Source organism: Varanus komodoensis, unplaced genomic scaffold (assembly GCF_004798865.1).
Source record: "Varanus komodoensis strain SLA01 unplaced genomic scaffold, ASM479886v1 scaffold62, whole genome shotgun sequence".
Taxonomy (NCBI): Eukaryota; Metazoa; Chordata; class Lepidosauria; order Squamata; family Varanidae; genus Varanus; species Varanus komodoensis.
Genome location: NW_025336248.1, coordinates 112,061 through 184,149, shown reverse-complemented (window position 1 = coordinate 184,149; position 72,089 = coordinate 112,061). Strand labels below are relative to the sequence as shown.

At 38.6% G+C, this 72,089-nt stretch overlaps 9 protein-coding genes across 9 annotated transcripts; 2 read left to right on the top strand and 7 right to left on the bottom strand.

Moving 5' to 3' along the window:
• Window positions 1-159: 159 nt before the first annotated feature.
• On the bottom strand, window positions 160-1,098 carry LOC123033378 (olfactory receptor 1052-like). The gene has a single exon (XM_044449982.1). It carries the CDS (start codon window positions 1,096-1,098, stop codon window positions 160-162), a length of 939 nt encoding a protein of 312 aa, XP_044305917.1.
• Window positions 1,099-18,886: 17,788 nt separating this feature from the next.
• On the bottom strand, window positions 18,887-19,837 carry LOC123033376 (olfactory receptor 14C36-like). Its single transcript, XM_044449981.1, has one exon. It carries the CDS (start codon window positions 19,835-19,837, stop codon window positions 18,887-18,889), a length of 951 nt encoding a protein of 316 aa, XP_044305916.1.
• Window positions 19,838-22,933: 3,096 nt separating this feature from the next.
• On the bottom strand, window positions 22,934-23,818 carry LOC123033375 (olfactory receptor 5-like). The gene has a single exon (XM_044449980.1). The coding sequence runs from the start codon at window positions 23,816-23,818 to the stop codon at window positions 22,934-22,936; it is 885 nt and encodes a 294-aa protein (XP_044305915.1).
• An 8,858-nt stretch (window positions 23,819-32,676) lies between these two features.
• LOC123033374 (olfactory receptor 2AP1-like) lies at window positions 32,677-33,636 on the bottom strand. The gene has a single exon (XM_044449979.1). It carries the CDS (start codon window positions 33,634-33,636, stop codon window positions 32,677-32,679), a length of 960 nt encoding a protein of 319 aa, XP_044305914.1.
• Window positions 33,637-38,459: 4,823 nt separating this feature from the next.
• LOC123033373 (olfactory receptor 6C3-like) lies at window positions 38,460-39,416 on the bottom strand. The gene has a single exon (XM_044449978.1). The coding sequence runs from the start codon at window positions 39,414-39,416 to the stop codon at window positions 38,460-38,462; it is 957 nt and encodes a 318-aa protein (XP_044305913.1).
• A 2,488-nt stretch (window positions 39,417-41,904) lies between these two features.
• Window positions 41,905-42,846, bottom strand: LOC123033372 (olfactory receptor 2AP1-like). The gene has a single exon (XM_044449977.1). The coding sequence runs from the start codon at window positions 42,844-42,846 to the stop codon at window positions 41,905-41,907; it is 942 nt and encodes a 313-aa protein (XP_044305912.1).
• An 8,254-nt stretch (window positions 42,847-51,100) lies between these two features.
• On the top strand, window positions 51,101-52,078 carry LOC123033371 (olfactory receptor 6C4-like). Its single transcript, XM_044449976.1, has one exon. It carries the CDS (start codon window positions 51,101-51,103, stop codon window positions 52,076-52,078), a length of 978 nt encoding a protein of 325 aa, XP_044305911.1.
• A 4,199-nt stretch (window positions 52,079-56,277) lies between these two features.
• On the top strand, window positions 56,278-57,207 carry LOC123033370 (olfactory receptor 5V1-like). Its single transcript, XM_044449975.1, has one exon. The coding sequence runs from the start codon at window positions 56,278-56,280 to the stop codon at window positions 57,205-57,207; it is 930 nt and encodes a 309-aa protein (XP_044305910.1).
• Window positions 57,208-70,767: 13,560 nt separating this feature from the next.
• On the bottom strand, window positions 70,768-71,706 carry LOC123033369 (olfactory receptor 10AG1-like). Its single transcript, XM_044449973.1, has one exon. It carries the CDS (start codon window positions 71,704-71,706, stop codon window positions 70,768-70,770), a length of 939 nt encoding a protein of 312 aa, XP_044305908.1.
• Window positions 71,707-72,089: the final 383 nt, after the last annotated feature.

Here is a 72,089-nt window from a genome sequence, read left to right as displayed (position 1 = left end):
CTGCAGGTGTGCAGTTTTACATGAGAACTCAATATCAGGAAATAGCAATTTTCTTCTGAGCATTACATTCCTGATTATGTCAACAAACAAGATTCTGAAAACTATATTTTCACAAGATTTTTCAACAGGAAGTAAAGTCTTACACACCTCTAAGCAAAGTCACACGTTATCATTCTTTAATTTTGTGTACATCATATTAAGAACTGCCCTCTTCACTTCTTGGTTACGGAGACTATAGATAATGGGGTTTAACATTGGTGTCACAATGAAATAAACAATAGACGGTGCCATTTCCTGATTAGGTGACTCCTTGGAAGAGGGCTTCAGGTACCTAAAGAAAATAGTTCCATAATACAGCACCACAATGGTCACATGTGATGTGCAAGTGGAGAAGGCTTTGTATTTCCCTTCCCTTAACTGGATCCTTAAGATAGCATGGATGATGTGAACATACGAAGCCAATGTAATCAGAAGAGCCCCCATCCCTAACAGTGAGCCAAGGGTGAAAATCACCATTTGGTTTCTCAGCGTGTTACTGCAGGATAGTTGAAACAGTTGAGGGGCCTCACAGCTGAAGTGATGGATCACATTGGGCCCACAGAAATGCAAAGCTGTCAGCAGAAGAGTATTGAGCAGTGCATAGAGAAAGCCAGTGAATAAGGCACTATACACCAGCAAAGCGCAAGCCTGTTTGCTCATGATCACCATGTAATGCAAGGGGTGGCAGATAGCTGTGTAGCGGTCATATGCCATCACAGAAAGGAGAAGACCCTCTCCCACGGAAAGGCACATGACAAAGAAGACCTGGGTAAAACAGCTCTGCACTGAAATCCCCTTTCTCTCCATCAGGAAGTTTTCTAGCATTTTAGGAAGAGTGACGGAGGAAAATGCTATATCTAGGAAAGCTAAATGAGAAAGGAAAACATACATGGGAATGTGAAGGTGAGGGTCAACTCTTATAGCCAAAATGAGAATCGTATTGCCAAACAGGGTTATTAGATAAATCAGCAGGAAGATTATAAAGAGCACAGGCTGGATCCAGGGGTCACTGGACAACCCTAAGAGGATGAACTGTGTCACTTCAGTTTCATTCTCCATTGCTGCACATCTGTCTCTCCCAAAGGAAACTGAAAGCTGAAACCAGAGGAAAGTGAAAGTTGTTTTCCATGCATGGGACTTTGATGCAATTTAGCCATGAAATTTGTATATACTGTATGTTGTATGAGAGGAAGCAAATTTTGTTCAGCACGAGCAAGCCCAGAACGATCCACATCAATCTATATTTATGGGTGGTTCCTAACCAGTAACAAGGTTGAAGATCTTGGTGAATGGCTTCATTTATTGTAAACCATCCTGAGGCATTTGTAGGGGACAGAATAGAAAAGCTTTTAGTACAATAAATAAAATAAAAAAATAAAGTGCTCCCCTACTCTAGTGTAAGGCAACTGAGAAAATGTTAAAATCCACACTTAAGATTAGCAGATCTTTGATTATTCTTGCAATCCTTTATGCAAATTGCAGAATACACTTGTATCTTTGATGCAATTGAGATCAAATTCCCTCCAGCTACTGAAGGTATCTAAACTGGCACAGACTTAGTGTTGGTTCATGGACTGCTTGAGATCCCGATGGGGCTATAGTGTGTTGTATAAGTGGAATCAGCCAGTGCTATAAGGAAATGGGTGCCTCCTAAGTGTGGCTCTTACTCCTCTATCAGGCACAAGGGGGATTTATAAAATGAAGGCTTTACAAAAGGAAGTTTGATAAAATAATACAATGGAACATATATTACATTAAGTAATACTGATAAAATAATGCAATATACAATGAGGAAAGTGAATACAATACATAGAAGGAGAAAGAAACACACACGTCACTCCTCCTGTCCCATTTTCATCCAGTAAAATTGATTGGCCGTAGATTCAGCCCAAGGAAGTGAATGTGTGTTTTGTCTTGTTTTAATTGCCATAAAACATAGTGATGGCCAAGACAAGACAAGTTTTAAATGGGAATTTCACAGAGTAAGTGAAGGAAAGGCTATTAGTCCTGATGGTTAAATGTCCAGAAGCAATTTGCCAACGAATTGCCTCTTGGTCTGGAGTAATGATGGGGGAGGAGCTGCTTCCTTCAAGCCCTTTGGTAAGGGTTGAATACATTCAGTTTAAGTCATTGCCTCTGAAATGCCACTCCATCCCACTGCCAAATGTTAGGACTCTCTAAGTTCTGGTGAATTCAAAATGACTAAATGTTTGGGCTGAAATTATCTAGCAATTCTGCCTGCTCAATTTATGGCAGTGAATCAGAGGCTTTTATCAGAGTGAGGCAGAATATCATGTGTGCCTGGGGAACTGCTGTTCTCATCGTGGCACCAATTCTTTTTCTCTCTATTTCTTTCCATTAATTCTGCTCTTTGTCTAGTAACTCTGATATCCTTTAGGTTTTTGTTTGATTGATTTTGCTTTTGTTTTACATACCTTGTCATTTCCAACTTACCAAACAACAACAATCACAACCACCCCCTTACTTTAGAGGATGCTTCAGAGATGGATGGTTGTTTCCATCAACTGGGTGACCGTTCAGTAAGATTGTGCCTTATTATTTCTTCCCATCCATTTTGTCTTCAGTATGATACGTGGTCATTCCTCTTGTTATTTCTTCCAAGAAATAGGCTGTTTCCTTCAGTGTTTAGTCACCTTAAATGTGGTAATCTAGGCCAATAAGCTGACCACCATTTACTTGAGCAATTAAACCCGTAGTGTTATGGTAGTAAATGCTGAACACATGAAGGAGAAAAGATCAGAGATGCAAGGTTTTCCCTCATCCCCTTAAAATGCATCGTTCAGAATATACTCAGTTTCTACTATATGCTATTACCATACAACAATTTTCTAAATCACTACACAAGAGGAAAACACTCAAAACAATTTTCTACATCCATCTCTTGGATGGTGTTTGTATATAATCAAACACCATAATGGGAATAATTTCATTTACTATTAAGCATAACCCAACAGATACAAGTGACTCAGGAATTGTTTCAATGGTTTAACATTTGACGTGCATCATTTGAAATGCTACTCTTTACTTTCTAAAAGTGCTGAGATCCCTTTGCCTTCCAGATTTATAACCCCACTGGCAGGTGCTGAAGTTGGGGAAACCTTTCTTTCTTTCTTTCTTTCTTTCTTTCTTTCTTTCTTTATTTATTTTATTTTATTTTATTTTATTTTATTTTATTTTATTTTATTTTATTTAGAAAATTTCTATGCCGCCCCATTCACCGAAGCCTCGGGGCGGCTCACAAATAAATCAATTAAAATACTATACATCAACAATATAAAACAAGTTAACAATATAAAATAAGTCACCCTGGCCAAAGAATAAAATAAATAAATACTATTAACATTGATATTTGTTTTAGTTATGTATGAAAGATTAAGGTAGGCTGCTTTGTGCAGCTGGGAAGTGGGAGAAACTTTTGCTCTTTTAAAATGTAGTAAAATCTATTTTAGTTTGACAGGGATTGTGACAGGGACACCAAAAGAATGTCTCATGACAGCCACAAGTTGACAGCAGACATTTCCACCACAAAGGGCCCTGAACTGATGGTGCATCATGATGTGCATCACGTTCATGATGGTGCATCACATTCTGAAAAATTGGTCCTAGCGCTTCTTGGAATGGGCTCTGGCATCTTCTGAGCTGAGCTGTATTAGCTGCCACCAGAAGCCTTGCTTAAATTTTCAATAAGAAAATAAAGGCAAACTAAAGTGAGTGAAACTGCCACTGCTTTTGTTTTGTACAAAGTGCCATCTCTAAATTAAAAAAAAAAAACAGAAGATACTTACGGTAGCAGATGTGCATGGGATGGATGGATGGATGGAAGTTTGCATCTACTGGAAGACCATCAAGTAGGACTGCATCCTTGTCTTCTTTTTCCCTGTGATTTCCTCTAAGCAATATGTTATTTTCTTCATATTTTGTCCAATTCAGATGTGGTGTTCTAGGTTAAATGTCTTCAAAGGCTAACCACAGGTTAATTGAGCAGTAAAACCCATAATGCTAGCATTAAGGTCATAAATTGTGAATATGTTCCAGAGCAGAGATCAGAGATGCAGATTTTTCTCTCCTGCAGTTAAGGACAGCATTCAGAACATGCTTAGTTTTTATTATATGTTATTGCCATACAGCGATTTCTAAGTTACCTGTTCAATGCACAAGAGGAAAACACCCAGCAGATTTGCTGGTATCCTTCCCTTGTGTATCACACAAAGAAACATCCCAAAAGGAAAACAATAGCTGCTAAACATACCTCCCAGAAATATGGCATCGTGAGTGTGGCCCTTCTTTTCCTGTCCTTAGGCTCCAAAACACAAAAAATCAATGCAAATTTTAATTGATGTTTTCCAGCTACAAGACAAAGTAACCCTATAAACCCTCTAGTGAGCCAAAAGCTAAACCTCTCCTTGTGTAAAAAGTGTTAAACCCAAACTGGGAACTTCACCCCAAAATTCTCCCCTTCAATAAGTCTATGGGTTCCACCCTCAGAACCTAGTGCCTCAAGGTGGCTTTCACTGGAGAAAGGACAGGCAGCAAGACCCATGTGAGCCATCTAACTGGGCAGCTTATCTCTCACAGCACCTTGTCATGGGATCAGGGACCAGGCAGGGCAATGGCTCTCCCACATCTCCTTCTTGTACCCTCCCATCTCTTCCAAAAATCTCTGGTCTCCTGGTTGGCCTGAGAACCCATGGTCAGAGACATTGAGGGAGCTTTAAATGCCTCTGCCTCTTCCTGAGTTTCCAAAGCTCCCATTGCCAAATCTTTAAGGCCTCCTTCTTCTTCACAATCTAGGTCATGATGACTCTGGGTTGCCCACAAAGAGTGGCAGTCAAGTTCACTTGCTATGTATACAAATGGGCCCACTGGGCTAGCCTTTGATGTATATTATTCAAACAATTCCCTTTGTTTCCTGAGTGTTGAAATAATCTCTCTCTATCCCAGATTTATAATCCCATTGACAGCTTTGCTTTTATTATTTGTTTTAGTTTTGAATGAGAATTAAGAGATGATTAGAGGGTGACCTACTGTTGGAAGCAAGAGGAAGCCTTTTTTAAAGATGTAACAAATTCTGTTTCCGCTGCCATCTTCAGCAAGGACACCAAAAGAGTGTTCCTTGTCAACTGCCAGTTTACAGCAGCCATTTTGCCCCCAGTGCCCCTGGAATGCTAGAACATCATGATGCAGCATCAAGCCATGAGCATTCTGGAGCTTGGGCTTCCTGAAATGGGCTTCAGTTTCTGAGGAGAGTTGAACTGCAGCTGGTAGCACAAGAACCAGAAAAGACAGACTGGCTTAAACTTTTCAATATGGGGAAAAAGAATTTACCATATTTTTTGCTCTATAAGATGCACTTTTCCCCCTCAAAAGTAAGGGGAAATGTCTGTGCATCTTATAGAGCGAATATGTGTGTGCAGTAAGTCTGTCAGATGTGCAGTCCATGGGGAAGTGATGGGGAATGTGCCTGTGATTATGTGCCCATTTGATTCAAAATATTTTTTTCCCCCTGTTTTCCTCCTCTAAAAACTAGGTGCGTCTTATGGTCAGGCGCATCTTATAGAATGAAAAATACGGTAAACTGCTCCTGCTGTCATAGGTATGGTTTGTTGCCATTGCATAGATTCTGTATAGTTTTTCACACAACCACCCTGAGATCCATGTTCAGACACCACAAAGTGCAATCTACATTGTCTGACAGAGCAGAAACCAAGTAGAACTGGTTGGGTACTTCCAGTCCCCATGTGGTAATGACTAACCACATTTTAACTTTCGTCTGGTATTAATTTGAAAGCTGTTCACACTGGGCTTCATTTTATGACCCCAGAATGCCTCAAGAAAGGTGCATGCTGTACTAGAAAGATCTTTGACTGAATATTTCACCAATGAGGCTTGAATCAGCAAAAATTATTAATTGCTTTTTCCTGAAGTGATGGATATGAGGAAAATCTACGCAACAGTGCTTGGTCTATTGACCTTCAATCGGCATGGTAATAGTCTGGACTACACATTTCACATCAGCTTTTTAAATTCTTTTTGCTGCAGGTTTCAGTTCCTTAAAGGACTATAAGGGCTAGATTGTTGGTCTAATTATATGTTAATTAAACAGCAATTTATATGTAAATTGCTCAAGTAAATGTGAGCCTGGGGTCATCCAGGCATTCTGTAATATAGCAAGAAGTGAAATAACCCATGCTAAGTCATTATATGCAAACTGCATCACAGAGTCCTAAAAACTTGTTGCGTTTGGTAATACTGAGTCTTTAGACACAGGAGTGGAACTGCAACAGTTAACAGTAGTGCTGAAGCAAGAAGTGCATGAACAAGCTGGTGTAGATGAAGAAAACTCTGAGGGAAGGGAAAATGAGAAAATTCCCTGAAATAGGGTGACAGGTAAATGCAGAAGACCCAGAAGACACTTTGCACCAGTAGAAGTCACAAACCACTTTAAAGTTCTTGAGGAAGAGATGTGTGAAAAACCTACTGTAAAGGAACTACACAATAGACCGAATAACTGAAAAAAAGACAGAAGGTCAGTAAAATAGGGAGGGGGGGAACCTTGCAACAACAAAAGGGGAAGTGTGACAGTTTGTGGGAGATTTCCTGTTGTGCAAGGTGGAAAAATGTATGTTGGGAAGACCCTTGGAATCATCAGGTGTGCTGTCTCCCTGGAACAAAGATCAATGATATAACTAATAGATCACCAAAGCCCATACAACCTACTGAAACAAACCACACTGACACATATTCCATCTTTCTCATACACGTGGAAAGTAATGACACTGCCAACACGGACGTTGAGAAATTATGTCAGGCTTTGAAACCTTCTTAGGGAAGAAAATTATGAACACTGGGGCCCAGATAGTTTTCTGCTCAATCACTCCAGTTGGTGGAAGAGGAAAAGACATGTGAATTCCTGTCTACAATGGTAGTGGTGCCATGAGAGATTTGGATTCCAGACTGGCTGGCTAAGTTTCCTGTAAGATGGACTGCTGACTAGTGATGGATTACACCTTAAAAAAAAAAGGAAAGGAGGTACTTGGCCACAGCATTAAGAAGTTTATCAGGAGGGCTTTAAACCCGGGAGGGGAATGTACATCTTGCTGCAACATCAACTGACAAAGGTTTATGTACTGCAACAGTGAATGAAACTCCAGCTGCATCTTACACTAGTCTCCCAAAAATGTAGGAAAGAAGCCAGGGAATAATTCATATGTCCTTAAATGTCTATGTATCAGTGCCCAAAGTATGGAGAACAAACAACATGGACTTGTACTCTTAGTATACAAGGGGCAAATGTGACCTGATAAGCATAACTGAACCTTGGTGGGATGACTCCCATAAATGGAATTCAAAAATCACAGAATATAACCTGCCCAAAAAGAATAGAAGTAACACAAAAGAAGGTAAAGATGCACATTATGTTAAAGATAGATCTATCTGCAAAGAAATACAGGAAGAAGAGATCAGTAATCTCATTGAGTGGATCTGGGAAATATAAATGGGAAAGGGAATAAAATAAGTAGTTGCAGTCTATTATCATCCACCAACTCAAGGAGAAGATAGGGTCCAGATCAAGCCATGGATTTCAATATGGCTTGCAAACCACCAACAGTCACTAGCTTTAGACATCACACAAAACCAAGCTCAAGGTAATTAAGGTAAGGGATTTGTAAGAGCATAAAGTCACACCAAACAAACCCCAAAACAAGTGTGTCAGGCACAGAGGGGTCAACTTGCATTTCTGGGATGATGAAATTGATCCCAGATGCTGATTTTTTGGAACAGAAGAAAGGGTATATTTAATACAAATGTATGAAAATAAATAATTATATTTTCTTGCAGCCTTAGTTTAGTTTTCATTTCTCTCTCAGTCAGTGTGTGTGCACGATTTTGTGAAAATTACCACTCCTCAAAGCAACTGCAGAAGTCCACCAATTTCTTTTATTTTTCTTTCTGTCCTTATCCCTGTTCTAATTTCAATGCTCATATATCCACTGAATATCATATTAAAAAAGAAAGAAAAAGTATTAGTAACTTCAATATCACCCTAAATTTCAAATTAAACCTTGACACTGGCATTTTTATAACCCCAGAAAGCTGAGGTTGCGTACAATGAATGTACAAAAACCCATGCAACATCAGTATGTCCAGTGAATATTTTCTGTGATAACATCCAACAAGCCTCATTATTTTTCTCCAAATATCCAATAGATGGCAGCAAAATATAAGCAATGAAGAGATGAGAATTATCCATATGTACAACACTGAGTAATAAGCACTCTTTCAGGCTCTTATGCAGGCTGCATATGCATTCAACATAAAGGTCTTAGAAGTTATTCCTACATATTGTATTTATATATGGCTTTCATTTTGTTTACATTCAGTTACATAGAATCATAGAATCTTACAGTTGGAAGGGGTCTAGAAGGCCATTGGATCCAGCCCCCTGCTCAATGCAGGACTCCCATTCAGAATCTAACCAGGCCTGACATTAGCTTCCAAAATTAAGCAGATTCAGGCACTTCAAGTTGTATGTTTAACCATTTAGAACAGAAATACACCTTCGAATCACAATGACATTCAGAAAAGAGAATTTTAAATCAATTACACAGGAAGCTGCTGCTGAATGATCTGGTTTGATCTCGACAGAATGATTGGTCTAAGAGTGGGTGAATGCAAATAACCATTTACCAAATAGTCGCTTAATACACTGTGCATATAATTGCTTGTGTCCCAGTTAACTTTGCTGTCTCTTAGATGGTGTGTAAAATGGTCCTCACTACTCAGCAGGGCAATGTAAAAATTGCCTTACCAAGGGATTTCATATGCACTTTCCTAACTAGCCTCTTGCTAAGTGGTTACTGTGTGGACTGCTGAGGAATCTGCTATTATCTAGACATGTATACAAACTTGTGTACTCCAGGGGACCATTGAAGATTGGTTCATAGAGAAACTATGAATAAGAATACCATCCTCACCTAAAAACATCCACATTCCGACAAGAATAAAGAGGATTATGCCAGTTGGCATGTGTAATAATGGTGACAATTGCAGCACCCCAAAACACACCAAGAGTAGTTGGCCAGAGGAAGGCCCCAAGAATAGTTGGCCAGAGGGAGGCCACATAGTAAAAATACCACAGTTATACTGCCCCAGAAGGAAGGGGGGATAAGAAGAAAATGAACTTTGTGTAACCCACAGCTTACAAGCTAACCTGACTTTGAATACATTAATCAAAGGGGCAGTGGAAACTGGTTATAGCCACCATGAAAGTTGCAAATGTGCAGGGAGTAAGAACATGGCAAGCCTGTGTGTATCTTGAGCAAATAAGAAATAGACATGGGAAATGTCTGGTCCTTGACAGAAGAAAAGACTCTTTGAAACTAACAGCAGTGGGGGTGTGGCTACATTGATGTATTAGATGTGTATCAGGTGACCTAATTGCTTGCCTAGGGTATAAAACACATGTACCGGGGTGCAACTTTCGAGACACTGCTTTGGGCTGAACATCCCCTTTCATCTCGTTTTATTCTATAGTGCACTAGAATAAAACTGGGGTTTTTTTTTTTTTGTTCTAAGTCTCATCTCAGGCTCCTTTTGACTCAAGTCTGGGGTCCACCCAGGTTTGTCCTAGTTGTTGACTGGCTGTGTTCAGTAACACTAAGCTGTCCCTGGATGTTTTAAATGTACAAACAGATTTGGAGGAATTTGCATCTGCGATGAGATTATGAAAATAAATATTGTCCCAGTCATGAACACTCCAGCCTTATCCAAAGTTTATACTCTAATGGGGAATTTTGCTACAATCTTGGAGAAGTCAGCTGGGGTGATAAGGCAACAAAGAGGGGAAAGGATGAAGTAGAGTCCCTATAATCTTGAGAGAAGCAGAGAAGAAGGGTGAAGGCCTGGTGTGAGGGGTTTGGAACAGAACGGAAAGAGCCGATCAGAGAGGGACCTGTTCTGAATGGATGAGGGTTGTAATCCTGTTAATTTGGCATTCACTCATTGGAAGGAGTCAACCTCACATGTACAAATGAGGATGAAGACAAGAACTTCCAAGAGCAATAAAATTTTCCCTGGGTTAAAGGCAGTTCTTGCCAATGTGTCAATACATCATTGTCTTCTCCTTGTCGTGGTGTTGCCTCTGGTTCTGTCATGCCTTATTGATGACCTTGCTTGTTCCTGCCCTGCCTTTGCTCTGGCCCTACTGCACCTCACCAAGCCTCCATCTTTTACCTCCATCACCCCTGGTCCTGGTTTTCCAGCTGTAGATGCATGCTGCCTATGACCCAAGGGTGCTGATTCAGGGAACAGATAAGCAAAGATCCTTGCTGCAAAGGTGCCTGGGATATGTGTTGGGAGCAGATGGGAGCACTAACAGAAAAACAACCTGAACTGCAGTGAGCCTGACCATCTGTCAGGAGTGATGTGGGTTACTGAGCAAACAACAAACTCATAGCAGTTTATCTTCCATGACATGTGAACTCACCCTTTGCATGGGACACACATGCCATGCTCAGTTTTACCTTCTGCTGAAACTGGACCTATAGTCTGTATTTTTCTGACTCACTGAAGCTGGGGTGAAAGTGCCCACTGTTTTCACCCTGTAGCTGAGCTGCTTTTCAAGGGGCTGTAGTTGGATGATGTGGATTAGTTTATGCTTACAATTCAGAGGCATATAAAATGGATACTGATCTGTCAACAGCAGTTAGACATAAAATGTTGCATTCAGCCAAATGGGCTTGCCCAACTTTTATGACCTTCAAGGAAGGGCCTTCTCTCAGCCCCACATTCATAGGAAGCATGTTTAGTAGGGGCACAAAGGAAGGCCTCCTTTGTGGTACTCCCATTTTCTGGAATTCCATGCCAAAAGAAGTGCTGTTTGTTCTTCTGCTAGACAATTTAATTCAGACACTTATTTGCCATATGAACTGGTCTGATGTGTTTTTTCTTTCAGTGAAGGTAGATACTGACTCCAACTCATTATGTTTTAATTAAGTACTTGCCTATAATCTGAATGTTGTTGTTAATAAACTTGAGTGTCATTCTTTGGTGGAAGGACAGAATATGCAATGAATGATGTGCAATGAACCATTTACTGGATATCATTCAATAGTATATGCAATGGGTTCACTTTATGCCTCCATATATAGGTGGTTCAAATATGCACATAACTGGCAGGTATATCCATACTTAACTAATTTATACCATGATTGCAACATGATTCCAAAAACAAAATGCAGCCTGCTTTTGTTGTATGATGGCTTGAAAGGGTAAGAAACTGCATACTTTTCTTGCCAACTTAAGGTGGTATGGGTAATGTTAACAGTTTAATGGTATGGTGATCGACCATACACAGCTGCTGAACAACATACAAGATTGATGAATGGGTAGTTGTGCAGGTCATTTCTGTGCACACAGCACCTAAAGGGAGATCGTATGCATACTTAGACAGGGAAAATAAATTCTGAAAAGTCTCTGCGTTCCCCAGCCAGCACTTTTTTTCTGCATTTCTTTCTGTCTAAACTTTAATAGGAGTGTGCCCTAAATATGTAATCAATATTTGGTGTCATTTGAAACTCATTTTTGAGAGTGGAGTTGCTAAAAAGGCTTCTGAGGCCTATGGCTATAGCAGGTAACCATAAAAATCACAATGAAGGAAGCAAAATGATTCCACCTAGTTCTATACAGCTGCCAATTTTGGCCTATTTTGATCAGTGTGATCAACATTTTCTTAAGAACCAAATAAACTGCTTTTTCACTAAAAAATGCCAGACCATCCTAAGGTAAACATGTTGAATAATACAAACTTTTTTCCCCTTTGGGGCAGTGGGGAGTTAAGTTCATTATGCTATTGAAAATGTCAGGTTTTAGCATTTTTATTTATTTACAAAGGAATAAGTATTGAACCCTTCTTTTGGAATTCCATGCTGGAAAGAAACACTACAAAGGCTGCTTGAGTTAATTCCTCAAACTGCTTTCATTAATGTATAAATCTGCTTGGAAACTGTCTGATATACTATTACAGTAATAAAGCCCAACATGTAATTAAGCTATATTACAGGTTGTCGCTCAGAGCTGATGGAAACAAAGACAATCAAAAGCCAGAAACACCTGCAGGACAAAGAAGGGGTGCAGCTTTGTTAGGGGCCTCCTAGTATGAGGTTACCAATAACAATTTTAATTCCATCCAACTGAGTTCTCTGCCTAGTCAAGCCACCTAGAAAACAGAAGACGTGCCTATTTCTCTGTCTTCTCCATATTATATTTCTTCCTTTAGTGATTCAGATGAACTCTGGATAGTTTACTACATTCTAATATTGTCATGGGATTCCTTCCAATATGACCTGCATATCCTCCAGTACATATTAGTCCAGTGAATATAGCCAAATAGTGCAGCAGTTAATCCTTCACCACACTCCTTTTGTGGGCTCCATATGGATGGTTCTACATAAAATCCTGATTTTGCATATTTTCTTTCTCATACTCAGATGCACTGAGGGGAAAGGAAGTTAGTTGCTGCTTTTCTTCTCCCTGTAACTCCTCATGGAACAACTTTATTTGCAGGCTTGCATGATCAATTCAGCTTCAGTGACTTGAAGAAGACACCGCTTATTTTACTTCCTGCCATGGGTCAGCATGTCAAGGACACCATTTCCACATCGGTGCACCTTGCTGAGTCCTCCAAACATGGCTTGTTTCAGGAAGAAATAATCCTCAAATAACCTTACGCAAGCCTATAATTAATTGAAAGAATTTAAAAAATTAAAATTTCTTTTTAAAATTAGTTTGTTTATTTATTTATACTATCATGTATGTGCGGCCTACTGGGATAGTCTCAAGGCAGCTAGTTCTTCAGCCTGTAAGAAGATATAAAAGACTATTATAACTGCATGTAGGTGCAGGTGCTTCTGTCTGCCTCACAGCTGATGTGCTGTGCTGGATGTTGTTGAAAGCAGCAGTAGAAGCAGAATGTGTTGGATCAGCTAGGTAATCCTCTGCCCTTCCCTGCCCCACAACGGTGCTTCAACGATGCATGGAGCAATACCAAAAGGGTAATCTTGCTCTGGAAGAACAAAGAGGCCTTGTGCAATGATTCCTCTCTTCCCTGTCTCCCCACTGCAGTGCGGCTTGCAGCTGTGTTGAAGCAGTGACAGTTGCATGGGGGGAATGGAGAAGGGAAGTGACCTAGTATGGAGCATCCTGCCTTCCCTGGTCTCCCCCTTTTAAGGAAGTGCCCAAAACCATGCTAGTTGTAGGGCTGGTGCAGTGGTGATCTGCTTGGGATGACTGGGAAAGGGAGGGCTCCTCAAACAATCTGGATTCTCCCCACTCAAAAACAGACTGGATCCTTCCACTAGGTTTTGGCGTCTGTGACTTCCAAGACCTCAATGTGTACATATGTAAATGCAACATAGAAAAGCCATGATAGAACTGATCTGAAGAGCTTTGGGTGATAATGCAGAAGTAGCATGTGGAAGACAGTTTAGGGAGAGCATCATGTGACACACCAGTGAGTCAGGTATTACAATACTGGAAAAATGGGTAGTGTGGGTCTTCTACTCCCAGTACGGAGCAGCTGTAACTTCCACATTTGGCAAATTAGGAAGGGAATCCAAAGGAAAACGTCCAAGATCATGCTTCCTTCATATAAAACTATACAGTCACTGGGCAGTACATCTTGAAGGATACTGTAGAATTGGAGAAAGTGTGGAAAAGAGCAGCTAAAATGGTTAAGGGACTGGAGCATTTCCCTGGGAGACATCTGGGAATGTTTACTTGGAGAAAAAGTTATGCAGAATTATGCATGGCATGGAGAAATCATATTAGATGTGTTTCTCTTTCATAACACTAGAACTTGGGGTCATTCCATGAATCTGGTTGGTGGATGATATAATGCATTCAGCATGGGACATTTCATAGTTCATATGTACCTACTGACTTACAGATTAAATGTGCATATGTATATAAATTGTAAATGAAAGCATCATACATAAGAATATTTTCTGGTCATCATACAATATACAAAATGCTATCCTCCCCCACACCTTCTGATAAATAAAAAAAATCCATTTGCTCTTTTTTTTCTCTAGCAATTAGAACGGAGCCTGGCTAATGAGATGTAGCAGTTAGCTGTGCAGTTAATTAAAAAGTTTACCTGAAGCAATTATTAGATGAGCATCTCTTTTCCCCTGGGAGGAAGAGTTATGTCACTTTCTCTAATTGCTACAAGCATACTCTGAAGGCCTAATTAAAGCTTTGTAACTCTAAGGCCTCACTGATGAGGGAACAAAGCCACCTGGCACCAAACCTTCGAGATGAGATCTTCTTAGGAGTCCCTGAGGTGTAGCACAAGTTGTGTGGCAGGCAGGAGAGGGCAAGAGGGACAGCATTTCTTCTGATGGAATTTCAATATACAACTCAGATGCCCAAGGCCTAGTATTGTATTGTGAATTAGCCAGGAAGCCTTTCGGATTTACACCAACCATTCAAGGGATACATCCCAGTGCATTCTCATAGTGACAGAATTTCATTTCAGTTTGTTTCTTATTGGAATTTACCAAAAGTCTTCATATTTGGAGCAGAAACAATTTGAGGTTTGCAAATTCAAATGTCCACTCTTAATCTCCACAGCAGTAGCAACATATTAGCTCCTTTCATTCGTTTCTCACATGGTGAGGCAAAAGAAAGGGGCTGTACCTCTTGCAACATCCCAATAACAGCTCCCTCTGCTCAGCCACATAGTCTACACTTTGCTGGGGACATCTGACAGTAATGGCAGATCCTCCAGATCAATAAATAGGCAGCAACATGGCAGCTCTCTCTAACTGACCTATGGTTGAACCTCAGCACATCTATGGGTTGGATCCAATGTGACTTTATTCATGATTGATTCCCTCATTGACTTCAGTGGGATCCAATTGCAACTCTTTTAGTCTGGACTAACATGACCTGAAGCAAATCTGGCTTCTAACGTACAAATAAATATGACTAGATTGAGAGGAAACCACTGCATTTTTATTTATTTACTTTACTTTACTTTAATTTCCATATAGTCCAATAGCCAAAGCTCTCTGGGCAGTTTTCAACACTTCATAGAACAAACAATACAATAAAACAGTATTTCCCCCCAAAACTACAAGTAAATAAATAAGTGATTCCACTCTTCATCCTACATTAATTCGTTCTTGTCACATGAAAGACAAGAACAACATTTAACACCAAATCATAGTGAAAAGTTCAACTTGTAGCAATTTGCAAGTGCTTACTACAGCAAGTCCTAAACATGATTGGTCTTTAAATCTAGTCCTGTTCAGTTTAAACCACTAAACTTAACAGTGTGCACTAAGTCTGCCTGAGACTGTGGAAACACAGAGGTTGTCAAGCATCTTTCGGCATACAGTACATGAATGGTAGTGCTTATTAATTTAATTCTTCATACTACCTACTTCCTGACTTATGACTCACACTAGGCTACAACATGCAGCAGTCCCATTCTCTTTGGCCCTGGTGGATCTCCAATCTTCTCTTCTCTTCTCATTCAGCATTATATACATATAATAAATCAATACTATTTATGCAAATATTATTTAAATAACACCACATATCATATATTCAATGTTTATTTATTCAAATTATTGCCTTACTTATTTTTTAAGTTGTGCTATCATCAGCCAGAAGGATTCAGTCTTGTATATGCAGGAAAGCTGGAGTTCTGACTAAGATGAAAATCCACAATCTGCTAGCTTCTTCTCTTACCTGCAATGAGTCCACACTGTGTAGATTTAATACATGAATAGGTTTATTTAATGCATTTTCATTTTCTCACCAGGCATGTGTATGTGCAAGAATATGCATGTTAGCGATCCTTCTAGCAGCAGCCCCTCCCCTCTCATGTTGCTTCTCCAGACCATACCACAATGGCGTTCGTGGTGGGGCTTGTGGTAAATATAAAAGGATGTTAGTAGAAGTGGAAAACTGGAGAAAAATGTGGCAAATGGCTCATGCAGGCAATCCACTTTGCATCCCCACTATTTATTTTAAATGAAACAACAAAATCATAAACGGATGCTTAGGGAAGAAACCATGGGTCCACAAAACTTGAGTTCACTGAAGTTCTCCAAATTTCATCTCAAAGTTCATTTGGACTTGAGTCCATTATCAGATAGAGGTTTGTTCGTCTGTTTGGTTGTTTGTGTGCATGTGTTTCTTCATATCTCAGATGTATGCAGCAAATAATACTGAGAGGCTGTACCCTAACCAAAGTTAAAATTCAATAAATACTCAAAGTTCAAGATGCACTGAACTTGGGACTGAATAAATTCACTATCATTCAAATTAATTTAAGATTTGAAAACTGTGAAACTGAAATTGTCAGATTTCTCTATCCTTACATTAGTTACTTAAGCACTAGCAGTATAAGGCCAAATAGGGTGAATAAAGATTGAATAAAATAGAATTGCATAAATAAGCATAAAAATATTTCTTCTGACAATTGCAGGCTGAATCCTGGAATGGGTTGTAATCCTGGAATCCTTGTTGTAAGCCATCCAGAGTCATGTAGTGATTGGATGTGTTAGAAATACCCCAAATAAACAAAATTTTTAAAAAAATGGGGAGAGGGGCAAATCATGTAGATCAAAAAGGGTTGTAATAATTGTTTGAATTCTACCCTAATGTCAAGAATGTCATAGGATGACTGAAGGGACGAAGGGACTATTACTATCAGGGACATACATTCCTCAAAGTATGATAGTCTTTAAAACCTTTTTTTTTTTTTTTTTTACATTTCTTGAAATGTTTCATCTGACTTTCATTGATGAGAAATGTTCATATTTTCTTTGGAATTTCGTTTTAGGCATTATGCAATGATAATGTATTGAATTATATTATATTGTACTACTCTTTGCTAATCATTCTTTGGCTTCCGTTAACATGCAAGGGAACACTGAGTCTGAAAAGAAACCAGTAAGGATTAAAATTTCACTTCTGTGTCAACTATTCTATATGCCTGAATGCATTGGATACAAATTCTCTCAGTAGGCTGTGGCTTTGTGCCCCCTGGTGACATTCTAAAGAAACAGCAAGCATCCGTGCCTTTATATCACTCCCTACAGTGCAATTCTGAATCCTGCAGAGAAAAGCTAGTGATTTTTATATGTTGTCCTCTGCTACCCTCTTGTGTCCATTATGTACAATAGCTGGTTGATTATTAATTCAAATCTGTTTGGTGTGCAATCCTGTTTAGAAATCGGTAAGTGTTTGGGCTTAGAATTAGGTCCATTTCATTTCTGACATAAATAATATAATAGTCAAATGTTTTTTTAAGCATTTTTTTTAATTTAAAGCATTTTTATGCCGCCCCCTTTGCAACAAGCCTTGGGCTTGAAATAGGGAAATAAATGTTGATATTTATTTATTTAAAAAAGATGTGTATTTTTAAATGTGAGAAATGAGGGAATTACAAGATTCTAAAGATGCTGGATTGCTTGCCAAAGCACCACATTTGTCAAAGCGATTGTACATACATGCAGACCTAGTTACAGGAACTCCAGTAACTGATACATTTGTCAATCCAGTTAAAATGTTTAGATTTGGTTCATTAGAGTGCAATCCTATGGCCTCCTGGCATTCCCTGTGGAACCAGGAGATCCTTCAGAGCCCCATCTTCAAGGTCCTACAAACCTAAATCTGGACTTGGAAGGCTGGGCCCACACACTACTGCCCACATGGCCAGCATGGAGAGAACTATGCCTGCTGCTTTTCTGAGGGTGTGACTGGACCTCAGAAGATGGTAAGCAGAGACAGGGGTCGGGAGGAGAATTGGGACTGATGGCTTATGCAATTTCTTATTGGGATCCTACACACTACATAGCCATATAATCACATATATTAGCATGTGATTATGAATGGCATCTAGCGGGAGGTAGCTGAATTTAATAAGGAAGAGTCTTGCTTTGCTATAAGTTTTCATATGTTGTAACATGGCAGATGCATCAGTGATGTACCCACAGAGGGAATTCAGAAAGGAAGTTCACTGTGAAGGGCATAATAATCCCATGCATGGCTAGGAAGGATACAAACCCTAAAACAGAACCTTTGCTGTCTTCCGGAATTTAATGTGTTCAACTTTGGGAGTAGCATTCTTTAAGGAACTCAGTTGAAGGTGAGGTGAATGTTGAAGGCAAATCAGGATCTATAATATCTATAATGTGAGTATCTTCTCCAAACCACACATATGGAGGGGCACAGAAAGTTAGATCCAGAATTAGTCAAATGTTAAATAAACCTATTTAATGTGAAGTCATGGTTAAACCCCATATATTTCTGAGTATACTCTAAACATGGATAAACAACCTGCGTAAAACTTTCACAAATGATTATCTATGTTTTATTTTAGGACATATGTGTTTTTGTGTGTGTGTGCATGCACATATATTGGGCTTAACGTACACATGCACACTTTACTATATCAATATTATTTTGATATTATTTCTTCTCTATACAATCTGGATTTTAATAGTGTCATATGTGAGAATTCTTGCTCATAAAACTTGAAGTACCCACACATATGAGCATTGATATATGTATTTACAGCTATAGTTTTTGTTTTTATTATGTATAAATTTCCTGAACAAACAGGTGAGATACACCCAAACCCTTACAAGAAGTACCATACCTGCATTTTTTGTGTTATAGTCTGACATCCCTCCATGCCCCACCTTGGTTACATGTATCTTCTTCTTCTACATTTTAAGGGCTAGATGAATTGGACAGTTTTATCTAGCAAGGAAGTGTGGGAAATTAAGGAATAGGTGCAGGTAGAAAATTATAGAATCATAAGTTGAATTGTAGGGAGTGCCAGCTTTTTGATCATTTTTTTCAGGGCCCCTTTTAATTCTTTGTTCCTTAGACTGTAAATGATGAGATTTATCAATGGAGGCACCACAGAGTAAAGGACAGCAGCTGCAATGTCTCGACCAAGTGAGGATGCTGACCTTGGCCTTGTATATGTAAAGGCTCCAGTGCCCAGAAATAAGCAGAGAATGACCAGGTGTGGAAGGCAGGTTGAGAAAGCTTTGGATCTTCCATAGACAGAAGGGATCTTTATCACAGTGGAGAAGATATAAGCATATGAAACAAATATTATAGAAAAGCATACAGAAGCTAATAAATAACCCAGGACAAACATCAAGATATCATTAGTATGTGTGTCTGAACAGGAGATTTTTAACAGCTGTGGGACATCACAGAAAAACTGATCAATTTGATGGGATTGACAAAAGGATAACCTGAAAGTATTAGCCATATGTACAACGGAATAGAGCATGCTACCAATCCAGCAACCAACCGCCATTTCACTACATACACTCCAGTTCATGATCACCCTGTAATGCAAGGGGTAGCAGACTTCAGCATAGCAATCATAAGCCATTGCTGTGAGTAAGAATAATTCTGCATCTGCAAAAGTGACGACCAAATAGACCTGGGCCACACATCCTGAGAAAGATATCCATCTGGAATTGATCAAGGCATTTACCATGGATTTGGGAATGGTGACAGAGATGTAGGAGATATCAAGAAAGGAAAGGTTTGCAAGGAAGAAATACATAGGAGAAGGAAGCTTGAGATCAAGAGACACAGTTGTAATGATGAGAAGTTTTCCTATCAGTGTTGCCAAGTAAATGAGAAGGAAAGTGGAAAAATGCAGTAGCTGTAACTCCCACATGGTAGAAAATTCCAGAAATAGAAACTCACCCCCAGAGGTTTGATTTAACATTTTCTGCTGCTACTCTGTTAAAAACAAAGAAACACACAAATACAAATATAGCTGATCATAGAATAGAGAAACAGGAAAACAAAGTGGTAACATCAGAACAAGCTTTTGCTAATCTTCCATTATAATTACATGGCGGAAACTGAAAATGTATTTGCTTGTATTCTGTTTTTAATATGCATAGTACACATCATCTGAATAACTTTGCACATTGTTCAGCTGAAGAGTGTTACAAATAAAGAAATAAATTTCTAATTTTAACTGATCTTCTATTAGTTTAATCCTATTGGCTATTCTGGCTTTTACAACTAGTCAGGAACACTGACCGCTTAATAATTAGTTGATCACCCTACCTATATTTTCTAAATAAAGGATATCCTACTTCAGATTCTACCCCCACCCAAATTAAGGATGGTTTATATTATGAAATAAATCTATATAACTTATTTAAACATTTCTTTGCACATGTAAAGTACTTAGCATTTCCTTTAAATTGTGACAAACTACTACAAATGAGAAAAATATGATGACCCAGGAAAGGGGAGGAAGCTCCTCCCTACTGCAATATATTTTTGCCTTTCATATGCATGGAGATGTTCATACAGTGATGTGTCCAGAGCTGTGGCTGATGGACATAAATGTGTATCAATGCTCATCTGAAAGAATGCATGAAATGCCAGTTTTCAAGACAGAGTGGAATTCAGTAGATGCTGGATCTGGAATAGCCATGACTTTAAATAGTATAGAGGATATACCACATGATGGTAAAACATCATAGTCTTTAATAAGGCTTCTGTATTATATTTCCCATAGGAAATCCAGCTACTGGGCTAATATGAAAAAAGGTCCTTATTAGCATCAATAGCACTTTATTCCCAAAGGCATGATGAATATGGCAAGACCTAGAAAAAGGCACTAGCAAGCAGTGTTTAGAAGAGAAAGACTTGAAGTCCCATTTTAATTGTTGCTAGTATTGTGTTGTATCCAATATTAGTATGACTTAGATTGAACATAACTCCACTGAAATTCATGGGAGTTAAGTTAGACTAATATACAACCTAGATTTGGCTTAGCCAGACATGAAATATGTAACTATAAGGAAAACATTGCAAACCAAAGCCCCAAGTGACAGATATATAGTGAAGTAAAATGTTCAAATAAAATGCTCAAGGAATTCGGCATTTATATAGTCCAATGAAAACTGACCTGATCTGCATCTCCTGGACAAGAACTATCCTTCGGATCACACTTTTCATGAATGCTCTGATGCATTCTCAACTAAAAATTGAATCAGATTGAATCTGAAACAGTGGGTGTTGATATTTATTTTATTTATGTATTACATGTCTACCCAATAGCTAACAGAGATTTCAGGGCACTGTCAATTTAAAACATACACATTATAATAAAAATCAGCAATTAAAAAGAACAATAAGAATTACTAAAAGCAGTAAAACCCAACAATAAATAACTACAACTGTGTGTCAATTAACCTCAGATACAGTAGCAAAGATAAAACAATAGATATATGAATGTGTGTATTAAAATATATATTTCAATATATCTTCCATGCAGAATTCTTCTTCCTCTTCCTCTTCTCACAAATGCAGAAGAAGGGCAGTGGCCACATATGAACAAAACGTGGGCCAGAAATAGACAGATAATTACATTTCTGCCTAAAATCTACTGTGTGGTTTGCATATCTTTGCACGTGGAATCATAAACTTGGCTATCACAGGCTTATGGAATGCTTATTCTGAAGTAAGTGCCTCTGGGTGGTTTGTGACATCACAAGCCATGGTAGTTTCTCTCACAGGATGGTCAGTTGTGTTGTCCAAACCTCATCATGGTATTTTGCTTTGTAGAAACCACAGTAAAAAGCAACAGTGGGCAGGTTCAAGTCACCATGGTTTCTCGTTCAGGATGGTCTGTCATATCATCTGAACCCTGTCATGTTATTGCAGCATGTTATGTTTGGTTTATAGAGACTGCAATAAGAAACAATAATCTGTTCTATGCTTTTGATGTTTTACCATGGTATTTCTGACCATCTGAATCTGGCATCATGGTTTCCATAGTGCTCCCACAAAGACCCTTGAAAGGACTGGGTCCTGTTGTAAAAACTGCTCCAGTCATCATGCATAGGACTACACTTCAGGTGTAGTGGCTGATGGGATGTGTCCCAGTGCAGCAGCACTGACCAAAGAGGGTGGAAACCACATTGGAACCAGGATACCTAAAGGAATGCCTTTTTCCCTATTTGCCCTCCCGCCACCTGAGATCGCCAACAGAAGCCCTCCGCTGGGAACCCTCTGTGAAAGATGTTAGGAGACAGAGTACCCGGAAGACGTCCTTCTCTGCAGTGGCACCCCAACTATGGAATGCGTTCCCCAGAGAGGTCTGCCTGGTGCCGTCATTATGGTGCCAGGTTAAGACTTTTTTATTTAATTAATATTTTAATAAGTTTTAATATTGAATTTTATTATTGCAGGGAGGATTGCATCAGAAAAATATGAAAGGAACAACAGGGAAGTGTTCTGATTTCCAGGGAAAACCAAGACACTCAAAAAGAAATTCTCTTAATAATGAACTATCCCTCTCCAATCTTAAAGCTTTAAGATTCCAAAGCAAATAAACAATACCTTACAAAGGCACCAATGCTTATTAGTTCAATACAAGCTAATGTAGAATCTGAACAATGCTTAAGTTCAAGGAGCTAAGCATAAAGAAGTCTAAATAACAAAGATATATCTACATCTGAACAGTCATTAATAATTTAAAAGAAGGATGTGTAACCACACTTACAACATATTGCACATTCACAGACATGCTGAAAATATAGTAACTGGGTACAAAGAAGTACATCAATTTTCAATTAGCCATTTATATTATGGTTACTAGCTCAATTAGGTCAAATTGCACAGTATATTCCTAGGGAGACCATTTGATATGAAGATCATTAAAAATAAATAAATGATAGACTAGTCCAAGTCACTGCAAAAATTATTGTTTTCATGTTCATTAACCAGCAATATTTTATTAATTGTTGTAATATTTACTAATTGTTGGGAAAATTAAAAACCCTTCTAAATACTTTCACTATGGCATTTTTACCTCCTTATTTCTCAAGCTGTATATTAGAGGATTTGCAACAGGGGGCAGGAGTGTGTACAGGAGAGACGCAACTTTGCTGAAATCACTGAGTGCTTCCATCTTCGGTAACATATACACAATCATAATGGTTCCATAAAAGGTAGAAACCACGATAAGGTGAGAGGAACACGTAGAAAAAGCCTTTTTTCTCCCACTTCTGGAAGGAATTCTCAAGATAGTGGTTAGTATGTATATGTAGGATGTCAAAGTGAAGAGAAAAGGTGGCAGGGTGAATACAAATGCCAGGATAAAACTCATTAGTTCCACTAGGCTGGTGTCACTACAGGAAAGTTTTATAAGTGGGACAGAATCACAAAAGTAATGATTAATTTTATTGGGGCCACAGTATGTTAACTGTAGCATGAAAATCAGCAGGACTGAAGTGGCTAGAAGTCCGTTAATCCATGAAGAAGCAGCAAGTTGGATGCAAATGTGTGCGTTCATGCGTGTTGCATAGTGCAATGGCTCACATATAGCTAAATACCGATCATATGACATCACTGAGAGGAGATAACATTCAGTTGCCATTAGATAACCAAAGAAAAAAAATTGTACAAAGCAGGCACTGAATGAAATTGCCATTTCATCAGTCAACAAGCCCTCCATCATTTGGGGTAAGATATTAGAGATATAGCAAGTCTCTAGGCATGACAAGTTTGCTAGAAAGAAATACATGGGTGTATGAAGATGCCGATCAATCACAACTATAATTACAATAAGAACATTTGCAGTCATGGATATGATATAAATCACAAGGAAAACAAAGAACATTGCATTTTTCCATTGACTAAATTTTCCAAAACCTAAGAGGATAATTTCTGTGATATTCATCGGTTTTCCTCATTCACTCCATTCACAATGTGTTCAGTGGAGATCAAATACCTGCTTGAAAAAATACAGAACAAACAAGATGGTTTAAAAGATTATTGAATCGATACTAAGAAGTCCTTTTTCTAGGAATGGTCTGATACTTTTGAAAAATTTGAAGTGGGTTTGGAGAATTGGCTATCCTGTGTAGTAATACAACCAAATATTAAGTTAAATAAGGTGCTCAACTGACCAAATTACCTAGCCATTGTAGTTCATAGGTACCTTATAATAATCCCTGTATGCTGTACCTGTGAATACCTGTATATGCCAAATATTTATAAGCTAGCTTTTTAAAAACTTGTGTCTTTATAATTTCTCAAGACATATACCCACATCTTACTCTGGGAACCAGGTGGTCTTCCCTCAAAGAGATGGCTCAAAGTCCACATCCAGCTAAATTTAGCAGTTTCATAGCATGACCTGCTCCTACAAGAAGTTTCTATCTTATATTAATCCATATAATACACCAAAAATTATTTATGTACTTAACAGAAATATATCTCATTCTATATCTAATGAGGTGGTGAAGGAAAGAGAAAGAGAATTTTCAAAATTTAGAATATTTTTAAAGTCAACTCAGGCCAATTTAAATTGTTTGGTTTATGCCTATCTGAAAAGGCTACGTTAAACAAAGATGGCATCCATAGAAAAAGAAGGAGAGGTAGTGCATTGGTCTCCATTCTGAGAGGGTTTGAAAAGGATTCAGAGCATGCAGAATCACCTGGTCTGGTGTCAGTGACTGTACAGGCTGGTAAGAGGGAAGGCACAGTCACGGAGGTCCTAATACTAAGTTTAGAGCCAACAAAATCTTACATGGTGAAATAGATTGATTCAAGACAGGCAATTTCCCCTCCTCACATAAATTTACAGGGACCACAACATTCTTGAGGATTACAGAATAAGGAGTCATTTTAACAGACCAGTGTTTGAATGGAGCACACTGGATTATATTAGAAAAATTGGTGTTTATATGCATTGCTTACCCCTGTGATAATAGAGCAAGAAGATTCTGTATAATTCCGACTGACTGTGCCACACTTTCTCTTTTCTCATCTTCACTTAATCAAGATGCGTTTATTTTTCTCATGTGTGCAGACTGAGTACAGAATATTTCTAAAGTGGTATTTGGTCCAAGTTTTGTAGGACATGTATTACTCCAGAGGGAATGTCCCATTGCTCCTGTTCAGAATCAAAGGAGAACATATCCCTGGCCATTTCTCTAATTGGCCTTTCATGTCTGTATCTATATCTATAGTAAATAATTATATGCACCATATCCTGTTGTTCCACCTCATCTGAGTGCCAAACTAGATGTGAAACTTTTCACACAGTTAGAAGTTATAGAATCTCCCCTCCCTTCCCATCCTGTCCCATCTCATTTTCTTATGTTAGTGCATATTCCCTAGGTGGAGGCAATTTCCCTTGCACCTGCTACTTGCCTTTTCACACAAATGGGAGAATTCCTTTCAAATACAGATAGAAAGTACACAGGACCTTGGAACCATAAGAGCCACAGCACAGCAATACAATCTGGGTGCTGATGTCTCTCATCTACTTAACAACAACAACAACAACAACTGAGCTGATACATTTCTGAAACCATGCCTGAGAGCTCATATGATGCTCCTCAATCAAGGCACCAAACGCACAATTTGTTCTATATCCAGCTGGAAAATCAGAGGAGCAAGGAGCCAAGAAAAAGGCAGCATTGCAATGTGTCTGAAGATAAATGACTAATTCTCATTAAATAGCCTTTATAAGCATTTTGTTTAATAAACCCACATTTAGAACAGAGCCGTTGGAAGTCCCAGATTTAGGTTTAGCTAATATTCTTTCTGATATCATCAGACATTACTAAGCCTGGTCAGCAAAGGCCCAAGCTAACCTTGCTTAATTGGCTTTGACCAACCAGGGAGCACCAAGGAGTAGAACTCACAATTCAACATAAGTATTGGCTGAAGACAAGAAATACTCGTGCTCTTAAAAAAAAAAAAAAAAGAAAAGAAAAAACTGAATATGGCTAGCATTTTTCAGATGTATTTATTTCTTGAAATTCATTTATATATTTCCCAGTACTTGAGGATCTCTGCAGAAATATTTGAAGAATAAGCTGGCTCAGACCTCAATGGATACCACTAGACACAATGCCACTGTCTAATGGTGTCCTTGGATTTACATGTAACCAGCAGAATGTCCACACTGCCGCACCGGTGCACACACACTTGTACAATGAAGTTTCTCCAGCTACTTAATATGTACTTTCATTCACTTATTACAGTGCTTTTCTTGATTACTTTCCTATGGCTGCTGAGGTCGCCTAACAGTTCTAAACAAGCAAACAAACATAATGAACCTGCATAGAAATGTATGCAAAGCAAATGTATGTCTGCTTAGAACTAAACGAAAGGGACACATTTGTACTAATGTAATAAATGGAGAGGATCTCCACGTGAAGGAAATAATTGCTCTAAAATGCATTCAGAAAGCTGCATGGAAGAGCTGGAGACTTTGCAAAGTGTGGTGGCCACTGGGATCAATGCTTCAAATTGGTAAGATTACATTGTAAGGGGGAGAAATTGTCCCCTTACTGCTCCTGCACAGTGGGAGCAGTAAGGGGACACAGATAAGGATGATTTCCCAAGGTTAGGTGCTTGTGATCTTCACAGCAAGATTGTGTCATAAAAGCCTGGAGCATCTTAGGTGCAAGCAAAATGCAAAGGGGTGTGGGTATGTGTGTGTGTTAAAAATTATAACCAGAATATGAGAGAAGTTTAACATTGGTGGTGGTGAGAATAAAGAAGGGCAATGAACATTTCTGTTCTCCCTCTATCATAATCAATAGATCTTATAAACACATGAATCACTGAGGTACAGATTTGAAAAGGATAGAACATATTTCAAAGTAAATATGCATATGTTTATGTAAGACTACTGCACTTTGCTCATTAACTGGGAGTAAGTATCATTGAACTCAATGTAAAGTTCAATACACAAACTTGCACAGATTATTTTAATTAATTAATCCAAATTAAGATTGATGTCACTATTACAGTATATCATTCGTCTTCATATATTATATATTGTTCCTCTCTAACTAACTTTACACAATACATGTTGGAACTACCATTCTAGTAATTAAATGTAATTAAAAATGCATGAAAAAGTCTTCCTTCCTTCCTTTTTTTGACAAGGATCTTCATTGTTTGCATTTTTTGCCATGCCACAGAGGTAGAAGGAAGCAGTGAACAAAGACCTTACATTTCCATGAAATTTACCCAAATTAAAAAATATTGTTAAAAAAACTGCTTGAAAGGATGTGAACATTACAAATGCTTTTATCAAAAGAAGAATAGATATCTGTCAAAAATCCACAGAACTGATATGTACATTTGGAAAACTATGCATGAGTTTCAAAAACAAACCAAGCTAGCTAGCAAAGCTCATACGGACTTGTGTTTGAATGAACTGCAAGATGGAAGCAGGAGAATTTTGGTGCTCTTCAGTTTTGGGTTGATTCAACCCACAAAAAATGTACCAATTAGTACAATCAGCTCAATAAAGTCTTTTTGAAGGGATGATACGTTAAGCTCATCGGATTTGCTAGGTTAGCAACAAAATCCTGTGCATATTCTTTCTCAGTGCCTCTTTGACCTCCTGATTTCTCAGACTGTATATAAAGGGGTTCACCAGAGGAGGCAACACTGTGTATAACAGAGAGGAAAATTTTTGCATGTCTCTCTTGTCTTCAGCCTCTGGTAACATGTATACAATCATTAGAGAACCATAGAAAATGGAAACCACAACCAAGTGAGAGGAACAGGTGGAAAAGGCCTTTTTCCTTCCGGTGGTGGATGGAATTTTCATGATAGCAGCTATAATGTATGTATAGGATGTAAGAGTTATGAGAAAAGGAGGAAAAGTTAATATGAAGGCCACAGTGAACCTCAAAATTTGCAACAAGCTGACATCAATACAAGAAAGCTTTAGAACTGCGTAGTATTCACAAAAGTAATGATCAATTTCATTGGATCCACATTGCGACATCAAAGTGATCAATATCATCATAGCTGCAAATCCATTGATCCACGACACAGCTGCTAGCCTGATACAAGTCCAGGTTCTCATGATTAGTGCATAATGCAAAGGTCTGCAAATTGCAAGGTATCGGTCATATGACATTGAACATAACAAGCAGCATTCTGTAGCTTTCATGGAACCAACAAGATACAACTGTGTGAAGCAGCTGCTGAACAAAATCATTCTGTCCCCAGTCAAGAGAGCTGAAAGCATCCTTGGAAAGATATTGGAACTGTAGCACACTTCCAAGAAGGAGAGGTTTCCCAGGAAAAATTACATGGGGGTATGAAGCTGCTTATCAAAGATGATGAGCAAAACAATTAGAATGTTTCCAGTCATTGTCACGATATAAACCAATAGAAAAGTCAGGAAAAGAACCATCTGCCATTCATAGCACTCTGCAAATTCCAGAAGAAGAAATGCTATCACCTGTGTCTGGTTTCTGACCATATTGTATAAGAAAAAAAAAAACATTCCTGAAATGGTGTGAATTTTTTATTTGTTTTAGAACTTCCAGGAAATCTCAGTAGCCACAGCAGTAAGTTATCTATGAAGGAACTATAATAGGTGAACAGTGCACAGCGTTGAAGTAGCTGAAAACCTAAGGAAGTATGAAGAAAGTGCAAGGCACAGAGAACTGTCAATTCAACCCTGAAAATCAGAAGAATGACATTGCTAAGTACAAGAAATTGCTCATCTTCTGGTGCACCTTCCTTTACCTGTTCCTTTCTACCAATAACTTGGAAATTGGTTCCTTCTGGGCACTCTGCACAAATCAACCTATTTGTCTCACCTGCCTGGGTGAAGAAAAGTCTTACAGGGTCAAGGGATTCTGATTTACACTCCTGAGCTTTCACCTGACCTTCTGAGCTGATATTGTTGCAGGGATAGGCAGTACAGGAGAAAACTCAATCCAGACAAGATGGAGGTTCTGTTGGTGGGCAGTACATTTGTCCAACTGGGAAATTTTCTATTTTTAATATATTTTATTAACATTTTAAACTAACACTAAAAAGACATCAAAACATGGCAAACATTGGATTTATTGGGTCAACCTGATACTACATATTGTTTAACATTCTAAAGTCAAATTTCAAATCAATTTATAATAGCTTAAAAAATCTCTAAATTTATGCCAGGTCCCGTTTCTCCAAGCAATTATAGAAAGAGTCCCAAGTTCGATAGAAATCAGTATCCTCTTTTTCCTTCAACGATAAAGTCAATCTATCCATTTCTGCACAGTCCAAGATCTTTCTTACAATCAATCCATCGGTGGGCGGCTCCTCACTTTTCCAATATTAAGCAAATGCAATCCTCACCGCTGTGATTAGGTGCAGCATCAGATACATTTCCTGTCTGTTAGCGACTTCCAGTATGATGCCTAACAAGAAAACTTTGGGTTTAAAGACAAAGGGTTTGTGTAATATTTCCTCCATCCATCTATGTATTTTAATCCAGTACTTTTTTGCATAATCACAAGTCCACCACATATGATAAAATGTACCCACTTTATGTTTACATTTCCGACATCTATTTGACATATTTGGAAACAGCTAATCGACTTGGTAACAAATACCATCTATAGAACATTTTATATAAATTTTCTTTATATGAAGTTGCTAATGTTACTTTAATGTTTCTTTCCCATAGTTTTAGCCACTTTACTAGTTCAACATTGTGCTCTTTTGAATCTCTTGTGCTCTTGGATCTCTTTTGGATCTCTATCTTGGATCTCTTGTGCTCTTTTGGATCTCTATAGGGTTTGAAAGTTCTCCATTAATTAAGATCCTGGCCGACTGTTTTTGATAAATACTTGATATCACATTCATAAATTTTTCACCAAACTCCATTTGAATCATCTGTTGCTTCATAAATTGCCAATTAACATTATCAAAGGCTTTTTGGGCATCCATGAACAATAAAGCCATTGGTTTTTCGATATGTATCTCATAATATTTTAAAATATCCAAGATAGTTGTCAAGTTATTCTTCATTTGTCTTTTTGGCAAAAAGCCATTCTGGTCTGGATGGATAAAGTCTATTAATAACTTCTTTAGTCTTTCTGCAAGTACAGAAGCAAAAATTTTGTAATCCACATTTAATAGTGATATAGGTCGGTAATTTTGAATCTGTGCTACATCCGTATCTTCTCTCTGTATTAATGTGATATTTGCCTCAGTCCAAGTAGTTGCTATTTTTGCATTTAACAATGCTTCATTGCATATGTCTTTTAAGAGTGTAGCAAAAATTGCTTCAAACAATTAGTAAAACTCGGCTGGTAGTCCATCCAGGCCAGGGGTTTTGTCATTCTACTGTCGCTTATTTGCTTCTATTACTTCCGTAATTGTGACTTCTTGATTTAATAGTTTTTGGTATTTTTCTGGTAGTTTTGGTAATTCTTCCTTTCGAATATATTCTTTAACTTTCTCGATTGGAATCTTCTCCTTCTGATATAGCTTTGTAAAAAAGTCTTCCACTATTTTCTTTATTTGTGCACTCTGTGAATGTAATCATCCTTCTCTGTCTTTCAATTTCACAATCAACCTCTTCTCTTTTTCTGTCTTAACTTTATGTGCTAACCATCTTCCTGGTTTATTAGCATTTTCGAAGACGTTCTGTTTGGTCAATTTCATTTGTTTAGTAAGCTCATTTGTATCCAAAAGGTTTAACTTATGCCTTAAAATATCCAGCTGAGACTTAAGACTTTATTTTGATGGGTCCTCCTGTAGCACTTGTTTCAATTTCATCAATTCCTCTACTATCAGTGCTTGCTCTTGTTTTTTCTTTTTATTTATTTGAGCTGAGTATGTTATTATCACTCCTCTGACATAGGCTTTGGCTGTATCCCAGACATTCTGTAAAGAGGTTTCTTCTGGTTTATTTATTTGAAAAAATACTTGCATTTCTTTATTTATCTTTTCTGTAAATTTTTTTCTTTTAACAATGCTTTATCTAGGCTCCATCTGGGCATCCTTGCAGTTCCTTTTAGTGATAAGAATACCGGATTATGATCTGCCCAGACATTTGCCTCTATTTCAGCTTCTATCAGATCTGGTACTAAGTCTGGAGTTATCCAAACCATATCAATTCTAGACCATCCAACTGGGAAATTTTCAACCCATTCTGGATGGGGTTGTTCTCCCACTAAAGAATAAGGTTCATAGCTTGGGGGTGTTCCTGGAATCTGAGGTCTCACCTGTTTCTCAGGTGGCCTCTGTAGCATGGAGCACCTTATTTATCCTCTTCTGTTTTATTGTTTTAGTTATTATTGTCATCTATTTTATCTATTTTTTTATCTGTATTAGTTTTTATGATTGTGCTGTAAGCCACCCAGAGAGGCTTCTGGCTATGAGGTGGCATACAAATACAATGAATGAATGAACAAATAAATAAATTTCCAGGATGGGTGGTTCTCTTCATTCATTATCCCAGCTTCCCCTCATTTTCTCCTGCATTACCATCACCACCATCAAGTTCTTTCCACATGAATAGGTTTGCTAATTTCTTACTGAAAATGAAATAAAACAAATTTCTAACCCATCTACACCAGCTCAGTAAAAGAGATACACATTGTACAAATCTGTCATATGGTTGTTAAATATGAGAAGGGAATTGGTGCAGGGGGAGGTGACTGTCCCAGTTTAGCACCATGTTTTTGGCTGGATGTACAGAAAATCAGTCTTGGACTCTTAAAAACAAAGCACTCAAAGCCATGCATGGATGCATTTGACATTCTTTTCTGCACAAACACTGAAAAAGCAGCAGCAACAACACAAGTTATTTGCAGAAAATTATGGATTGTGGTAAATGAAATGAAATCTTAACTCTGATCAATCTCTGCCCACCCCTCAAAACAAACAAACAAAAAAATAAATAAAAGAGCTTGGCATTTTATTCCACATAATGGTCCTTCCTGCTAGTAACTTGAGTGGAAAATGAGAGAGAAGCGGTTTCTCTTCTGTGGTGTATGTAACATCCAAATGTAGAATCTTGCCAGCAGGCAGACTACATTAGCACACTGGGTGTTTCCTCCTCCTCCTCCATTGCTGTTGTTGTTGTTGATGATGATGATGACTTATATTCCACCCATTCCTGTTGTGAGGAATCTAGGATGGCTTACATAGTTCAGTTGTATCCTCACAGTAATGGCCTTGTTTGATAGGTTGGGCTGAGAGTCTGACTGGTCTAAAGCCACCCAGAGCTTCATGGTCAAATAGGGACAAAAACCCACATCTGTATCCCTACCCCAGCACTCTAACCAGCACAGCACACTGGGTCTCTAGGGCTAATATATCCCAGTGATTAATATCAGTTGTATTTATTTATTTATTTATTATCAGAAACTATTTTAGGCCACTTTTAAATGAAGAAGCATCTCATAACCATCCCAGAGCAAATCATCATGGTTGGTACAAGACAAAATAGAGTGCAGCATTCAGTGTTACATTATGGAAGGAAACACTGCACAACCCAACCTTCCCTCTCCTGGAAGCCTCTGATTGAGCTAATGGAAGGAAGAATCACCTGAAATCTAGGACATTCCATTGGTGGTAAAAAAAAGTTCTCTGCCTGTTTTTGGGAGAGCCAGATCACAAGGATTAGCAGATGTTCCAACCATCTGGAATGACATTTCAAGGGTATAAGAAGAGGAAAGGAAAAATCACTTCAGCAGTGCTACCTTCCACTCATGTTATGCTATACCACCCATACACACGTGTGTGTTTGTGCATGCATGTGTGCAATTAATTTGCTTTATGGTACTCTGCTTTATATGACAGAAACTTGCTAATAGTATTTATCAGGGCTTGTTTGACCTCCTTATTTCTCAGAGTGTATATAAATGGATTGGCTAGAGGGGGCAAAACTATATACAGAAGAGAGGAGAATTTTTGCATGTCTCTCTTCACTTCAGCACTTGGTAACATGTACACAATCATTAGTGACACATAAAAAATGGAAACGACAACCAGGTGTGAGGAGCAGGTGGAAAAGGCCTTTCTCCTCCCAGTGGTGGAAGAGATTTTCAGGATGGCTGCTATGATATATATATAGGACACAAGAGTTAGGAAAGAAGTTGGAAGTGTAATTATGGCAGCCACAATGAAACTCATAATTTCCAACAAGCTAGTGTCACTGCAGGCAGTTTTTAGAAGTGGGAAATAGTCACAAAAATAATGGTTGATTTCATTGGAGCCACAAAAATTTAATTTATGCAGCATCAGAGTAAGCAAGATTGAAAACACAGCCAACCCACTGATCCAAGATGCAGCTACCAGTTGGAAACAAGCCTGAAAATTCATGATTGTTAGATAGTGTAGTGGCTTACATATGGCAAGATATCTATCATAAGACATCACACAGAGTAAGCAGCATTCTGTCGCTACCAAGGAACTGCAGAAATACCATTGCATGAAGCATCTGCTGAAAGAAATGGTTCTGTTTCCTGTCAAGAGGGCTGAAAGCATCCTTGGAAAGATATTGGAACTGTAGCAAGCTTCCAAGAAAGAAAGGTTCCCCAGGAAGAAGTACATGGGGGTGTGAAGGTGCTGATCAAAAACCACCAGTGCAACAATGAGTGTGTTTCCAATTAGGGCCACAATGTAAATCACTAGAAAAGTTAGGAAGAGAAGTGTCTGTACGTCATAAAACTCTTGAAATCCCTGAAGAATGAATTCTGCAATCTTTGTCTGGTTTTCCAACATCATATGAATGAACTCCTGTTAAAAATAGAAATGCAAAAATGAAATGTGTTATCACACAGATATTGACTCTTCTATAGCTGTTTAAGATTACAGGTGGAAAAAGCAGTTGTCCAAAGAATGCAATAGAACTGGACTACCTACCCACTCCTTCGGTTTTGGTGATACAGATGTCCATAATGACTAACATGGAAGGAAAGATGGCTTTCATTTCTTCATACTGTTGAAATATTTGGATTTGATGAGATAGGGATATCCAAGGTGGATTTCACAGTGTATTTGGGTGGAGTGTTCTTGTAGTAAGTTCTGATTTATTGGTTGAATAGCCAAAATAAGCCCTTGAAAGAAACCACTGGATCCACTCATACTTGCTTTATCACTGTAGTTCAACTTACTGAATCCACGTTGTAATTTAAGTTGACTAGCCAAGCAGCAGAAGTAAGAGCAGTAAGCAGTAAGAGCATATGTCTAAGCATAGCCAAAGTTATAAAAATGATCAGTTGTTATCACTGTTAACTCATACATAATGCATTCATTCATAGCATCCACATGTTGAAAAGACCATCAAATATATAACATGTTTATGCACAAAAACCAGATTTTCTGCTTGTTTTGGAATCCATGAGATGGGCGGAGGGAGGAATTCAATATCATAAGTTATTAGGGTGAAGGATAATAAATTTTCCTGACTCCAACTGAACTTTCAGATTAAAACATGGGAGTACTCTTCATAATTTTAACCGATCACAATTTGAAATTAATGAGACCCTTCTTTTCTCTACATCATTGCAATTGGTATTAATGCAGATTTGGTAATGTTTATAGCAAGAAAAGTTTTCTGGAACTTCTTCCCACAGTTCATATTGCTAGGGTACATCCATGTGTGGAAGACTATATACTAGAAAAAACTCTGCTCTATTAATCTATATGACTTTTTTGTTTTTGTCTCTTACTCCATTTGTCATCCAAGCCACAATAACTCAAAATTCTCTGCCCCAAGAAGAAACTAATCTGCTAAAATTTTTTCTTAAGATCACTCACCAGTGCCTGCAATTACTTCAGTTGATGAGATTTCTAACTCATCTTTAAGCATATAGCTGATGTCCAAAACTGAGTACTTGACATTCCAGATCATATTTGATTCATGCTACACACAGGAAAGTAAATATTTTCTGTTTGATATGAACAAAGAACACAATCTCCCAATATCCTCACTTCTTTGATAGTTTAGCCATGGAAAGCAAGTGTGAAAATAAATGGATTGTAGCCCACAAAAGCTTCTGCAATATAATATGAGATTCTTTCAGTATTTGGTTGTTTTCCTCTGCAACAGACTAATATGGCAGAGTTCTGGATATTTATTTTATGGACAACTTGCATTTCTGTAGACTTGACTTCTCTTAAGGAGCTGTCAAGGCAGATGGTATTAAGAAAGAAGTAATAAATGCTTACCATTCAGTTGCTCATATTCAGTGTTGATTAACTTTGTGATGACTCAGGAAGCAATGCTCAAATCATGTTCTGCACCTCATTCCATGTTGTGTAATTATCTGTTCTGGCTTTGTATTTGAAGCATAATAAATCAATGGAGCTCAATGTAATTATGTAATTATTTGAACAGCCAAGTTTAAAAATGCTTTTAAATCATACGTTGTTCATAGAGCTGCTGCCCTCTTCAAGGGATAATAAGCAGAAATATGGAAATATGAATCTTCCAGATAGTCAATGTTAATAAGAAGTAGATAGAGATGTATTATATAGATAGCAGGGATAGAATATATTTCAAAAACAAATAATAATATATTGTCTATGGAATATTGGATAGGGAGTTCAATACAACAAATGAAAAGTCACATCATGCATCCTTCTAAGGCCCCAGAGCATAAAACATCCCTCAGGTGCTTTGAGAGATGCAACACACCTTCTCACTCTGGAATTCCAGGAAATTATGGCTATACGGTCTTTACAGCTAAATTCCAAAAGTATGCATGCACACATAAACAGCCAAACATAGCTGCCAGTCCTGTTGGCCTAAATAACAATAGAGCTCTTGTATTTTGGAGAAGAAACCATTACTTTGGCCTAGGAATACAACTAGAGTTGCAAGGAATTTTCTGCCAGCTGAGAATCAGTTTTGTATGGTGGTTAAAATGTTGGACTGGGGATCCAGGAGATCTGGATTCCAGTCCCCACTCCCCCATGAAGCTCACTGGGTGCCTTTGGGCCTGCCAGAGTCTCAGACCAACCTACTGCACAGGGTTGGAGGAAAAAGCAGAATATAATGCAGTGTAATAACAGTCCCAGCAACAGCAACTTCACTGAGTAAGCAGCCACATTTTTAGTAAATAGACATTAAGATGTTAAATCTTGCAGAAATGTTGAATTAGGGAGACATGGGAGACAAGTACAAAAGAATGTGTGGTATGGAGGAAGTAGGGTGATGCTTTTCTTCAGCTCTCTTACTCCATCCCTCTCTCTTTCTAAACCGAGTTCTGTGGATATAGCTTCTCAAGGTTTTCCAACATACTTGTGGCCAAAAAAATTGGGAAGATAATTTCATTGAATTTATACAAGGGGAGCAGTCATTCTCAACCATTGGCAAGGGTGATAGCACTTCTTTCTCCTCTTCTTCCTCCTCCACCTTCTCCTTTCACACATACACACTGGCTTCCTTGCACATAAACAAACACCCATGGCAAACATAGGAGTCTTCCTATTGACCTGGAATATGGGGCTCAAAGCAGATCAAAAACATCACAGATATCCATTAGCCCACCTGCCCTGAAGTTCTGATCAGAGGTGGCGTTTATACAAATGGAACATATCCTGGATTATGCATACATAGGAATGGCAAGAGGGATGCAATTAAGCTCACTGGACTCCGCATATTGGACTTCAATATTTAACAGTGCCTTCACACCTTTCCTGGGGCAAAATGGAAAGATTTCAGGCCTCATATTGGCCAAACGGGATTGTTCCTCTGCCCCAGGAGAGGATGCATTTGATGGAGTTGGCCTGTGCCACACAGCTATCTGGTGCTGATTTTGTTTGGCACTGATCATATCAGTAGATACTTCTGGGAGGTAGCACAAAACCTAGGATCCATGGAGGAAAATAGCATGACACCAACACAAGTTTGTATCTATGTTTGCTGGGAAAACCGGATCATTTGATGGTGGTGGGAGAATCGTAATTCTCACCAAGTTGGTTTGGTTGTGTAGTTTGTCACTGGCAGTTCAGATTTTCTGCATACTTGGAGGCCCTTTAAGAAGAATTAGGACCCTCAAAACTCAGTTTCATTTTGAGGAAGACCTATATTTATGGAGAGTGAGGAAGTATGCAGGCCTTCCTCAGTACCTGGAAATGCATGGCAATTCCCAACCTTGGTGCCAGGTTAGTTTGTTCTATCTGCAATAAGTGGGAATGGCAGGAAGCACACCAGCATGCTACACACCATGTACAACTGCTGAGGTAAAAACAGGGGTGTCCAATCCAAGACCATTTAAAAGAACCAACAGAAAGGTGCTCATGGTCATTGATGTTTCCTGGGAATTTATAGATTTTATTCAATGGGTTGTGATTTTGTGCATTGTCAACCATCCTTGTTCTATTATCCACTACTTGATGGATTTTTTTCATGGGGGGCAGTGCAGGTGAGGGCATACAATAAGTTAATTCTTCTTTGTAAATATGCATTGTGCAAATATTTATTGGCAGAAGCATACACTTGAGCTGATGAGCATTTGCATAAATATTCCCCCCAAAGTGAACATCTAGTCCTCAGGTCTATGTGACTTTGGGGGGAAAGGTCTGCACTTGAATTCATAGGTTGGATTAATAACATTCTGAGCTAATGTTAGCTTGTAAGTGATTTCTCCAGCAAATCCCATTCCACCTCACCCCCCTCAACACCCTGGGAGCAGACTAAGAAAAGCAGAGAGGACACTTCATCAGCCACCTCAGTCAGGACATCTTCCTCCACCGCTTTTGAGGATGAAGCAAGAATTTCACAAGTGATTCAGAGTTCAGACCCTGACATAGTACAATCCTCTCATGTGACTACATTTCACTTTCCATGTGGAGAGTATAACACTTTTGAAAGAACTCCAAATCAATGTTTTGCATGTGACCGTCATATGCTGTAATACCCTCTTTAAACATGCAAGTATCCACCTGCACCATACAAAGTTTGCTTTGCATGAAACTGAAGAAGGTTCATGCCTGTGAAAAGGGTTGATCTACAGAATGTTTCATAAAACTATGGTTGCCATCAAGGAGTAATGTGAATGGTTTATTAAAAAAACTGATCTTTCTTTTTCTTGCGTGACTATTGGTACTCTAAGAAAAGGAAAAGGAAATGTTTCAGCATAACAAGGCTAACCACTTGCAGGATTAATACACTCTATTCTTGGAGCATTCAAAAAAAATGGAGAGCACAAATATAAGAGGAAACAAACACAGAACCAGGAGTACTTATTTTTAGTCTAAGGAGCTGATGATGTGTTCAGGCTGTGTGTGTGTGTGCACACACGTGCTGCTTTATGTTTAGTGCTGTTCTAATATCACTTAAAATGAATAAATGTTAGGTGGATCATAATTTTATTAATAATTTTATTATGAAGTTTTTATGATTGAATGACACGTTGAAGAGAATTTGTTAGAGCTACTCTGCTAGTGAAACCAAGTTCTAATAACATGTTCATTTATTAAAGTAAAGTAAAGGTAAATCATGTTCATCAATTCATTAACAAAAAACAAAAACAGAATTCTGTATACCCACAAACATTTAATTTAGTTTGGTTTACATTAACTGAATTTAACTACCCTCATCTGATACACTTCGTAAGGAAAATAAATCTACCAATTTTATTTTTCACAGCCTCCTTGACCTCCTTATTTCTCAAGCTGTAGACAAATGGGTTGACCAGAGGAGGTAGAACTGTGTACAAGAGAGAGGAAAATTTTTGTACATTTCTTTTGACCTCAGTCCTTGGTATCATATACACAATCATTAGAGACCCATAAAAAACAGAAACCACAATCAAGTGAGAAGAACAAGTAGAAAAGGCCTTTTGCCTCCCAGTGGTGGAAGGAATTTTCAATATGGCAGCTATAATATACGCATAAGATGTAAGAGTTAGAAAAAAAGGAGGTGTTGTGAGTATGAAAGCCATAATGAAACCTGAAATTTCTAGCAAGGTGGTATCACTGCATGATTGCTTTATGAGTGGGAAATACTCACAAAAGTAATGATCCATTTCATTCCTTCCACAAAATGTCATTTGCAACATGAAAGCAAGTAATATATTCACAGTGACAAATCCATTGATCCAAGAAACAGCTGCCAGTTGGATACAAGTCGAGGTTTTCATGATGACCGCATAATGCAGTGGTTTACAGATTGCGAGATACCTGTCATAAGACATCACACAGAGGAGACAACATTCTGCAGCTTCCAAGGAACTAAACAAATACCACTGTGCCAAGCAGATTCTGAAAGAAATCCTTCTGTTGTTAGTCAGGAGAGCTGAAAGCATCCTTGGAAATATATCAGAGCTGTAGCAAGCTTCCAAGAAGGAGAGGTTTCCCAGGAAAAAGTACATGGGGGTATGAAGGTGCTGATCAAAGACAATTAGCACAACAATGAGAATGTTTCCAGTTATTGTCACAATGTAAGCCAGCAAAAATGTCAGGAAAAGAACCATCTGCCACTCATAGAACTCTCCAAATCCCAGGAGGATGAATTCTATTATCTGTGTTTGGTTTTCCAGCATGGTGAACATGGCAATAATCTGATCATGAAATATTAAAATGAGTTTAGTTTATACCTATATGGTAATGTTAAAACTCATCAATGTCCAAAGTAAAGTGTTTGCTATGGGGATAAAGTGACATCAATAAGGCAGCCAACCACCCAATAACTTTTCTACCTGTAGAGATGCAGACATGCTGCTTCATATTGTTTGGAAAAGGTATATTAGAAGGCCCATCCTAATGCCATTAGTGAAAATACTCCATGTACTCGCTCAATATTTCCCCTTGGTTGTGACATGCTAAGCTGTTGCAGTCCAGCTATCCCCATCAGAATTTCATATGTTTGTGTTTATGTATATTTGGGGCAGTGAGTCAAAAGATCTGGTATCTCATTGTAGTGAGATGGATGAATGGGGGAACACCAGGGGAAGGCAAAACAAGTACATGTTTAAAGAAACATCTTTTTAAAATACCAGTAAAAGAGCTAGTATGAATTTAATAAGTGGAGGGAAGGGGGAGAGGAAAGAAGAGAAGCAACATCTTTCATGCATGCAGCACTGGGATTTGGGGGTAAAGAAAAATGTAGCCCACTCAACTGATCTGTGGGATATCATGTTTCCCAGTTAAAATACTGGCAGTCACCTGCTAAATCACTGATGTTGTATCCTCACTTTTCCATGTAAAATTCATGAGAATTCCTTTTCACATCTAGACTTGGGTGTCCAAATCTACTCTAAGGTGAAAATGAGGAAGGAAATTACAAGATCTAGGAACACATTTAAAGTTTTAAAATTTGTTTCAACCCTGAACTGTTGGTGGTCAAAGCTACTTCCACCATATTTAGAAATTATGTCTTTCCTGGTACTAAGGTACTTTGAACAGGCAATCATTCCACATCCTTAGAGAACAATGCATGAATGAATCATCTTTCTCCACTAAATCCAGAATCTTCTTTTAAGAAAGTAGAATCACAAAGAAGGACAGAGATGCAATTAATCATCTGTCTAATGAAACATAACCCTACAAACAATTCCGTGCTATTTGTTTGAGGGGAAAAAAGCACAGACTTCAAAGACTTTTCTGGTTTCCTCATTTGCTTCAGTTTTATTGTGATGCTCCATAATGCAACTCACCTGTTCCTGAGGTTGGTTGGTCTGATCTTTGTGTTTGTGATGTGCAATGTTTTAAGGAGGCAGGATCTGACTGGGCATTGCATTTATGCAAAGGAAATCAGCAATATAGATGGGGGTGTGTGCATGCTTCCTCTTAATTACTAGAGATGCACATAAGTTATTAAAATACAAAATGTCTAACAGAATTTCATTATCAAGGGAGACTGAACTCTCTGCAAACAGTTGCCTATGGTGTATTTACCCTTGCAAGGATATGACTCTCCTAGGACTTTGATCTGAAAAAGAAGCTGGCACCTTGGAGTGATTTGCCATCTGGGACACCAATATCCTTTAATGGAGACTACTCTGTATCCAGCACTGGTGACTGGGAACTGGGATATGGCAGATTCAGCTGGGAGATGGTTGCTGCTGTCTTTCTGGATGGGATTAGCCATGCCACTTTCTGGATTGCAATGTGCCATAATAGGCTCCCTGGGCTGCGATCAGTGCAGTGTACATGGAGGAAAACCAAAGTGAAGACAGTTGTTCAGTCATGCAGTTCTGTGTTAATGAGAACACAATGTGTCAATGTGCTGTTACTGCACCTGTGACTATGTCAGAAAAATTGATATAATACTTCTCATGATTGCAGACCTTACTATATAGACCATGGATGCTGCTTTTCAAGATATTAGCTTGACCTGTGTCCTTGCTATTATGTAATGAGGTACGGGTTGGAACAGGCCCTGTGATACAGTGAAGTCTTGTGCTGCTCTTAGAACTGGGTGCATTGTGGATTGTGTCTTAGTGGAGCTTTGTCTACAATCAAGATTCATCTCTAGGGGAGGTGGGACAGCTGCATAACTCTGTAGCTTCAAGCTATGCACTGGTTAGGAAACTTTGCCACCTAATGACCAAAGAACCTCATGCAAATGTCAAATATGGGTATGTTTAAATTAATACAAACCAGTTAATACATCAAAACCAGTTAATATGTTAAAAATAGCTCTCAGGTGCACAACCTTTGGGTCCTCTCATTATGGATAGCATGTTTCAGGTGTCTTTGGAAGGCACATGATGGCAGAAATTCTAAGTGAGACAGTTTAAACAAGTGTGGTAGTGAAAGTTTAAGTATGAATAGAAAAATCCAGGCAATATGAGATCATTTGGGGATGAATGTACCCAATACACACACACACACACACACACACACACACACACATGAACAAGCATAAGAAATGAAATAACTTCAGTATTCAGCACATCAGCAGAGCCAATGCTTTATATGACAAATCACATCTATGAAAAATGAAAACATACCAATTTTATCACATGTAAACATACCAATTTTATCACATGTAGCTATCTTTACCTTATTTTATTGCATATTAATTACTAACTGAAATTAGCTAGCTTTGTATGGCAGAAGCCTACCAATATTATTTCTCAGGGCCTGCTTGACCTCCTTATTCCTCAGGCTGTATATAAAGGGGTTGGCTAGAGGGGACAAAGCTGTGTATAAAAGAGAGGAAATTTTTTGCAGCTCTTTCTTAATTTCAGCCTTTGGTAACATATACACTATCATTAAAGACCCATAGAAAAGGGAAACCACAACCAAGTGAGAGGAGCAGGTGGAAAAGGCCTTTTTTCTCCCAGTGGTGGATGGGATTTTCATGATAGCAGCAATGATGTACACATAAGATGCAAGAGTTAGGAGAAAAGGAGGGAATGTGAATATGGCAGCCACCACGGTACTCATAATTTCTACCAAAATAGTGTCACTGCAAGAGAGTTTAAGAAGTGGAAAGTAATCACAAAAGTAATGATCCATTTCACTGGAGCCACAAAATGTTAACTGTAACATCAGGCTAAGTAATATCAAGAGGACTGTAAACCCATTGATCCAAGAAACAGCTGCCAACTGGACACACGTCCAGGCTTTCATGGTTGTTTTATAGTGGAGTGGCTTACAAATGGCAAGATACCTGTCATATGACATCACACAGAGCAAACAACATTCTGTAGCTTCCAGGGAGCCAAAGAGATACCACTGAGTGAAGCAACCGCTGAATGAAATTGTTCTGTCCCCAGTCAGGAGAGCTGAAAGCATCCTAGGGAATATATTGGAGCTGCAGCAAGCTTCCAAGAAGGAGAGGTTGCCCAGGAAGAAGTACATGGGAGTATGGAGATGCTTATCAAAGACGACTAACATAACAATGAGGATGTTTCCACTTATGGTCACAATGTAAATTGCTAGAAATGTGAAAAACAGAAGTGTCTGCATTTTGTAGACTCCTCCAAATCCCAGAAGGATGAACATTGTAGACATTGTTTTGTTTTGAAACATCATGGAAATACAAACAGCTAAATCCTGTTGCTGGGGGCAGGGGGAGAGAAAGAAATACAAACATATCATGTGATTAAAAAAATTGTAATGGATAACGCATCAGTCCCTTTCCATATTCTGCTGATACAAGTTTAGGATCTTACAGTTGGCTTGAATAAGGAAATGAGATAGCAATAATAAGTCCCTTCCCAAGGATTGCTTATTTCCTCTATTTGTGGAATATTTTGGATTGGCATATAGTCAAAATGCTTCTCAGTTCAGGAGTTGCACCTTGCAGACCAAGCAAAAGCTTGGACTCAATTGAAAATTGAAATCCGTACAATCCTGAGCATTCAGAATGATTCATGGAAGCATCAAGGAATTTTTAAAGAAAATTCATTTATAAACATTTGAACAAGGAATATTATATTATCTGATAAATATCCAAGGTTTGTATAAGGAAAAGAATGCATTTGGAAAATGTTCACAAATTAGTAAGTACTTTTAATCAATGCATACTTCTGAAAATGAACACAATAAGTACCTTTGTGGGAAAAATGCATCAAAATACACATTTTCATGGGAAAAGAAGAAAAACTTGAAATGTGATTTGAAGATGGGCTGGCACACACTTTGAGATTGAATTTAGAGAAATCTTGCAAGATCATTTAGTGTTTCATGCATTCCAGTTTTGGGTGGTCAGCTACAGGAGAGAGCCAGAAGGTCTGAACAAGGATTTAAATGCATTCAATGGAGTGCAATGCAATATATACAAACTGAATATACTGTAGCATATACAATTACAATCCCGGGAAGATGGATAGAGGAAGAACAGTATTGCCATGGTATTCTGAAAGGGCCACCCCTAAAGGAGGTAAAAGGGATGGCAATTAGAAGAAGGCCTTCTCAGTGTCTGCTCCCACTCCCCATCTTTGGATGGGCTTCCTAAAGAGGTCCACCTGGCTCCCTCACTACTTTTCTTTCAGCACCAGGTGAAAACTATCCTTTTCTGAAGATTTTTCAAAAGTCACTATGCTATCATATTCCACCCCCCCCCCCCTTTCCCCTATACTTATAATTCCACTTTTGGCCTGTTTTTAACATTACCACTTCAACATCCCTTAGGCGGCTATTCAGTGGCCTATAAATGTGAAAATAAATAAATAAATAAATAAATAAATAAATAAATAAATGGTAATAACCTCATAGCCACCATGTGGATTTGCAAGTTAAATATTCTAAATGTTCATCCAGCAAATCTTTGGATAGATTTCTTCTCTGCTAAACTAATACTAGTGCGCACCTGACCATAATTTGGAATATTCCTTTTTTGTGTTTCTTTAAAGTCCATGCCTTATGATACAAATATTACAAGTCCCAACTCTTTCCAGGTATGTCCCCCAACAATACCATTACTGCTGATCCATAACATCAAGCCTTATTCACTTTCTTACTTTTAAATGTGACATATGTCTTTATCTTTCAGTCCTTGTTAATTCCACATTAGACAAGCAGGTAAGTCTTTCCACAAAATAATGGCTAGGCACCTATTGATAGCCAAAAACACTTTTTTCCTCTGGTGAAATAACAAATCAGCCTGTTCTTGAACAGAGTTATTGTGTGTTTTCCAAGTTCTAGCTACTGTAGAAACTCCTATGCATGTTGGCTTCCTTTCCTCATATGTCTTCATTCAGCATGCAGATTTCAGCAGGCGGGGCTCATGTTATCTCAGAGGTCCATTGTGGTCACACTACTCCCTGTTCCTACTGCTTCTCACAAATTGAGTGTGTAGACATTTGAGAAGGACAAGCAAAAATGGTGGAGTGGTTGGGGAAGCCAGTCAGATGACATGCTGCCTCCAAACTTACTTATCTTAGGTAGTTATAGCAACTTCTTATGTCTACAGTAAGGGAAGGTGAAATATAGCTGGAAGGAACTAAATTAAAAATAAGCATCCCTCATAAATTCAGTCAATTCAGTTTAGAAACTACTGAAGTTCTTTTATCTAATTACATTTTATGGGATATTAACTGGGACTGTACGCTAACACTTATAAAACCTTCTCCTAACCTTCATTCCCAGCTCATTAATAGAAACATTGCATTCTTCACTTTTTCAACTACAGTCTTCTTCAGTCAAGCAGCCCTCAAATTTTGTTGAATTTGTTCATTATGTTTCTTTTGGAAGGGAAGGTTTTTCAACTTTTCTCCAAGGTGTATAGGAATTGGGGTGGGGTGGATAAAGATAATAGCTTTATTATACATGTTATACATTCTGATAGATTAGGCTGAGATACTGGTGTCCCATCAGCCCTACTGAGCTTCATAGTGGAGCCTGTGTGTCCCAATATAATTCCAACACACTTTAACCACTTGGTGGCCCCCCTTCATATTCTGACCAAGCACACAGTTCTTCTGGCTCCTCTCTTAACTGCAAGTATCCTAACTGAAATGATGTCATCATTTTGTTCTTGTTTCTTTCTGAATTTATCTGCACTGAAGTTAACAAAATTGACCAATGTACAATACTGCATTAATACTCTGATTAATACTACAGCTCAGAATGGTTAATAATTATTTTGTTGTTTCATTTGTTTAAAAGTTTTGTGGCATCACTGCCAATGCATTATTTACTAAGTAAGCCATTTTGAAAGGTCCATGTATCAGTGAATAAATAAATGAGAAGGACTGAAGGATTTTACTACTCCAATTTTGTACAGTTTCTCTTTTTCCTCACCTCCAAGTCCATTCCATACCTGTACAATGTTCAGGCTTGTTTTTCCTAAGATCATACTATAAATGTTTTATTGGATTGAGTTGTATTTTTTAAACCAACTTTATTAAATACCATTCAAATGTTGTATTCTATTCGACACATTTTTTCTGTTCCACAAAATGCACTGCAAATCCTGAAATGTTTCACTTTCTGAGCACAAGCTCAGTCAACACAGATCTATCTCCCTAAAGATCCAATTGAGCAAATGTCTCAGACATACGTAAGTAAGCTAGATTCAATTGTTAACTTGCACAGGAATGCCAATATCTTCTGTTTTTGTAAATATGACCAATATCACAAATGAATGTCAAAACAAATTTTACCTCAGAGAATAATTTGCTAAAGCCTTTGAAAAGGATGGTCCCACAATGAAAGAAGAGAAGGAAATTATGAAATAGATATGAAAATAAAAGATGGAAGTTAATAAATTATTGAACATTTACCATTCTGATAATGTAATTAAATGTAGGCAGCCCATAAATTCTCTGCTTTTGTGGTTCAGAAGGAATGGTCTTTATTCCTCTTCAAGTAATTTTGATGCCTCTTTCTTTTATCTATGCAAGTATAAGATGTCCACATACTTCTCTTTCTGCATAGCACACTTCCTGCCCTCGGTTTATTTTAACAATATGTTTTCTGGTACATTTAAGGTAAAGAAACCACATTGACTTCTCACTCCTTCTAATAATCCGAATGCCACATTTAGCACCACGTTCTTGAAGTTATGGTCAATTAATTAAAATGCTATCCTCAAGGGGATATGGGCTGTGATTATAGAAGGGAGTTCTTTCAGATTGTTGGTTTTATTAAGAAACAGGGGGAGCTGATTGTTCAGCCATTTGGGAAATAATATTTTCCTAGTATCTTTCCAGTCCTCATGTAGCACTGTACAGCATGAGGAATTTTTAGAGCCATTAATCTATCCATGTTCAACTAAAAAAAGTGATGCTGACTAGGGCATATAGGCATTTGTAGGACTTTTCTGTTAAAAGAAAAGTCATGGAGTTGTGCCCTGAAATATTGCTTTTGGAGTCTGGCCAGCTAAATAAACATCAGATTGTTGCTAGTAGGGAATGAAGTTTTGGAAAGCTAATTGAGCAGAATCATAGCACTAGCTATCCCTTAGACATCACACATCATAATCTGGACATCAATGTACATGTGAAGAAGACAACAGAAATGAGATGAGTTTCCCAGTGGCTGATTTTACTCATGTATGTGGAGCTTAGGAAAAGATGCTCAGTATAGGATATCCCCCCCTTCTTCCCTCTCTCTTTCTCTCTCTCTTGGGCTCACACACACACACCCATGGATAGATGAGAATTTTTCAGTGCTTCTGTTTTTTAACAGGAACTTAGCAAATTTTTCATATTTGTTTATATATTGCTCAATTTATATATTGCTCAATAGCCTAAGTTCTCTGTCTGGTTTATACACAAAAATGCAGTATAAAATACAAGCCACATTGTTAATCATCATACAGAATTTAAAACCAAATTTAAAGCACATGTTAAAATTATGATAGCTTAAAAGTAAATTTTAAGATCTGTTTAAGCAGCTAACAAAGCCTCAGTACATTATTACCTTTCTGTACTAGCCGGTGGCCGAAGCTCTCTTGTAGTATAGTATACCTACTTCTAAGCAAGTTTAGACAGAGAAAAAGGCCTACAACTCCCAGCATACACCAATAAGCCATAATGGGGCATGCTAGGAGTTGTTGACCTTTTTCTCTGTCTCAACTTGCATAGGTTTGGATTACACCTTAAGTCTAGATCCAATCCAACATATTTACATTAAAAATACAAAAAGCTAAACATATTTAATTCCAAACCAAAATATCATAAAACCAAATTATTAAGTCAAAATTTGCACTGTAGAAAAACAAAACACTGGGTCCAAATCTAGTTTTATTTCAAGTGCACTCATTAAAATCAATGGAACTAAAGTTAGTTATGACTTCTCCCTTTGGTTTCAATGGATTTATTCTTTTTTGGTTGCATGCAGAATAAGTTAGTTGCATGCAACCAATTTCACATTGGTTTCAATGGGCAAAATGCAATGGGGTGCTTACACCCCTGCCAATTCCTTTCCACCCTGCAAATTTATTTGCATAAGTGGAAGGCATTGTTTATGCAAGAGAGATTTCTGATTATAGTACTTCATAGATTTGAACACTTCATAGATTTCAAAGCACATAGAAAGAATGTGCTGAGGCAGTTTGTGCATTTCATCCTTCCTCACTAAGAGCAAAAATTACTGCCATATCACATAAAAATGTGTGAAAAGAAATAAAATTTCAAATTCTGATATGAACTGGCTGACCCATGCCTCCTGGACAAATGTGCAGATCAAAATGTAGCTAATCCCTGCACTTCATGCCTCCCCAAATCTTGTAGCACAATTCTCAGGAGGTGGATGCATCAGAACATATTTGAAAACTCTATTTTAAAATATGATACATCTATAGCACAGCATGTACATTTCTACTCAACTCATTGAGTCGAATCGGGCTTACTTCTGGGAAAGCAGGCATAAAATAGCAGTTTTAGGCAGATGTATGTAAATATGAGTTGGAACCAGATAGCTAGCAATCCTTGGAAGCAAGGGCCATAGTCTCCTGTTCAAGAGTCACTTAAGACTTCTTGTAATTTCAGTGGCTTTACTCTATGCTTCAGTAAGCCTTGATCCAACAATATTTAGTAAAATATAGGGCTTTGTGCAGATAGAAACTTGCACAGAGTCTTCTTGGGATAACACAAATGAAACTTACACATATCAGAAAGAAATGGATCCAGACTTTGTTAGTAAAATGTTGTGGATTCTATGGCATGAATTCCATGTATTTTGGTGAATGCTGCTATTAAGTAACAGCATAGAAAACTGGGCTGGATCACGGGTATTCCTTCTTTGGATGGAAGGGCTCCACTCACATCAGTTGTCCCTACCTGATTTGGGGGAATATTACACACTGGCCCTCATTGCAGTCGTTGTGGATATTCAGGCCATGGCAGGCCACCACTGGGGCGAATCATAATGTCTGAAGGCAATTTTTGCCACTAAGTTTTATCTCAGTTCCCTGACCCCCTTGTAAGGAATACAACGTGGCTTATATGGTCACCCTTCTCTTCATTTTACCTTCGGAAGAACTCTGTGGGTGGTAGTGAAAAGTCCAAAGTGAATGTCATGGCCAATTGAGATCAAACTCAGATCACTGTAGTCTAACAATTGCACTACAGTAGATTCTGCTGAGCTCATACAGCTTGGTGATTTTGCTTATGACACTTTCCAGTTTCCACCTCAAGGTTTCTCCAGAGAAATCCTACTACGATTTACTTCTACTAATATCTGGGGACATGTTGCTTAATTGCTGCAGGATAAATAACAAAATGGGTGTAGCATCATCCATGAGATATTAAATTCTTTATGCAGAAACCTCATGGAGTCAAAGGAGTGAGGCATCTAATGGACTGCAATAATCAGAGTCAGCAACTGCCCAGGATCTGCTTCTCATCTCATAAAGATACAAAACACCATCGGATGGATTCAAACAGGAGGTTCTGCTTCCCGATAGATGAATCTGTCATTTTTATTCATTCATTTTCTTATTGTCTTGGTCTCCAGTTCATTTCATGCTGTTTCTGCATCCATCTATGACTTCTTCTCAAATAAATAAATACTTAAATGCATGCATATTTTTACATGCTAATTTATCTTAATATACACCTTTTGATAGACAACTTTGTGTAATATACTTATTTAATACAGTTAATTCCTCTTATATTTACTGTATTTCTTTTTCAGAAATGCATGTATTTTGGTGGATACTTTTGCCCATCAAACATATTTTAATACAATATTTTGGTTTGATTCGATTTGATTTGGTTCAGTTCGGTTCAGTTTGGTTCGGTTCAGTTTGTGAACTTCATCACTAAATTCTGAGCAGTATGAATGTACATCTGGTGAGTAATTCTTTTCTCCCATCTATACTCCTCCTACAGAAAATGCTGAAAATGGACTCCTGCTCAAGGCCTGTTATTTTGAGGGGACTCCCAAATTGAAGTTCTTGACACAGACTGTAAGCATCATCTTACTTGTTTCATTGCTCAGTTAAAATATATGCTCTTCCATGACATAGATCTATGGGCTTCCTAGCCTGTTCTCATAGAAATAAATAGTTACATTACAGGACCAATCCATGCCATACATATTTATTTGTATCTAACATACATGAATTTGTGCAGATTATCTATCTCTGTTTCTTCCCACTCTTTGAATATCCTAAACATCTGTGTCTGGTAGCTTAATTTCTCACTACAAATGCAAACATTATATAGAGTTGTACCGCCCACAGGCAGAATTAAACTTATTAGTGCAGAATGATTCTATCAAGTATTTAAATTGGTATAGCAATAACAGCCTCACCTAGCATCTGCATGCACATGATTGCCAAACAAGAGAACTAGCATTGCTACAAGTTTGTTTTGCCGACAGGCAATGGTTCTTTTTTGGATAGTTTGAATAAATTAGGGCATTTTAGGTGGTTTAGGATATTAGGATATTTTTATGATGTTTAAGGTAAGTTTGCTAGGGTTTAGACAGTATTAGAGCTGAAATGATCAGTGCATCTCAACTATATGGTTGAGACCATGAGCAAGCAACAATAGCATTGACTTCTCCGCCTCACCCCCACATGGTTTGGCCCAGAGTGAAACGAAGCTCAGCATAGGGAAAGGAGGTAGCAGCTTTAGAGGGCCCATGTCAGTGGGATGCTGCTGGTATCTGGAGCCCAGTCATGCTGGCCACTGAAGTTAGCAGGGAATGACAGTAAAAAGTAAAAGAAATGGGAAGCTTGTCACCATTCAACCTTCTTATAGAGAAAAGCATCTCCTACTGAAGACAGCAAGTGAGTGGGGGATGTTAATTTATTAATTTATTATTTATTTATTTATTTAGGAGACTTCTATGCAGCTCCATTCACTGAAGCCTCGGGGCAGCTCACAAACAATAAATTCAGAACAATGATGAAGTGAAAGAAAGAACCAGTGTGATGCCTAGTTGCTCACTGGCTCTGCCTGTTAAGCAAACGTGTAGTAGCAATGATGTAACTTAGATTCACTGATAATTTTGACTCTGATGTCATTCAAATCATGGCTAGTGTTGTCAACTTTTTAACCATTCATTGTGGTGATGCCTTTATACCAGCTTCATGCGATGGCATTAGATGGCTAATGTTTTTCTTAGTGGCAATGATGCTGATTTCTAGTAGTCAAGAGTGCCCCCATTTCAACAATCATCAATAAAAATAGACTTGTAATGGATATGCTATGCCAATGTAATGAGATAGCCCAGATACGAAATATGGAACAAATCAATTAGATTCCTAAAGCATTTGTTTTACCTTACTCTTATTTACAGTGTTATTGGTTGTTTTGCTCTACTGTAGCTCAACAATCACCTTTGTTAATGAAGACATGAGAAAGAAATGAATGAAACCCAATGAATGGAAGGAAGAGAAAATCAGACGTATGTGACTCACTTCATCATCCTAGGATTCCAAAATCTAAAGAATCTGCAGATCCTTGTTTTTCTTGCATTCCTTGTTAGTTATATTGCAACAATGGTAGGAAATCTTCTTATTGTTGTGACTGTGGTGGTTGATCACCATCTTCACACTCCTATGTACTTTTTCCTTGGTAATCTGTCTTGCTTAGAAATCTGCTACAGCTCAACCCTCATGCCTATTTTATTGACCACTCTATTGATGGATGGAAAGACCTTATCATTCAGCAGCTGCTTCTTACAATTATTTCTTTTTGGCTATTGTTTAGGGGCAGAATGCTATCTGCTGTCTGTGATGTCCTATGACAGGTATTTAGCCATATGCAGGCCACTGCATTATGCAACAACTATGAGCACCAGGAAATGTGTCCAGTTAGCATCATTGTCCTGGACAAACGGCTTCATAGGTATTTCTATAATAATGGTCGCAATGCTACAGTTAACATACTGTGGTCCTAATGAAATTGATCATTACTTCTGTGATTCGGTTCCACTTAAAAAGCTTGCCTGCAGTGACACAGATGTGGTTGAGCATGTTAATTTAGCACTGTTATTTGTTTACACCATGCCTCCATTTCTGCTGACCCTCACATCCTATATATATATTATAAGGGCCATCCTAAGAATCCCATCCACTGCTGGGAGACAAAAGGCTTTTTCTACGTGCTCTTCTCATCTCATTGTTGTTTCTACTTATTATGGGTCTTTGATAAGTGTCTACCTCTTACCACAGTCCTCTTCAATGAACAAAGTTTTTTCTCTTCTGTACACAGTCCTTCCCCCTCTGGTCAATCCACTCATATATAGCCTGAGAAACAAAGAGGTAAAGAGGGCCTTCAGAAAGTTGACAAAAAGGATAGTAACTTTAACAATATTTCAAATTATGCTACTTAACCTTGTTAGTGTTAAAAATAAGTAGAAGGGAGGAAAGAATGTTATGAGGGAAGTAACCTGATGCATTTTCTTTGTTTGGACAAAGGTTGGACAAACACTGAATAAAGGGCTTATTTTTTAACTTTTAAACATTGTGTATAAAAGTGCCTCATCTGATCCACACTTAAATGAGTCACTTTAAAGTATATTTAATAAGGCCTGCATGTGATTTCTCTGGAAAAGCTACTAGTGCTATTGTTTTCCTTCATGAAAGTCAAATGTGTTTTCTAACAAAAGTATTTAATACAGAGAAGGAAAAGAGAAGGGGGCGATGGGAACAAATTAGATAACTAAAATGCATCTCTAAATAAACAAATAAGGACACGGAAGCCAATAAATCAGTAGTGAGCAATTCAGATTTCTCATCTCTGGCCTGCCTGCAGTTGCAATTTACTCTTGTTCACAAGTTGATTCTTTCACTGAATGTCCCTGGTTAATTTCCTCCCTCAAATATTCCACTTTTTCTCAGAAAAGCAAATTAAAGCAAAAATTGCATGTGGTATTGTGGTTACATGTTATGCTTGTAAACTGCCCAGATAGCCTTGTATAAAGTAGTATAAAATGTAATTAATAAATAAATAGCATAAATGAGCATATGTTCAGTAATCTGAGAACATTTCCAGTGATTATGTTCTCACATTCATATTCAGAGTTTTGATAGGGATGTAGAGACTTCCTTAAATTCATTCTGTCCATATTTCATGGCTTCCAAGAAATCTTTCATTCTGTCTTCTGCTCATTGTGGTTTTGTGCCAATATGCTTATTCAGTGCAAATTCACATTTTCACAAAGTAATGTTGTGATCAATGTACAAATAGCTCCAAAATTTTTACATTTTAGTCTATGTGGGAGGAGGAATGAAAACTTTCAGTTGGTATGTTTTCCACACACACACACCCTACATTTTGGCAAAATCGCAGACAATTGAAAATTATTATTACACATGTCTACAGAAAAGCCATCCCACTGTGGATGGAATCAGCAGGTAGAGTCATAAAAATCCAAACTCATTTAAATCCATTTTAGGTTTCTTCAACCTGTGTGGCTGCCCAAAGAGTATGATGCCAATGGGTGGCTTTAAAAAAAAATCATTAAAATAAATGATAACTAAACCTTCCTAGGCTGTGAATGGGGCAGGTTGACATGTTTTATGAAGTTAAATCCCCACTACTGTTGTTCATCAGCTTCCAAGCCTCAAAGTGGACCCCACTAGTGTGGTTTGGTGGAGCAAGGGCCTCTTCCTCAGAATCACTTCAAACCAGGTGAGGCTACTGTAAGGGGTCAGTAGAGCTTGCCATATCTTGGGGGAGGGGCATCTGGAGGGGAGAAACAAGACTGCCAGCAGGGACTCACTTGGTTCCTGACCGAAGAAATTGAGGAGGAGACACGTGGGGAAGCAGCAGGGCAGCAGGAACACAGAGAGAACCATGAGTAATGGCCAAGTAATGGGCAGGTTTAGGGATGCTGTGAGAGAGAAGCCTCTACTGACTTGGGGAAGAGGTTGTAGGAGGGTACTCAATGACAGGGGCTGGGCAGTGAGAACAGCAGCATTGCAAACCACCCTTGCTCAAGGGAGTCACATCCTAGCTGATGGCACTCTGAGAAGAGAGAACAAGGAGCTTAATGGAGCTTGGGGTCATGAGGACAATGGTATTAACTGCCCTGACTGGCGATCAGGGACACAGTACCCATGAGAATGGAGAGTCCAAGAGCTGGCCCTCTGATGTAAGAAGGGAGTGAAAAGGAGGTCACAATATACCTCAAGGCATAGAACAAAGCTTTTATTTGTGGCCCAGAAGATGAAGACAATGGAGCGGGGGAGTTGACCTTCCCCTTCCCCTAGTCACGTGACAGTGATATGCATGGTGTTCCATCATTTCGTTCTTATATTGATCAAGGATCACCTTCAAGCCATCCTGGTCTTAATCTGTCACTGTTAATACTGCACCGGCTTGAAACATTGCAGTCTCCATAAAGTCCTCTGGCCTGTGCCTATGGTGTCTATGAAATCCTACCTGTACTCTGGACTCTTAGGAAATAATTGTGTTATTTTTGAATGTGCTTTGTAATAGCTCTGTGTGTGTGTGTGTGTGTGTGTGTGTTTGGGGGGTGGGCAGTCAACCCAGGAAAAACTGCTGAGTCTTTTGTCTTCATCAGAGGTTATGAGGATCACTGCATTGATCTCAGTGCCCTTAGCAGCTCTTAAAGAAATACTATAAAAGGTTCAGCTCAAAATTGGAAGAGAGAAACTGGGTAGGGGGTTGAGGAAGGGAGATTTTCAGGGTGTTAAATGTAGCCCAGTCCCAGATTTGTCTTCATTTATTCCCATCAGGAAAAGCATTAATCAACCCTCATGTTTCAAATATAACAATTCCCTTAGCAGGTATAAATTTTCCTTGGAATAGTGTTAGGTTTGTTTTTTTAATGGTTCAAGTGCCAAACCAGAGTGCATCTCTTGGGTCCATTTGTTTCTTTGGAGATTACAGAAGAAATAAGAAAGTAGTTGAGTGTTGCTTTTCTAGAAATGCAATTGATGTGGAAGAATAACAGGAAGACAAGGTTGTAAGATTCTCAACGAAAACAGAAATATTAAAAAATCAACTGAGAAGATGCAGAACAGAATATGAATTCTTTCTTCTAAGTTCACCCTGAACTTGAAAATAAGGAGGTAATATCATGATTCTGGCTACATTTGAATATTATTTCAATTAGTTGCTGCTTAATCTTGATAAGACTTTCCAAAGGTGACAAATGAGCCCCATTAAATAAATGAACATTTTATTGTACAACAGTCTTCTATTAAATATATTTCAAGCGAGTTATGTCATGTAGGATTTTGGATCCAAATTTAGTAGACCAATTGTAAACAATCAATCCTGAGGTAGTTTTGACTAAATTCTCATAACTTTCAATGGGTCTACACAATGTAACACTAAATATGTATCCAGTGTTGTGGTTTCTCCTCTCCATTAGCAATGCAATATACAGGCATATTTCTATAGATGTAAGTCTTATTGAGTTCAATAGGAATGACTTTCAAGTAAGAATGTATTGGTCTACATCCCTGGATTGCAGTGAATAGTGGTCCTAGAACCCCTTAGGTTCCTAGGTGAAAGCTGATACACACTGACAAGAAAATATGTCTAATTTAACACAATGGGGCTTACTTCTGACATGCACTTCTGGTGTCTTAAGCTCCCTCTTCTCTTCAATGGAACTTTTTTCTCAAAATAACAGCAACTTTTTAATCACTTCCCCATGACACAGCTGTAAGCAAGTAGGACCAAGCCCTAATGAAGGGAGGAGAGTTAAAAATAATGGGAGGAAAAGTTGAAGCAGGAGGAAAGAAAAAAATGCATAACATGCACATGTGTGTCTAAAATACTGAGACACTCCATAAACTTCATTTTAAAGCCTTTAATAGATGTAATCTACATGAATTTGTCTAATCCCCTTTAAACACAATATAAACTGGTGATCATCTCACAGCCTTGTGGTAGACCACTCCATCTGCCAATTGTGTGATATATGCCATCAAATCATCTCCAACTTATGGCAACCCTAAGAATGAAAGCCCTGCAAAATGCCTTGCCCATGACAGCTCCCTTCAGCTCTTCCAAGTTCAAGGCTGTGGCTTCTTTATGTATTCAGTCCATCTCATATTTGGCCTTCCTTTTCTTCTTCTGCCTTTGGCTTCCTAACATTGTCTTCTCTGATGAGTCTTGCCTTCTCATGAAGAGAAACACACAAACAAACCATTCTATAATATCTGTCCTGAATCTATCAATTTTGGTGTGTGACATTGGTTTATTTATTATACTTCCATATCACTCATGAGCCAAACCTTTTTAATGTTCTAATGTTCTGAGACAGAAGTAATTATGTTGGGAGAAGATGCTTTTTTAATCATTTGGCTATCTCACACATGTTTTCTTGCATGATGTCCAGGCATGTGAACTCCTAAGACCTAAACTTAGTCCCACCAGTACAACCATGAATGAAGCTATTAAGGTCTGAAAGCCTGAACTGGGCCCTGGAGTGCTACAGAAGATATTATACTGAGCTGAACTGAGATGTATTATTATTGTTATTATGAATGCATTTCAAATCAATGTTGATCTTCATTCAGAAAAGTAGTAAACATCATCATCATTAATGGAAGAAAGAGACAGGAATAATCAAACCATGTTTACCTATTTCATCCTCCTGGGATTTGGAGATCTTCACCACCTGCAGATTCCTCTCTTCATGCTGTTTCTAGCAGTTTATGTTGTGACTGTGATGGGGAATCTTCTTCTCATTGTTCTGGTGGTGACTGACCAGCACCTTCATACTCCCATGTACTTTTTCCTTGGGAATTTGTCGTGTTTGGAGATGTGCTACAGCTCTACCATTGTGCCTAGGATAATGACCACTTTAATGACAGATGATAAAAGAGTTTCCTTCTGCAGTTGTTTGATGCAATATTTCTTCTTTACTCTTTTCTTAGGGGCAGAAAGCCACTTGCTCACTGCCATGTCTTATGACAGGTATTTAGCAATATGCAAGCCACTGCACTATACAACCCTCATGAGCATATCCATGCGTACTAAACTAGCAACTATTGCATGGATCAATGGTTTAATAGCCAGCTTCATACTGGACTCTCTGATACTTCAGTTAACCTTCTGCGGGCCCAATGAAATTGATCATTACTTTTGCGATAATGGTCCTGTGATCAAACTTTCCTGTAATGACACCAGCCTAGTGGAACTTGCCACATTAATTGTAGCATTTATTTTCACCTTGCCCCCATTTCTCCTATCATTAGCATCGTATGTATACATTATAATCACCATCCTCAGAATCCCTTCCAGCACTGGAAGAAAAAAGGCCTTTTCCACATGTTCTTCTCACCTGATTGTGGTTTCTTCATATTATGTGTCCTTAATTATTGTTTATGTGTTGCCACAAACTGAATGCATGAGGCGGTTAAACAAATTCTTGTCTCTCTTGTACACAGTCCTCCCACCTCTGGTTAATCCTCTGGTCTATAGCCTGAGAAATAAAGAAGTAAAGGAGGCTGTAAAGCTAGTTTTCAGAAAGGCTGGGACCTTTTGGGCCAAATCAGATTAGTACAACTTAAGATTTAAGTGTCAGAGAAAACTGGAATAGAATATTTAAAATTAACAAATAAGAATATCCAGTACTAGACTTCTGCAAAGAATTGCTTAATTTAGGGTTGGAAAGCCACTTGGTTCTTGTGGGAGGCATTTCTGGTAACTACTGCATTATGCACTCCTTATCAGCATTAAAATATGTACTGAACTAGCAGTCACTGCATGGTTCAATGGTTTAATAGCTACTTCCATAAAGGACCTTCTGATAGTTCAATTAATATGATGTGGACTCTGATATTACTGCTAATCTTCTGATGGGCAAACAGGAGGGAGGGAGGGAGGAATAAAGAAAAAAGAGAAGGCTTCTTCATATCATTCAGCTCTGTAAATGTGATGTATGGGTTTATTTATATGATGGTGAGACATTGTTATATTGTGAAGTCTGAATTTTATTTTACTGCCCTCACTTTTAAATGTATTTGTTGCTGTTTTCTTTCCTTCTCCACTGAAATTCTCTTTCAATGTGTGTTTTTATACTGGTCTTATTGATTGGTTAAATGTATATATTGGTTATTTTGATTCCATGCAGAGACTTTCAATTCTACATTGCTCTATGATTTGTATTGTTATAAAATAATTCCAGAACAACATGGCTCAATTACAAACACGCATGTGTACATATGTATTTCACTAATGGGAACCCCTTCCCCTTCCCCTTCCCCTCCCACTCCTGTTCTGACAAACACTGCTACTGTCGATGTCTGTGAATGTTTCATGAAACTGTGATTTATCTTCCATCTCTATGAACAGCAGAACAAGAACAGGAAAGACGAATGAAAGAGAGAGAAATGGAAAATAAATCCCATGTCATTCAATTTATTCTACTGAGATTCCAAGATCTCAAGAATGTATGGATCCTTCTCTTTCTGACATTCCTTCCTATCTACATAGTAACGATGAGTGGGAATCTTATAATTGTGCTCGTGGTAACTGATCAGCAACTTCATACTCCCATGTACCCCTCCCCCCTTCATTCCCCCTTCCTTGGCAAGCTTTCTTGTTTAGAAACCTGCTATGGCTCACCTCTCATTCCTGTAATGTTGGCCACAGTTTTGACAGCTAGGAAACCATTATAGGTTGTGTTATCTGAACTGGACAAGCAGAACAACCCAGGGTGGCACCAAGGTGTTGCTACTCTTCCTGAGTAGCTGGCCAGAAAGCACCACTGCCAGCTGCCATTTTGTGTGTTTGTCAGAGACACACCCACTCTGCCTGTCTCTTTCTGGAAAGAACTTTGAAGTAGGAGTGGCCAAACAGCTGAGCAGCACCACTCAACTGATTCCCCCACTGTTCCCCCAAGTACCCTTGAGAAAAACCTCTTTCATGCTCACATGTACAAATGGGAGGGGGGAAATCTGCCAGGTGGTGGTGTCCAGTTTTGGGCAGCACTGCTTAGTTGATTCTCCCACTTCCCCCATGGTTGCTCCCACTTTCACAAGAGGTGTCCTCAGCCTGGTATCCGTCTGAGTGCCTTTCTTGCAAGCATCAGTGATGAAGGGAAGATGGTGCTCACTCTCCTTTCTTGCCTCCGCTTGAAGGTGCCGGGGGGGGGGGGGACATCTTTCTGCCTAGCAGAAATGAGAATAATGCTGGTCACCATAGCTCAGCTGATTCTTGCACTTCCCACTTGTACATGAGGGCTTTGCTTCTTTGCTGGGAGGGAATAGAAGGCTATCCTACAACTTTTGGTGAATGTAAGAAATGGAGGTACTCTCTCAATAATGACTAACTTTCTACTCTATTGTGACTAGGTGGCAAGAAAGTGAAGTAACCTCAGAGAAACAAGTAACATATGGGGAAACTTGCACTACATAGGCCTTCACAGTATTAGACTCTTTCCATCACTTACAATAAATCAATATATAAAATAAAGGAGGATGGGGAGTGCAGAGGTGGAGACTGGCTCAGAGCTGACCTGACAGCTGAGTCCATCCTTGTCTTATAATCATTTGCAGCAATATAATTTGCCTATCTGTTCATTTGCATCCTGATCTGCACCCATGTATTAACAAATATAAATAGGTGCATTGAAAAGCATCAAAAATTATGATTAGTGTTATCATTATCATTTTGGTGTGTTGATCGAATTGTATAAATATACTAATGATGGGAGTAGATCCAGAATGAGTTATTCTTATTATGGCAGTAGATCCAGAATTAGCAACTTGGCTGGTGGAAGCAAATATCCCCCTTTGCAACAGCCCCTCCAACTTTCTGAAATGCTACACAGTGTTGGGGAATATGCTGAATGCAGCGACAAGTGATGTAAGAACAGAAAGAACGCCCAATCAGATGCAGGGACCTTCTGTGCATAGAGTCCTTTTGTAGTGCAGTGGAATATTGATAAAACAGCACTGCAGTGCAGTTCAACCTTAATAACATAAAACATAGAGAGAAATGTTTGCCACTACATCTGCTTGCTGCTGCATCAATGTGCAAATGTGCCCATGTACTGTAGTAAACATTGTAGCAGCAGCAGCAATACAGAGAATGACAACTCCCCAGTGCATGCATTAATTTTGTGAATGACTTAATTCACAATTCCTTAATCTGGGGATAAACTGAACTGGCAAGAACTTTGGGTGCATTTATAAAAAATGTTCAATAACTCAGTCTTGTTCATGGATAGCTTTAGTAATTCCCTCATCCCTCACCCCATCTTCATTTAGAATTACTTATCAGGCAGCACCACACTTTCAATCCCAGACACAAAAATTGTCCTTCCAAACCCTTCCCATGAGCCTTTCTTAAGACTTCATCGACAATTATGTTTCTCCCATTATAAACTGTTGCCAGCAATAGAGTGCAACAGAACAGAACAGAGCTGAACACCTGCATGGAGATAATATATTTATTCAGATCTCTCTATTTCAGTTTGGATAACAGGAATACAACAAGTATGGCCCCATAAAAAATACAGATAATTAGGAGTGAACAGCAGGTGAAAATGTCCTGTTGTCTCCAAGTTATGGAAGAGCCAGAAGAAAAACTGAGAAAACAAAACCAAAAGTCAAGGGTACAGGAACAAGTACTGAGAGAATGACTACAGGAGCGTTCTACTCATGGGAGCAGCTATCCATCCAAAATGATCAGTCTCTTAGGAATCATAATGGTGTAACTACAACAGCATTGTTGAATACAAAGAAAAAAAGACAGTGTTATTGATCCAATGGCCTCCCACTAACTAGATACAACTGATAAACACTGAATGCTGTAGAAGCTAGCATATTGCTAGGAAGTTGTAATAAAACATCACAGAGGAGTGATAATACTCTGTACTAAGAAGAAAGAGGAGGGAAATGCAATTGTGTAATACATCCTTTAAGAGAGATGTTTTCTGTCCTGTCAGGATACTAACCAACAACCTTGGCGGGGTGGAGGGGGGTTGAGCTTTCTATGATCTCCAAATGGTCCAGGGAGAACTGCATAGGTGTATGCAGTAATGAGCAGTTACTTTCAGAAAATATATGGTGAGGATATTGTTGGCCATAGCTGAAATACAGGACACTCAGAAGCTGCTGAATCTTCCCAGATGCCAGAAGAAGAACCTCTGTTATCTCTGCCTGATTTCACCATATTATACCTTTATTATGATCTACGTATTCCATCTGTCATTATGCCATAGAAATGTCAGTGTATGTTTGCTCAGAATGCGAACTAGTTGCACTAAAACAAAGCAATACTCCCACCTACTTTACCAAAGAGTTAACAGAATAAATAGAATATATGAAAAGAGACAAAAAGTGTGTGTGTGTGTGTGACAGAGAGAGAGAGCGAGAGTGAGATGGAAACTGAGTGACTATGTCAGTGTTGTAGAGTGTTTATTTAGAGTGTTGCTGAAATATGCCATATGCATTTACATCGTTCTCCACATACTTGAGATGAGAATGAGATGTCTCTCAAAGTTATTTTGGGTGCTATTCCCACATATAAGCTGAATGCACTTCTGAAATTAAACATTAACTTCAGCAGCATAGCATGATTAATGAAAATATTGCAAAAATAAATGTTAACACATACTTGTATTCAATGCAATCTTATTATTTTAGCATATAATGATGATGATATTGTTCTTGTTATTGGTATGATTATATAAATAGGACTGTGAATATAAGCATTCCGGACCTGTCACTATTTTGATGATATATTAGATCTAGAATTTGTTTATTGCATGTTGGAAATGTTAAATAATATAGAGAAGGAATGCCCAATACAAACAGTGGGAAATTAAATAATGCTTTAATTAAAAAAAAACACCTAAATTAAACTAAACTACATGCAATTTGGCTGTTCTCCCTGTTTCCAGTGATTAAGCTAGATTGTATGGCCATGACCTGTGAACCAGGGCAGCTTCCCTAATGTCTTATTTTTGTAGCCTTAAAATTGATGGATCTCAAACTCAGAGAATTTTGCAAATGCTGAGTTCAGTTCATCTCAAACTTTAAAGTTTTAAGAAGCAATATTTGAATAAGAATGTTAAATAAATAAATTTCTAAAATATATGTGCTTATTTTTCCTAATGTATGCATTCTTGTAAACAGTTTTGCGTAATAAACACATTTTCAAGTGTTTGCAAATATTGTTCACATTTTTCTGTGTATATTTTGATCTGAGCACTCCAGTGCATAATAACTGCAAATTTAGAAGAATACCTGAGCTATCCAGTTCAACTGTTGGATCAAAACTTCAAAATTAAGTACACACAATTTTTAGAGAACAAATTTCTCCCACCTCTATAGTATTTTGTGAGGTTCAGGTTGCACTCCAATAAGCAAGTGGCAAAAATACGTCTGCTTGCTTGACCACTTTGGCATGTTAGTGTTATTTTATGACATTGATATACATTTCCATTAACTCACACCATTTGTTTCATTCTATTAAGATAAAATGATTAGTATGATCCTGCCAGTATTAAACAATTGTAATTCATCTTCATTTCAAAGAAGTTGATTCTGGATCCAATCGTAAGTTGTTTTGTATGTGTGCAAGTAGTTTTGAATGCATGATTCAAAGATGGTTTTTAACAACCTTCCCAGCAGCCTTTCTCAGAATATCCTTGACATCTTTGTTTCTCAGGGCGTAGATGAGGGGGTTGGCGACTGGAGGCAAAACAGTGTACAGCAGTGAAAATATTTTGCTAAGGTCTCTCACTCCTTCCACTTTTGGTATCAAATAGACAATAACGATGGCTCCATAGAAAAGGCATACAACAATCAGGTGAGAGGAGCAGGTGGAAAAGGCCTTCTGCCGCCCCGTGATAGATGGGATTTTCAGGATGGTGTGAATTATACATGCATAGGAGATGAGTGTCAAAAGGAAGGGAGGGAAGCTGAAGAGAACAGCCAGGGTTACCGTAACAAATGGAAGAGTTCTGCTGTGACTGCATGATAGTTTCACCAACGCAAAGGCTTCACAATAAAAATGATCAATTCTATTGGAACTGCAGGAGTGCAACTCCAATAGAAATGGCATATATAGAGAAGTAAACACAATGCTGTTGATCCAAGAGCCACCGGACAAACAGAGGCAAAGTTTCCCATCCATGATTCTGGCATAATGCAGAGGTTTGCATATGGCTAAGAAACGGTCATAAGACATCACAGAGAGGAGATAACATTCGGTGCAGATCAGAAAAGAGAAGAAATAAAATTGCAGCATGCATCCCCTAAGGGAGATGGCTTTGTGTCCTGTCAAGAAACTGTCCATCATCTTGGGCAGGATGGCAGAGCTATATAGGATCTCCAAGCAGGACAAATTTCCCAGAAAGTAGTACATGGGTGTGTGCAGGTGCTGAGCAGTCACTACCAGAAGAACAGTGAGGAAGTTGGCAATCAGGGTCAAGATGTAGATCATGAAAAATACCAGGAAGAAGAAGGTCTGCAGGCTCTGTGGTTCCCCAAAACCCAGAAGGATGAACTCTGATATGCCAGTCTGGTTCATCTGCATGATGTCCTCTGTGCCATGTATACATAAGAATGGGAGAAATCGGAGAAAAAACATAAAAAACATGAGTAATCCTATGAGACATCCAAAGTAACATATTCATTTTCAAATTTGAAAAGACCAATACTGAAAATCATGTGTACAAGCCAGTTTAGCACATCAAAAGCAATCACCCTGTGACTGAATGCGTATGCTAGAATGCGTATGATTTTAGTGTTCATTTTCTCTTCTCTATGGATTATGTACACAATATTGTCTTATGTAAATACACTGTCGAGTGCTCTCCCTCCTATAATGTATAAATGAGTAGCAGCATTTCTATAAATCACATTGGCAGCATTCAACAAAAATTTCAAGAAAGGCATTAGAAGGTACAGAAACACACACATGGACACACACACGTGAATATGTATGATTTTTTGAGTTATTTCTTTCCTAATCTGTGTACTTTCTACACAGGATTACCTAATACAATCATTTTCCCAGGTGCTTTTCCTGAAATTATGTAACACTGATTAGCATGTCCACCAACAAGCACAGTTTTGTATGCATGGCTTAATTTGAAAAATCAATTATATGATTCTGATATGGGCAAATATTAATGAAGGATAAGTGAGTTTTAGAATTTGCATGCTGGCTCAAAAATGCAAAATAAAGCAAGTTCTTATCAATAGGAAAACATAACAAATTTTCTGCCCCTCACCCCCCACCACAGTTTCCTCAAGTCTGATATAAACTGATTCAGGCTGTATCCCTGCATCTCCTAAGTAATTCTCCTAATAGGACTATCAAGTTAAAAACAAGCATTTCTGCATTCATAAAAAACATTTCATTCAAAGTACATTTATCACTGTATGAGATCCACAGTCAGTAATAGTCCTACTAAAGCAGATACCATTGTAAGAGGAACTGCTTTGAATGGGAGATTCAGACATGGTATTTCACAATCCTCCAAGCAGCCTTTCTCAGAATGTCCTTGACATCTTCATTTCTCAGGGTATAGATGAGGGGGTTTGCCACTGAAGGAAAAACTGTGTATAGCAGAGAAAATATTTTGCTAAGGTCTCTCACTCCTTCCACTTTTGGTATCAAATAGACAATAACAATGGCTCCATAGAAAAGGCATACAATAATCAGGTGAGAGGAACAGGTGGAAAAGGCCTTCTGCTGCCCCTTGATGGATGGGATTTTCAGGATGGTGTGAATTATACATGCATAGGAGATGAATGTCAAAAGGAAGGGAGGGAAGCTGAAGAGAAAAGCCAGGGTTACCATAACAAGAAGAACAATTCTGTTGTGACTGCATGAGCATTTTAGCAATGCAAAGGCTTCACAGTAAAAATAATCAATTGTATTACAATTGCAGCAGTGCAACTCTAACATAAAAACCAAATATATAGAGATAACCACAAGGCTGTTGATCCAAGAGCCACCTGCCAAACAGAGGCTGAGCTTACCATCCATGATTCTGCCATAATGCAGAGGTTTGCATATGGCTAAGAAACAATCATAAGACATCACAGAGAGGAGATAACATTCTGTACCAATTAAAAAAGCACAGAAATAAAATTGCAGCATGCATCCCCTAAGAGAGATGGTTTTGACCCTGATCATGAAACTCGCCATCATCCTGGGCAGGATGGCAGAGCTATATAGGATCTCCAAGCACGACAAATTTCCCAGGAAGTAGTACATGGGTGTGTGCAGGTGCTGAGCAGTCACTACCAGAAGAATGGTGAGGAAGTTGGCAATCAGAGTCAAAATGTAGATCACAAGAAATACCAAGAAGAGGAAGGTCTGCAGACTCTGTGGTTCCCCAAAACCCAGCAGGATGAGCTCTATGTTGCCTGTTTGGTTCATCTGCATGATATCTTCTATGCCAGGTAAGCATAAGTTGGGAGAAATCAAAGAGAAAGCATATAACACATTAGAAATCCAGAGGGACATCCAAAGTAACATATTCATTTTCAAAATCAGTTAGGCCACCTAAAGCAACTTATTCATTTTCTAATTTGGGAAGACCAATTTTGGAAATCATGTGCACAAGCCAGTTTAGCACACCAAAAGAAATCACCCTGTGACAAGCTTCAGCAATACTCCCACCTCCCATAGCCTCGGAAGAGTGCTTTTATGTACTGCCTTTCTACCATGTTATTGCATGGCCATTAGAAGGAGGAGGAGGGCTGAATACAGCCTTCATATCTTCAAGGCTTTCCTTTGCACAGAGTTGCAGTATATTCAGATCAATGTAACTAAAACTTTGTAATTAATAGTGTTTCATACACTGACAGGCAGAGAGAAACTAGGTTCTCTTGAGATGCGTCTGTCCATATATACTGACCCTGGTCTAACATTTCTCTTACTCTCACATTTATCAGTCAAAATGAAACCCATTCTTTGATGTACTATTTTACTTATAGTATAATCATCCATGCATATTTTAAAGTGAACGTCAACCTCATAAATACCTATCTGATACATGATGTATTAAATAGCATATATTGTGGTCCAGAAAACAAGTACTGGATCTTTCTCTTCTCCATTGATGAAGGTTCACTGGGAACTTCAAGCACACTTACTCGGGTTCCTTCTGTTTCAACGGCTTATGAAAGATGAGCTGACTCCCTCTATTACTGGTTTATTCTCAAGGAACTGCCATTCTACCTCAAGAGATATTCACTGATGATGAGGTAAATATTGCAAGTTCATTAAGAACTGTAATGCTAATTTAATCCAAAAACACTGAAACAAGACGAATGACACGATACATATACTTACTTGAAATCTTGAAGTATGTATATTGAAAGGGTACATTTAGCACATTGTAGTTCAGGCAGCAGGCATTCGGATGGCTTCCTAATCTCGCTCTCTGTTTCCTAGCGATACAGAGCTCCCTTCCTAGCAGGCATTAGATAAAGGGAAGCCAACAAAAAAAAAGAGAGAGAATGTCCCTGTCTACTATCAGTCCATCACTTGCCCTGAACACTATACTGCTGGCAGCCATCTCTCCATGGGCAGGAAGGGGTGCAAGAAATTCACGTTTCAGGCTGGGTGTCCAGCTCTGTGTTCAGAGCTTGCCCACTTCCATTTCCTAAGTCCCTGGTTCTTATTCAGATGGCATGATAATTTCACTCCCTGTTTCTGAGAGATACAGAGCTTCCTTCCTAGCAGCCCTATTGACAGAAAAATGCTAACAGGAAAAGAGTTGTTATTAAAGTTGGTAAGTGCGTATAGTCAAGGCTATGGTTTTCCCAGTTGCAATGTATGGCAGTGGAAGTTGGACCATAAAGAAGGCTGAGAGCTAAAGGATTGAGGCCTTTGAATTGTGGTGCTGGAGGAGACTCCTGCGAGTCCCTTGGACTGCGAGGTGATCAAACCAGTCAGTCCTAGAGGTGATCAACCCTGACTGCTCTTTAGAAGGCCAGATACTGAAGATGAAACTCAAATACTTTGGCCACCTAATGAGAAGGAAGGACTCACTGGAGAAGAGCCTAATGCTGGGAACAATTGAAGGCAAAAGAAGAAGGGGACAGCAGAGAATGAGGTGGCTAGATGGAGTCACTGAAGCAGTCGGCATGAGCTTAAGTAGACAATGAGGGATGGTGGAGGACAGGAGGGCCTGAAGGAATGTTGTCCGTGGGGTTGTGATGGGTGAGACACGACTTCGCGACTAACAACAACAACAATTTCAATTTATAGATTTTAAAATGTAAAATGTTTACAACCCAGACACTGTATGAGGTCAACATGTTGTCATGCCTGACACCTCGGCAGAGACATCTACTTGTGAGGAAGAGATAGAAGCTGACAGTGAGAGTTTGACAATTGACCAAGGAGACTTGTATTTCAGAACCAGTGCTCAGACAGCCCATATGCAGCCTGACTCTCAGGCTGCTGAGCAAGAAACCTCTCCTCCACCTCATCCCTCAGCCCCGGAGCATACAACCCCCCCAGCAGACTGATGGGGAAGCGTCTGAGAGAGTAGCTTCCTCTGATTCTAGCTCTGGACTGCCTGAAGAAGATGCCCCCCTGGCTCCCAACTCTGAAGCTGCTGAACAGAGCTCAGGAGGGCAAGACGACATGGCGGAAAATTTGGCATCTGCCCAAAATCGAAGAGCCTTGACACAACAGACCCAATTACGACAATGGGACAGGGGTCTGTCACACCCTCAGGCGGAAAGATGAGACAGGAAGGTTTGTGACCATGTGATGCTTTCGTAGAAAGCTCAGAAAGAAGCAGCAACTGCAGCCGATATGGAGTTCGTTAGTGGAGCTTATCAGTGACATCGTAAATCTTGTAGAAGGTAGCAATAAAAGTTTCTAACTGATATATGGCCTGCTGTGTGAGTTAATTGAAACGTGAGACACCTCACGACACATGTATAGTATCTCTGCTGATGGAATTGATGGTTTTATTGACAGAAAATATTTACAATGTCCATTAATTTTATTGTACTTTGCTAGCCAAAAACTGCCCAGAAAGTCATGTTGCTCTTGTGATGGTGTATAAAAGCTTGAAATAAATAGATAAGTGAATATGTCCCTTTCTACTAGCTCTCCATCAGTTGCCCTCTACAGGTGACTCCTGAGAGCAAGCACTGCATGGGCAGGAAGAGGTTGAAGGAAACCATGTGTCAGGCTGCTTTCTATGGGGAAGGCTTTGTCAGTTTTTGTTGGACACCTGATAGCATAAATGCCAAGGGTCCCAGATTCATGGACATCATCTTGGCACAGTCATTCAGGGAAAATTCTTATGCACACCACTTTCTCTGGAAGAATTGCTGCATTCATGATTTACCATTCATTCTCTCATTCACACTGGCGAGCCCAAAATTGTAGGTCCTGCTCTAACCTGCCCGCCCCTTGAGATCAGCAGGAGAGGCCCTTCTCCGGGAACCCTCTGTGAAGGATATTAGGAGGGTAAGTACTTGGAGGAGGGCTTTCTCTGCAGTGGTGCCCAATCTATGGAATGCGCTCCCCAGAGAGGGTTTGTTATTCGTTATTTGTTTTTCGGCACCAGGCGTAGACCTTTTTATTTAAGCGTTATTTTAATTGCTAATATTATTTATTTATTTATTTTCTTCTTTGGCCAGGTCGACTCAAATTATATTGTTTTTATATTGTGATTATTTATTTATTGTTGTGAGTCACCCCGAGACTTTGGCAAATGGGGTGGCATAGAAGCTTCCTAACTAAATAATAATAACCTCAGGCTTACTCAACATTGCCCGTGGCCTGCAAGCCTCTTCTTGTGTCACTGCATGATGGCCTAGAAGTCTGTCACTGTGGCACTGATATTGGTGTCATACAGCTTCTACAACAATGGAGTGGAAAAATAAACTGTGCTCTTAACTACCTTGAAAAAGTCAAATTCCACATTAGGCATCATAAGGAAAGGGCCTGAAAATAAATCTAGGAAGATTACTCTTTCTTTTCATAAAACTATGATCCAATCAGATGTACATATTGTCTCTGTGTGTGTTTGTTTGCTGCACTTAAAAGGGGGGAAAGATATTGCAGAGATGAGAAATATGCAGAAAATGGGAAGACAATTATCAAAGGCTACAGCAATTTTCCAATGAGGAAAAAAGGTTTTTTTAGTTCAGACAAAAAGTTAGTAAGGGGACACATGACGGATCTGTGCAAAACTGACCATACAGTAGCAAAAGAAGATATTTTATTCCATTCACAAATATTAGGACCCAGCATAATCCTGTGAGAATTGGAAGACATTTTTGGAAAGTATTTTTCCATTCTGTTCATGATGGGATTCACTTCCACAAGATGCAGCCACAGCCAATAATGTGGATGGCATGAAAAGGCTTGCCCACAGTCATGGAGGAGAAGGCCCCTCTGTGAAGTAGTGTGTACTAGTTCTGATGGTTTCATTTATACCTCCAGTATCAGAGGATTTATGCCAATAAACTCCTGATGCTAGGAGGCATGGGCAGGAGGGGGCTATTGCATTCCGTCTTTGACGTGGGTTTTCCATGGGCTGCTGCTGGTCACCACATGAATGGAATGCTGGTTCAGGTGGGCCCTTGGTCAGGTTATACTTGGCCCTTCTCATTTCATTGCAAAAAAAAGGAAAACTTTGCAATAAATGAATTTTAAAAATTATTTCATACTAGAGAATTACACAAAAATGTTTGTTCTATGTGGTAAATAAGCAGTACTTTGATACATAGCCTATTCCTGAAGTAGAGAATATTCATAACCATCCAAATACTGAATCTGAATATAGCATCAGATTCATTCATTCATGATTACTTTTCTATATTGAGAAATGGCCAAAAATCCCCAAAATGTTTACAAGAATTTTGAAATAATGAACATAAAGTATTCAACATAATATAAAGAATATCAAAGAATGTTAAATGCACACATATGAACTGAAGTCTTTAAACTGGTACTCAAAAGATAACCACTTGGGTGTCAGGCAAACCTTGCTGCAGGGATCATTCCGAAATCAAGCAATGTGGAAGAGCAAGATCTTCACTGTTTTTTGGTTTATCCCAGGAAAAAAGTTTAATAAAGGAGTCACCTCACAGTTTAATGAGAGGCAGTTGATTGTGACTGGGTGTCCCCTCAAAGCAACAAGTGTCTCTCCCAGCAAACAAAAGCCTGCTGCTTATATGGCATTCCAGAGTATAGAGTGGAAAATGAAAACCTATTCAATCAGCATGTATGCAAATTGCAAAGAATCACAGAGGAACTACTCAACAAACACTTCAAGGAAGTTATTAGAAGAGATAGATACACAAACAGATACACACACATGCACATGCACATTCAACAAACACTTCAAGGGGGACATGAGAGGATACACATACAAACATAAAAATAGACCCACACACTTGCACAGTAAAATTTTTATGATTTTGTGCTCATTTTTTCTAACAGATGCATTATGAACATGGCATTGCCTAAGATATATATATAAATCGTCAACTGCTCTCCCTAATATAATGTAATAATTGAACAGCATTTCAATAAATCACATTGACAGCATTCAGCAAACATTTCAAGAAATGCATTAGAAGATACACACGCAAATACACACAAACTAGAATGTGTATGATTTTTAGCTCATTTTTTCCTAATCAATACACTTTGTAAACACCTTTCCTTAATATGAACATTTCCCCAGATGCTTTTCCTGATAGTCTGTAAAACCGATTAGTATTTTCACTGACATGCACAGTTTTGTATGCGCGGTTTGAGTGGAAAAATGCATTATTTGATTCTGTGAAGGGCAAATATTAGTGAAGGATAAGTGAGTTTTAGAATTTGCATTCTGGCTCAAAATTAAGTAAGTTCACATCAAAAGAAAAGCACAACAGATTTCTTGCCCCCCTGCCCCAGTTTTTCTAAAGTCTGAAAAAATTGATTCAGGCTGCAACCCTTTATCTCTTAAGTAAGATAGTAAAGGACTATCTAGTTAAAAACAAACATTTCTGCATTTATTAAAAAAACTTCATTCAAAAGTACATTTAGCACTGTCTGAATTCCCTAGTCAATAGCCCTAGTCAAGCAGAAACCATTGTAAGAGGAACTGCTTTGAATGCATGCTTCAAACATGGTTTTTCAGGATCTTCCCAGCAGCCTTTCTGAGAATGTCCTTGACATCTTTGTTTCTCAGGGTATAGATGAGAGGGTTGGCTACTGGAGGCAAAACTGTATAGAACAGAGAAAATATTTTGCTAAGGTCTCTCACACCTTCCACTTTTGGTATCAAGTAGACAATAACAAGGGCTCCATAGAAAAGGAATACAACAATCAGGTGAGAAGAGCAGGTGGAAAAGGCCTTCTGCTGTCCCATGATGGATGGGATTTTCAGGATGGTGTGGATGATATATACATAGGAGATGAGTGTCAAAAGGAAGGGGGGGAAGCTGAACAGAAAAGCCAGGATGACAGTAACAAGGGGAAGAATTCTGATGTGACTGCATGAGAGTTTTATCAATGCAAAGGACTCACAATAAAAATGATCAATTGTATTGGAACCACAGTAGTGCAACTCTAACATAAAAGGCAAATATATAGAGATAAACACAATGCTATTGATCCAAGAGCCACCTGCCAAAGAGAGACAGAGTTTCCCATCCATAATTCTGGCATAATGCAGAGGTTTGCATATGGCTAAGAAACGATCATAAGACATCACAGCGAGCAGATAACATTCTGTGCAGACCAGAAAAGAGAAGAAATAAAATTGCACCATGCATCCCCTAAGAGAGATGGTTTTGTCTCCTGTCAAGTAACTAGCCACCATCTTGGGTAGGATGGCAGAGCTATATAGGATCTCCAAGCAGGACAAATTTCCCAGGAAGTAGTACATGGGTGTGTGCAGGTGGCGAGCAGTCACTATCAGAAGAACAGTGAGGAAGTTGGCAATCAGGGTCACAATGTAGATCACAAGAAATACCAAGAAGAGGAATGTGTGCAGACTCTGTGTTTCCCCAAAACCCAACAGGATGAACTCTGTATTGTCCGTCTGGTTCCTCTGCATGATATCCTCTATGCCAAGTATACATAAGATTGGGAGAAATCAGATTAGAAATCAGTTTAACAGATTAGTAATCATGCAAGACATCCAAAGTAACATTTTCATTTTCAAAATTGGTAAGGCAACCTAAAGTAACCTATTCATTTTCAGATTTGAAAAGACCAATTTTTGAAATCATGTGTATAAGCCAATCTAGCACCCACAAGGTATCACCGTTTTACCAGCTTCAGCTTTGCTCACTCTTCCAGATCCTCGGAAGAGTGCTCTTATTGCCTTTCTGTCATGTCATTTTGAATGGCCAGTAGAAGGATGAGGAGGTCTGACAGCATTATTCGTATGCTCAAGGTTTTCCCTTTCACACAGTTGCAGTTCATTCTAATCAGTGT

What these genes read in the sequence shown, in the direction of transcription:
- LOC123033378 (XM_044449982.1), bottom strand. Translation starts at nt 1,098, where the DNA reads ATGGAGAATGAAACTGAAGTGACACAGTTCATCCTCTTAGGGTTGTCC.
- LOC123033376 (XM_044449981.1), bottom strand. Translation starts at nt 19,837, where the DNA reads ATGTTAAATCAAACCTCTGGGGGTGAGTTTCTATTTCTGGAATTTTCT.
- LOC123033375 (XM_044449980.1), bottom strand. Translation starts at nt 23,818, where the DNA reads ATGAATATCACAGAAATTATCCTCTTAGGTTTTGGAAAATTTAGTCAA.
- LOC123033374 (XM_044449979.1), bottom strand. Translation starts at nt 33,636, where the DNA reads ATGTTGGAAAACCAGACAAAGATTGCAGAATTCATTCTTCAGGGATTT.
- LOC123033373 (XM_044449978.1), bottom strand. Translation starts at nt 39,416, where the DNA reads ATGTTCACCATGCTGGAAAACCAAACACAGATAATAGAATTCATCCTC.
- LOC123033372 (XM_044449977.1), bottom strand. Translation starts at nt 42,846, where the DNA reads ATGTTTCAAAACAAAACAATGTCTACAATGTTCATCCTTCTGGGATTT.
- LOC123033371 (XM_044449976.1), top strand. Translation starts at nt 51,101, where the DNA reads ATGGAAGGAAGAGAAAATCAGACGTATGTGACTCACTTCATCATCCTA.
- LOC123033370 (XM_044449975.1), top strand. Translation starts at nt 56,278, where the DNA reads ATGTTTACCTATTTCATCCTCCTGGGATTTGGAGATCTTCACCACCTG.
- LOC123033369 (XM_044449973.1), bottom strand. Translation starts at nt 71,706, where the DNA reads ATGCAGAGGAACCAGACGGACAATACAGAGTTCATCCTGTTGGGTTTT.